General features: G+C 45.2%; 1 protein-coding gene across 2 annotated transcripts; it reads left to right on the forward strand.

The window, feature by feature from the left end:
- The first annotated feature begins 17,903 nt into the window (after positions 1–17,903).
- On the forward strand, positions 17,904–51,254 carry DRD2 (dopamine receptor D2). 2 transcript variants are annotated; one of them, XR_009747620.1, is made up of 9 exons: positions 17,904–19,244; positions 39,809–40,121; positions 43,024–43,133; positions 43,631–43,767; positions 44,421–44,611; positions 45,450–45,536; positions 46,167–46,500; positions 47,066–48,165; positions 50,028–51,254. XR_009747620.1 is itself a non-coding variant. In XM_061478032.1 (8 exons), the coding sequence occupies exons 2-8, from the start codon at positions 39,840–39,842 to the stop codon at positions 47,257–47,259; spliced, it is 1,335 nt and encodes a 444-aa protein (XP_061334016.1). In that variant the 5' UTR covers positions 17,904–19,244; positions 39,809–39,839; the 3' UTR covers positions 47,260–49,200. The 2 variants fall into 2 exon arrangements, 1 of the variants encoding a protein (XP_061334016.1); XM_061478032.1 differs by lacking the exon at positions 50,028–51,254 and having other exon boundaries at positions 47,066–49,200.
- Positions 51,255–57,545: the final 6,291 nt, after the last annotated feature.

Raw genomic sequence — 57,545 nt, forward strand, 5'->3', positions numbered from 1 at the left:
AGGTGGATCCCTAGCCCTGGAGGGAGATCCTCAAGGGACCACCAGCCCACCCTCCCCAATACCCTCCCCGATACCCTCCCCTAATTTCAGCTTGTCTCACCGGAGAGATGCGCCGCAGACTTCTGGCCGGTGCTAGAGCTGGGCTGGCAGGCGGGCACCCTGGGCAAATTGGCTGGGCATGCAAAGCAACGGCCAAAGAGGCTGCGCACCCCTGCTCACAGGGGGCCCGAGCCGTGGCCTGCTCTTAAAAGCGCCCAGGACTCAAGGCCAGGCCCTGACTTACAGGGTGGCCCTGGTCCCAAAGGCCCTCGGAGGCTCCTTCTCTCCGACTGAGGGGCACCTTGACCAGCACCCCACTAGCGGGGCGGTCACCCCACACAGGCTGCCAGCTGAGGGAGCACAAAGGCTCCCAGACCCGGAACCTGACTACAGGCAGGTCGACACCCAGGGAGCCAGAGAGCTCGGCCTTCCCCCTGCACCAGCAGGAACGAGACTTAACAGCCAGGTAGTGGAGCTTCACGGCCAAAGGCCGGGGGACCGGTGGATCCAGGCCGCAGCCTCTGAAAGACCGGGGCCGGAGATTCCCAACAAGCCCAAAGGAGCTCAAAGCTCTGACCTGCGCCCGAGTTACGGGCGGGGGCGGGCCTCCTGGCTGCACCACACCACCAACATCATCAACGTCATCATCATCATCATCATCATCATCATCATCATCATCATGTACGTCTTCAGGAGCCCAGCACGCAACCTCGACCCCAAGCAGGGGGAGGTCAGCCCAGTCAAAGGTGGGCCTGTGCCCTGCAGCAAAGCACTTCCTCAACCTGCACCCTCTAACGGGCGAGGGAGGGCTCGTTCCTGTGGGCTAGCTAAAACAGCGTCCCAAGGCCTGCTTAAAGCGAGCTGGGGCTGCTCCAGGGGACAGAGGGCTCCACAGATTATTGTGGCTGTGCGTGGAAGCCCGAGAGCTTCAACACGCCACGGGGCAAATGCTGCGACACGCCCTGACAACAGGGGGTCACGCTGGCAGGTCACCAGCAGGACAGGCAGCCACGCAGGCAGAGACCCAGGTCCTGACTACAGGCGGGTCGCATTGCCTGCACCACGACTAAGTGGCTTGGTGCCATCCTTGGAAAGAAGGGGCAAGTCCAGACCGTCCCTCCGCTCGTGGACTCAGAGGGGGCTCCCCTGTTACAGCACAGAGCCCTGCTCTCCCTCCTGGGAGGTTTAAGCTAAACTGCAGCGATTTTAACAGGGGCCTAAAGGACAAGCTCACTCACTCACTCACTCACACTGACAAGGACAGACAAACACAAAACAGAACGTCCCAAAAAGGGAGGCGGTCTCTGTGCAGCCACTGTCTGGGGAGTCACCCTACTCACGAGCGAGAGAGGAGAGCCCCAGACCATGCCCGGGGATGCGTGGAAGCCGGAGAGCTTCAACACGCCAAGGGGCAAATGCTGCGACACGCCCTGACAACAGGGGGTCACGCTGGGGAGGCCCCCAGCAAGCACAAGGCTGCTGGGGCAGAGGAGTTGGGCAGGGAAATGGCCCTCCCCTGCTTACAGGGTGGCCTGGGGGTCCAAGAGAGCTCCATTTCCCCCCTCGGGTGCGGAGACGCTGGCTCTCACCCTCCTTACAGGGTTGCCACGCTCTCCGGGCAGCCAAAGGAGCAAGACGGCCAAAGGCCAAAACTAAAAGTAGCAAAGACCCGAGCCCTGGCTACAGGGAGGTCGCCCAGCACAAGAAATTCCTCAGGGCAACCCAAAGGTGCCCATCATGCTCTTACGTGACCTCGCCCTGTGCACACAGGGAGGGTCCCTTTGCCCAGGGCGCCTTTCCCGTGCCCCCTCTTCTGCCCGGCGCCGCTCCTCGCCTCGCCGGTCCACACGCCGCCGCTCCTCGCCTCGCCTCTCTTCTGTTCTTTGCCAGCTTCTGCTGAGGAAGGAAAATGTCATTAGGCCTGGGAAGCGACAACTCTTCTCCCTGAAGGAAAGGTGGATCCCTAGCCCTGGAGGGAGATCCTCAAGGGACCACCAGCCCACCCTCCCCAATACCCTCCCCGATACCCTCCCCTAATTTCAGCTTGTCTCACCGGAGAGATGCGCCGCAGACTTCTGGCCGGTGCTAGAGCTGGGCTGGCAGGCGGGCACCCTGGGCAAATTGGCTGGGCATGCAAAGCAACGGCCAAAGAGGCTGCGCACCCCTGCTCACAGGGGGCCCGAGCCGTGGCCTGCTCTTAAAAGCGCCCAGGACTCAAGGCCAGGCCCTGACTTACAGGGTGGCCCTGGTCCCAAAGGCCCTCGGAGGCTCCTTCTCTCCGACTGAGGGGCACCTTGACCAGCACCCCACTAGCGGGGCGGTCACCCCACACAGGCTGCCAGCTGAGGGAGCACAAAGGCTCCCAGACCCGGAACCTGACTACAGGCAGGTCGACACCCAGGGAGCCAGAGAGCTCGGCCTTCCCCCTGCACCAGCAGGAACGAGACTTAACAGCCAGGTAGTGGAGCTTCACGGCCAAAGGCCGGGGGACCGGTGGATCCAGGCCGCAGCCTCTGAAAGACCGGGGCCGGAGATTCCCAACAAGCCCAAAGGAGCTCAAAGCTCTGACCTGCGCCCGAGTTACGGGCGGGCCTCCTGGCTGCACCACACCACCAACATCATCAACGTCATCATCATCATCATCATCATCATCATCATCATCATCATGTACGTCTTCAGGAGCCCAGCACGCAACCTCGACCCCAAGCAGGGGGAGGTCAGCCCAGTCAAAGGTGGGCCTGTGCCCTGCAGCAAAGCACTTCCTCAACCTGCACCCTCTAACGGGCGAGGGAGGGCTCGTTCCTGTGGGCTAGCTAAAACAGCGTCCCAAGGCCTGCTTAAAGCGAGCTGGGGCTGCTCCAGGGGACAGAGGGCTCCACAGATTATTGTGGCTGTGCGTGGAAGCCCGAGAGCTTCAACACGCCACGGGGCAAATGCTGCGACACGCCCTGACAACAGGGGGTCACGCTGGCAGGTCACCAGCAGGACAGGCAGCCACGCAGGCAGAGACCCAGGTCCTGACTACAGGCGGGTCGCATTGCCTGCACCACGACTAAGTGGCTTGGTGCCATCCTTGGAAAGAAGGGGCAAGTCCAGACCGTCCCTCCGCTCGTGGACTCAGAGGGGGCTCCCCTGTTACAGCACAGAGCCCTGCTCTCCCTCCTGGGAGGTTTAAGCTAAACTGCAGCGATTTTAACAGGGGCCTAAAGGACAAGCTCACTCACTCACTCACTCACACTGACAAGGACAGACAAACACAAAACAGAACGTCCCAAAAAGGGAGGCGGTCTCTGTGCAGCCACTGTCTGGGGAGTCACCCTACTCACGAGCGAGAGAGGAGAGCCCCAGACCATGCCCGGGGATGCGTGGAAGCCGGAGAGCTTCAACACGCCAAGGGGCAAATGCTGCGACACGCCCTGACAACAGGGGGTCACGCTGGGGAGGCCCCCAGCAAGCACAAGGCTGCTGGGGCAGAGGAGTTGGGCAGGGAAATGGCCCTCCCCTGCTTACAGGGTGGCCTGGGGGTCCAAGAGAGCTCCATTTCCCCCCTCGGGTGCGGAGACGCTGGCTCTCACCCTCCTTACAGGGTTGCCACGCTCTCCGGGCAGCCAAAGGAGCAAGACGGCCAAAGGCCAAAACTAAAAGTAGCAAAGACCCGAGCCCTGGCTACAGGGAGGTCGCCCAGCACAAGAAATTCCTCAGGGCAACCCAAAGGTGCCCATCATGCTCTTACGTGACCTCGCCCTGTGCACACAGGGAGGGTCCCTTTGCCCAGGGCGCCTTTCCCGTGCCCCCTCTTCTGCCCGGCGCCGCTCCTCGCCTCGCCGGTCCACACGCCGCCGCTCCTCGCCTCGCCTCTCTTCTGTTCTTTGCCAGCTTCTGCTGAGGAAGGAAAATGTCATTAGGCCTGGGAAGCGACAACTCTTCTCCCTGAAGGAAAGGTGGATCCCTAGCCCTGGAGGGAGATCCTCAAGGGACCACCAGCCCACCCTCCCCAATACCCTCCCCGATACCCTCCCCTAATTTCAGCTTGTCTCACCGGAGAGATGCGCCGCAGACTTCTGGCCGGTGCTAGAGCTGGGCTGGCAGGCGGGCACCCTGGGCAAATTGGCTGGGCATGCAAAGCAACGGCCAAAGAGGCTGCGCACCCCTGCTCACAGGGGGCCCGAGCCGTGGCCTGCTCTTAAAAGCGCCCAGGACTCAAGGCCAGGCCCTGACTTACAGGGTGGCCCTGGTCCCAAAGGCCCTCGGAGGCTCCTTCTCTCCGACTGAGGGGCACCTTGACCAGCACCCCACTAGCGGGGCGGTCACCCCACACAGGCTGCCAGCTGAGGGAGCACAAAGGCTCCCAGACCCGGAACCTGACTACAGGCAGGTCGACACCCAGGGAGCCAGAGAGCTCGGCCTTCCCCCTGCACCAGCAGGAACGAGACTTAACAGCCAGGTAGTGGAGCTTCACGGCCAAAGGCCGGGGGACCGGTGGATCCAGGCCGCAGCCTCTGAAAGACCGGGGCCGGAGATTCCCAACAAGCCCAAAGGAGCTCAAAGCTCTGACCTGCGCCCGAGTTACGGGCGGGCCTCCTGGCTGCACCACACCACCAACATCATCAACGTCATCATCATCATCATCATCATCATCATCATCATCATCATGTACGTCTTCAGGAGCCCAGCACGCAACCTCGACCCCAAGCAGGGGGAGGTCAGCCCAGTCAAAGGTGGGCCTGTGCCCTGCAGCAAAGCACTTCCTCAACCTGCACCCTCTAACGGGCGAGGGAGGGCTCGTTCCTGTGGGCTAGCTAAAACAGCGTCCCAAGGCCTGCTTAAAGCGAGCTGGGGCTGCTCCAGGGGACAGAGGGCTCCACAGATTATTGTGGCTGTGCGTGGAAGCCCGAGAGCTTCAACACGCCACGGGGCAAATGCTGCGACACGCCCTGACAACAGGGGGTCACGCTGGCAGGTCACCAGCAGGACAGGCAGCCACGCAGGCAGAGACCCAGGTCCTGACTACAGGCGGGTCGCATTGCCTGCACCACGACTAAGTGGCTTGGTGCCATCCTTGGAAAGAAGGGGCAAGTCCAGACCGTCCCTCCGCTCGTGGACTCAGAGGGGGCTCCCCTGTTACAGCACAGAGCCCTGCTCTCCCTCCTGGGAGGTTTAAGCTAAACTGCAGCGATTTTAACAGGGGCCTAAAGGACAAGCTCACTCACTCACTCACTCACACTGACAAGGACAGACAAACACAAAACAGAACGTCCCAAAAAGGGAGGCGGTCTCTGTGCAGCCACTGTCTGGGGAGTCACCCTACTCACGAGCGAGAGAGGAGAGCCCCAGACCATGCCCGGGGATGCGTGGAAGCCGGAGAGCTTCAACACGCCAAGGGGCAAATGCTGCGACACGCCCTGACAACAGGGGGTCACGCTGGGGAGGCCCCCAGCAAGCACAAGGCTGCTGGGGCAGAGGAGTTGGGCAGGGAAATGGCCCTCCCCTGCTTACAGGGTGGCCTGGGGGTCCAAGAGAGCTCCATTTCCCCCCTCGGGTGCGGAGACGCTGGCTCTCACCCTCCTTACAGGGTTGCCACGCTCTCCGGGCAGCCAAAGGAGCAAGACGGCCAAAGGCCAAAACTAAAAGTAGCAAAGACCCGAGCCCTGGCTACAGGGAGGTCGCCCAGCACAAGAAATTCCTCAGGGCAACCCAAAGGTGCCCATCATGCTCTTACGTGACCTCGCCCTGTGCACACAGGGAGGGTCCCTTTGCCCAGGGCGCCTTTCCCGTGCCCCCTCTTCTGCCCGGCGCCGCTCCTCGCCTCGCCGGTCCACACGCCGCCGCTCCTCGCCTCGCCTCTCTTCTGTTCTTTGCCAGCTTCTGCTGAGGAAGGAAAATGTCATTAGGCCTGGGAAGCGACAACTCTTCTCCCTGAAGGAAAGGTGGATCCCTAGCCCTGGAGGGAGATCCTCAAGGGACCACCAGCCCACCCTCCCCAATACCCTCCCCGATACCCTCCCCTAATTTCAGCTTGTCTCACCGGAGAGATGCGCCGCAGACTTCTGGCCGGTGCTAGAGCTGGGCTGGCAGGCGGGCACCCTGGGCAAATTGGCTGGGCATGCAAAGCAACGGCCAAAGAGGCTGCGCACCCCTGCTCACAGGGGGCCCGAGCCGTGGCCTGCTCTTAAAAGCGCCCAGGACTCAAGGCCAGGCCCTGACTTACAGGGTGGCCCTGGTCCCAAAGGCCCTCGGAGGCTCCTTCTCTCCGACTGAGGGGCACCTTGACCAGCACCCCACTAGCGGGGCGGTCACCCCACACAGGCTGCCAGCTGAGGGAGCACAAAGGCTCCCAGACCCGGAACCTGACTACAGGCAGGTCGACACCCAGGGAGCCAGAGAGCTCGGCCTTCCCCCTGCACCAGCAGGAACGAGACTTAACAGCCAGGTAGTGGAGCTTCACGGCCAAAGGCCGGGGGACCGGTGGATCCAGGCCGCAGCCTCTGAAAGACCGGGGCCGGAGATTCCCAACAAGCCCAAAGGAGCTCAAAGCTCTGACCTGCGCCCGAGTTACGGGCGGGCCTCCTGGCTGCACCACACCACCAACATCATCAACATCATCATCATCATCATCATCATCATCATCATGTACGTCTTCAGGAGCCCAGCACGCAACCTCGACCCCAAGCAGGGGGAGGTCAGCCCAGTCAAAGGTGGGCCTGTGCCCTGCAGCAAAGCACTTCCTCAACCTGCACCCTCTAACGGGCGAGGGAGGGCTCGTTCCTGTGGGCTAGCTAAAACAGCGTCCCAAGGCCTGCTTAAAGCGAGCTGGGGCTGCTCCAGGGGACAGAGGGCTCCACAGATTATTGTGGCTGTGCGTGGAAGCCCGAGAGCTTCAACACGCCAAGGGGCAAATGCTGCGACACGCCCTGACAACAGGGGGTCACACTGGGGAGGCCCCCAGCAAGCACAAGGCTGCTGGGGCAGAGGAGTTGGGCAGGGAAATGGCCCTCCCCTGCTTACAGGGTGGCCTGGGGGTCCAAGAGAGCTCCATTTCCCCCCTCGGGTGCGGAGACGCTGGCTCTCACCCTCCTTACAGGGTTGCCACGCTCTCCGGGCAGCCAAAGGAGCAAGACGGCCAAAGGCCAAAACTAAAAGTAGCAAAGACCCGAGCCCTGGCTACAGGGAGGTCGCCCAGTACAAGAAGTTCCTCAGGGCAACCCAAAGGTGCCCATCATGCTCTTACGTGACCTCGCCCTGTGCACACAGGGAGGGTCCCTTTGCCCAGGGCGCCTTTCTCGTGCCCCCTCTTCAGACCAACGCTCCTCTTCTTGCCCACTGTGCTTGTCTGCACTCTGCCTTTAATTTCAGCCATCTTCTGTTTTGGAAAGATGACACCGAGTGGCTTCAGATTAATACATTTTAAGAGGTATTCTGAGGTAAAAAGTGGTATTTGGAGTAATAATCTGAGATCGGTACACAAAGAAGATAGTATTGCAGTGTAATTTTTTACCTTTCCCTTTGAGATTTGTCTCCCAGCTTTTCTCCCCTCTGTCAGAACCTTTCCAAATTTTTCCCATCTCAGCTCTCTTTTCCACTATCCTTCCCTCCTCAGGCCAGCATGCTTTCCCTCTCTCTCCCCCCTCTTTAGTTAAGCATGAGAATTTCTTTCTCATTCCCACTTGGAGGGTGGAAGAGAAAGCCCTTTATACATCACTCCTAAATTGGAAAGATCCTCTGCTTTTCACCACAGCCCTTCATTCACGTCTCAGAGTCTAACCGCAAATGCCGACGGCTCTGCTCCGCTCAGCTCTCGCCAGCCCGCTCTTCTCCGCTCCCCTCAGCGCTCTGAGGAAAACTCTCCCGCCGCTCTTATTTATAGCCTTCCCCCCCTCACCTTCCCGCGCACCGCTCTTATAGGCTGGCTTTCGCAGCCCGCGAAGAGCCCAGCCAATGGCAGAGCGTCTTCTCCGGTTGCGTTCTTCTCCTCCCCCCCCCTTCCCGCCTTCCAGTGGAAAGAGGCTCATGGCGGTTCAGTGCCTGCTGAGGGCGCTGCCGTGGGCTCACTTGTTTGTGTGTTCGTTCCCTTCGTAATAGGAAACACAAACCTCACGGTTTGGGTTTATTTATCTGTGTGCTTATTGCCTTGTTAACAGTGTTTGAAATCACACCTGCGGGGGGTCTTCCACCTACGTCTGAGGGAGCAAATGGGCAGCCATTTTGTGCAGCCTTTCATGGTGGCTGGTTAGTTTCAGGTACCAAACAAAACAGCATTCCAGGTGTTCACTGTAGTCAAGGGGTTTTATCTTCCACCAGTTCACTCCCAAAGTTTAACCAAAAGCACTTCTTGCACACTTGATGGGGCCCCAAGAATTATAGAATCAACCATATTGGAAAAGACCTTTAAAATGAAGTCCAACCATTACCCCAGCATGCCAAGTCCACCATTAAACCATATCGCTGAGGGCATCTGCACAGTTTTTGAGCACTTCCAGGGATGGCCATTCCACCTCTTTCCTGGGAAGCCTGTTCCAGTGCCTGATTACCCTCTCTGTGAAATAAATTTTCCCTAATATCCAATCTAAACCTCCCCTGGCACAGTTTGAGGCTGTTACTTCTGGACCTATTGTTTGTTACTAGGGAGAAAAGATTAACTACTCCTTTTAGGCAGGTGTAGAGAGTGATAAGGTCTCCCCTGAGCCTTCTCCAGACTGAATAAAGAATAAAACAAAACAGGTGTGTGTTGATCCGCAGGTGTCTAAGTTAAAGTTGGTTTGGTTCTTTTTTAATCTGAAAGAAATGTACTAAAATGCACTTCATTTTACAAAAGCAGTATAAAATAAGATTTTTAAATTTGCTTATTTTAAGAAACGCAAATAAGTTCACAGCAGCAATTCGGTGAAAAATGGTAAGCTTCAATGATTGTAAGTAGAAACTGTCCCAGATCAAAGCACCTGAGTCTTGCAGTCTCACACATGTTCTGTTGGTGCAGCAACCCAATACGTTCTGATAGCACTGCTTTTCTCTTCCTGCAACTGATTGTAAAGTGTGCTGGGTTGTGCTGGCAAAGGAGAGGGTCTAGGAGCTCTTTAGCATGTGTGGAAGCATTTTTGTAGCTGGTGATGCTTAGAGCCCAAAAGCCAAGTCCTGTTCTAAACTCAACACCTTCTGTGTTGTTTCTGGGACTGCAGGGAGTTAGGCAAAGTAACCCATCCTAAAAAAAAGCCACCTGTGTGTTCTGCCCACAGATTTCATTATTTCTGTAGTTTGTTCCACCAGCTTTTGACAAAGATACTGTTCTGGTTTTCCTTCTCAGCCCTACCTGGTGTGGGTATGCAGAGTCCACAGCAATTGCATCCTCAGAGATTAATTTCCATTTTGTCTCATTTCCATAAATCCTGCCTCTTACAGCCTCTGTTCAACCACAGAGACCTCTGAATGGGCCTTTAGCAGGCTGACAGTAATGCAGGCAGAACTCTATTAATGTAAATTACACTGAATTAGTAGAAGACAGTAAACTTTTGCTGCAGGCAAATAGATACTGAAATTGGATACAACACAAGCTACAGAAACTAAGGGGTCCTACCACACTTGGTAGGGCCATCTGCTGATAGCATGCCCTGCTCTAAAGACTTTGATGCCTTGATTATGTAAATAGGGGAGATTATTCCATCCTCAAGACTCCAGCAAGATAATTAGCAAACAATAAATCACCACAACTCAAGGAACTGCAAATGAATTTTGAGCTTTATCATCAAAACTGCAATTGTATCACTGTTATTAACTGAGCAGGATAGAGGCCATCAGGCCCCAGAGATACTTCCCTACTGGCTGTAATTTAGATCAGAACTGTTTGGCATTACTTAGCCTGCTGGGAAGCTGCAAAGAAAGGGGGTTAGTTTTCAGTAATTTCACTTGGCTTCTCTACAAGTACGATTTCCACTTGCCTGGTATTCTGGCTTCTGGATGATTCAGACACTCAAAAGGCCTGATGCAAGTGTGTGAAAGTACATATCAAATTTTCTACTGATATTAGTAAACTTGAGACCAAGTCTTAAGCCCCCTATTTGCTCAAATCATAATATCAGAGCTAAAAAACTCTTTCAGTCCTTCTTCCCTAAACCCAGTTTGGTTGTCAGCACTAACTGGCTCCTGAGCGTGGCTCAGCACATGAGGAGCACACTCAATTCATACATAAATGTCACCTACTTTCTGTGGATCATGCCCTTATGCAGATGCAAGGAAGTATCACTCTTCCTCAAGGTGGGTTTTAACAAGAGCTCCTTATTAAGGAAGGCATAAAAGATAAACTCAGATAGCAGCCTACATTTAAGCAGAACACAGCCACTACAGGAGCCCAGCAAAGCACAGAGAAAAATCTCAGAGCTGAAGCACTATCACTTTTGGCTGTTTCAGACTGTGCTTTGTAACAACCACACTCCAAATACCCAGGGAGCCAGGCCTGGAGCTCCTTAAAGCCGTGCTGCAGCAGGACTTCCTCATTACATTGTGTCACAGGTATCTCTAGTATTTCAACAAATTAGATGATATTCTTCCGAGGTTAATTTACATTCAAACATAATCAATTATAGGGATTTAGGACAGGCATATGTTATGGATTTAGGTGATAAAGGATGAGATCTATTATAAATACATTTATAAAGGAGTAAAATGTCTGATGGTTTGGGAAATTGAGAGATATTGAGAGAATTATTTGACATCTATATTAACTCAAAGCCCTAAATGGGCTGGGCTTGTTTACATTGCTTCAGTCTTATTATAGGGTGAATTTTACCAGCTGTCTTGCTGAACAGTCATTTAGCCTTAAACTATAGTTAAAACTGTCATGGTTTTAAGCAAATTATATTGCGTAAAGTAATTATTTCCCTAACTGCAAAGAGGATCCAGGTAGCTTGTGAATCTCATTTCTGAAAAAGAGCTAGCAAAGCGCCCTCTGTGTAAGATATGGGAAAGCATAGAGTTAAGGATCTGAAAAGATCTTGTAATCCAGAAAAGGTCTACTAAGCTTGATTAGTTAGCTGTGTACATCTGGGCATGAAGGAGACAGAAGGGGAACAGATCTCCTGCTGAATCTGATGTGGGGTCTGAAAGCTTCATTTATTGGAAGTTTTGATGGCTTTGTCTCCCAGCCTCTTAGAAACAGACTGTGGCCCCCTGTGGATCTCCATCCCTGGAGTTTTTGCTAATATTGAACAACTGCAGCTTTTCTGCCTCATTATCAATGCCTTTCCTAGGGTTTTCAACCTCCTCAGCTTCACAGCTCCTGAACTGCACCTCCAGCTCCCACTTCCAGCTAAGCGTTTTGCTTCTTTTGCAGGCTAGATGATGTGTGTGGCACCAAGACAGGCCCATCTGTTCTCCTTCATTCTGTTCTTCTCTAATTCACAGAAAAATGAAGAATTTGAGCCCAGAACCCTACATAGCACTGCCCAGATTACCCTGTACCTGTTACCAGAGAATTCCACCAAGTCTTTATTGAAAGCAACAAGCACATTATTTAGGGATGTGTGAAGCACTAGCAGAAACTGTCCTTTTTGAGCACTAAAATTCTGCATCCAACTTTGGCTTGTGTCTAAACTGCAGGGACATAAACTATACGTGAACCCAGTGGTACAGAGGAGGGGAAGACTTGAGCCTGTCCTCCCTTTTTAGGCTTTTCTTGAGCTTGACTACTTACTGTGCCAGAGCTTTAGCTTGTGCTGCTTGCAGTGCTATTACTGTCAGACAAAGCCATGATCAGGCCTGCCTGGACCATGTGTAGCTACTTTTCTACATGTGGCATACCATGACTGATGTCTGGCAGAGACGCGGCATGGAGCTTGCAAAGCCCCATACCATGTGGATAAATGCCTCTCAGCTACTTAGGCAAACATGCCTTCTCCCATGTATTTACTGGCTGTTCTGTTTCATTCATTGCTGTGGCATTTATTGGTCCTTTCTCATTGCAAATCACTGTCTAACCAGTGACTTTCTTTTGTATGATTAGATTTACCAACTCTTTCATACCTGGTTCTGGCTGTGGCTCTGTTTTTAATTAGGAAGGAAAAGCTCACTGCAGGCAAGTACTTCCTCAGGACAGTTGCCTTGTGAGAATGAATTTGGCACTACGTATAGCCTGTCTCGTGGCATCAAACATTCATTCTAGTGTCAAAATGGAATTGACATCATATTTGTGGGCTTTATTTAAAACGTGTGCTGCCCAAGAATCCAGCAATTAATTCATCCATTGGCAAAGCACCACTGAAGCACTGCCTCTCTTTATATTGACTATATTGCAGTCCATTAAGTAGCCACTACACAGCCCATAATGATGCTAAATTAGGTATTCTGAGGGCTATTTAGAAAGGCTTTTTTTAATTTTTTTTGCTTTTTCCACCAGAAACCAAGACAGGTTATTTAATGCAGCTACTTCTGAACTCATGATGTGTCAAAGAGGCACAATGGAGCAAAATTCCCAGTGAGTTCTGGATTGGAAAAAGGAGACAAGTCAGCTTTGGATTTGGTACATAACTGTGGGATGTGACAGGCTTATCTTTGATAATGCATCAAAGTGTTGTCAGTCTCCTCCTCTGCCTCGGGGAAGAAAAATTGCAGCTGAAGTATTGATTAGTACAAGGAACTCTGCCATGGATCTGTCACAGCTGCCCATGAAAAGGAGGCATTAAAACCCTTGAGAAAACTGACCTGCCCAGGTTCCTAATGCTATTGTAGTGTACCATGACTTGGCTTACACAGCCATTATTTTCCTCAAAGCCAGCCCAGCACCTCAGGCTTCTGCCTTCATCAGGTGCTGGGTATGTGCCCTGACTTGATCATGTTGCAAATGGAGACTCCTGAGGGTCAAGGCAAAATTGACCATCTCCCTCTGTGAACAGACAGAAGCAGGAGACACTCCTGTGCTGAAAGCCAAGCAGTGCCAATGTCTCCACACTAGAGGAGACTGGCATGGGGCTGTGGTGACTTGGAGACAAGAATGTTTCTTTAGACTTGTCACTTTGAAGTGTGCCCACTTGTGCTGGAAGGCAGCAGCCCTATGTGAGCCAGAGGCACCCTGAAGCCATGTCGGGGGGGGGGGGGGGGGCTGTTGCGTCACTGTGCAATCGCAATTAACTTTAATTACATGTCTCCACTGGCTGCCAGGTTTGGAAAAATTACAAGGAGGTGAAAAAAAAAGAAAAGGCAGAAAAGAGGCTCTTGCAATCCAGGTGAATTTTTCCAAGCTGATTGCCAACACTCAAGATTCCCAAGGGCCTTTGTTAGTAGAGACAAAGCACCAGACAAAGAGATGGAGGAAGGAGGAAGACTCTTCTCCTTCTCTTTTAAAATAACCTAGCTAGCATTCAAAATCTGGGACATTCATACGTGTGCCCTCTAAGTATCTCTAACTGAAGGGGGCCATCACAGTTCAACATTTCTCTGCTTCCCTGATGTGAAGCATGTGTGACAAAGCTCTGACAGCACGTGACCAACTCCATCGACACAGGAATATTTAGGGACTGAATTTTCTTACTGTTAATCAGGATTCATAAACTGCATCCAGACAGGTGCTTCTAAGTCATCACCTTCTTGTCCTTATCTGTCAGGAAAAATACTACAATCAGTGAGATGAGTATCCAGCACAAAAGGCACCAACTGGTGAAGAACAATGGCAGTGCCATGAAATCTTGCCCCTTTCAGTTGTGCATCTCTTGTAGTTATCCACAAGAAGGAAATTAACTGAGTCTTAGAATCAATATGCGTATTTCAACCCTTTATTCACTTACAAATGATTTTTGACACTGCTTCAAGCCTGGATTTGCTCTCTAGAGACCTAAGCAATATATTTTTAACATGGCTACAGAAATTTTTTATTTGAATGTGCACTGATGGCATTTCCCCAGTTGGGAATCCTGTGGGAGTTGAATAGACTACTTTAGAGGGTACTGTAAGCAATAGTAAATGATTAGATGAGAAAATGAACATGAGGAGGCAGTGTGTGCTTGCAGCCCAGAAAGCCAATCGTATCCTGGGCTGCATCAAAAGGAGCGTGACCAGGAGGTTGAAGGAGGTGATCCTGCCCCTTTACTCTGCTCTTGTGAGACCTCATCTGGAGTATTGTGTGCAGTTCTGGTGTCCTCAACATAAAAAGGACATGGAACTGTTGGAACAAGACCAGAGGAGGCCACGAGGATGATCAGGGGAATGGAGCACTTCCCGTAGGAAGATAGGCTGAGGAAGTTGGGGCTGTTCAGCCTGGAGAAGGCTGCGTGGAGACCTCATAGCAGCCTTTCAATATCTAAAGAGGGCCTATAGGGATGCTGGGGAGGGACTCTTCATTAGAGACTGTAGTGATAGGACAAGGGGTAACGGGTTAAAGCTTAAACAGGGGAAGTTTAGATTGGATATAAGGAGGAAATTCTTTCCTGTTAGGGTAATGAGGCACTGGAATGGGTTGCCCAGGGAAGTTGTGAATGCTCCATCCCTGGCAGTGTTCAAGACCAAGTTGGACGAGGCCTTGGGTGAGATGGTTTAGTGTGAAGTGTCCCTGCCCATGGCAGGGGGGTTGGAACTAGATGATCTTAGGTCCTTTCCAGCCCTAACTATTCTATGATTCTATGATTCTATAATTAGAAGAGGAACAACAGAAGTTGTATAGTGATCTTCTAGATTCAGAGGTATTTTAATATATTTTTAATAACAAAGTTAGGAAATTCTTCAAACTACCCCATGCATTAAGGTAAATGTATGTGTTTCATTATTCTCATGCTACAAAAAGGAAATCCATGACAGAGAGATGAGTGGCAATGGATTCACCATACCTGCTCTTACACAGTGTTTCAAAATTTCAGAGGCCTTGGGTTAAGACAGCAGGGTCAGATTTGGCCATCTGTGGTTGACTGTCTCAGGCTACTCAATGCTGGCACATACGGCACTTTAAGTCATGTGCAGATCAAGTATTTAACAGTAAATTTGTCTGCAAGACGACAGACTTTATCCACTGAAACAGGCAGAGAATGCAGATGGGATGAATCTTGGTTGAGTATGTGAGATGCTAATTAATATGTAAATTCCAAGCCCATGGTAATCCAGAAACTTTGTCCTAACTTCAGGCTAAGTCTAAAGGCATAAAAGGCATAAACCTGCTCAGGTTCCCGCAGTGAAGAAGTGGTAGTTATAGAGGCAAGTCAGAGCTCCCTTTGTCCAATCTTCTTTCTAATACTAGAACTTGTTGGTGCATTGAGTTTGGAAAAAATATTTTGAACTCACAATTGACTCCTTAATGCAAGGGGGAAACAAGCATTCTCCTGGCCCATCTTTGGAAAGGACATAAGAAGATGAGAATTCATTTCCTTTCCAGAGAGATATCAGTATCCATCTTATCTTCTGAAGAAATTTCACGCAAAAGACTATTGATTTTTTAAATTGAACTGATTCAGTCATTTCCAGTGTTGCATGACTAGATTGGATCTCAGCTCAAATGCACAGAGACTGCAACAGGTATTTAGCAGTCACACCACTTCAAGGATCACAGCAGCTGGGTGAAGCAGGACATACTACACAGCTGCCTAATCCACACAGGCTCTATGCCAGCAGACATCAAAGAAGGCCAACTAAGGGTGCCTCTTTCTATCCACTCTCAGGGATCTGAAGATGGCAGGGACATTATCTCATCTGGAGGGACACAATTCATTGGAATTTGCAGCAATACAAGACCAAGCCAAGCCCACCAGTGACCTGCATTTAATAGGCTGTTAGTATTCTGAATTGAGTAAATAACAAAGTTTACTGTTAGTTTGCACCACAGGAAAATCTGTCTTCCAAGTTACTCCTTCATATTGCAATATGTTCTGTTAGATTAGAAATAAAAACGGAGTACAGAAATTACTTCAGAAACTATCAGGCCAGAACCTCAGAGCCTGTCAGGTGAGGTACTTCTGATGCAGCTCTTCATTTTTACACTTTATTAGTAGATCATTCTGCTTTCCACACCAGCAGCATGTGATAGAACAGTAAATTAATAAGCTGTCTTAGTGTGAGGATCTTGATGACTGATATTTCACTGCCATTTTACATTTTCAGTGCCATGGTGCAGTGCAGTAGGCATCTTGTCTTATTCCACTTCAGTGCTGTTCAGATGACTAAGTTTTCTGTTAAAACAGCAAGAAGAGAGAACACTTGTTGAGAAAATACTGCAGAACACTCCTGATATTTGCCCCAGGAACCGTATTCAAGTTTTTCTGTACCTTAAATCAGAAGAGCTATGTCCTAGGAGTTGTGTGTCTACTCCATATTAACCAGCAACAACTCTTCAGTACTTGAAGAGAGCTGCTGTTGACCAACCTCTAACCAAAGAGCTAGTCACGGAGCTTCCTCAGTGAGAAATCACAAACTAGAAATACACTAGGAAAAAGAAATAAAACAAAACAAAACCTTGCTTCTCATAAGGTTATACTTGTGGGTTTGAATTTTCATTTTATTTTGGCTTCAGATTCAGGGTTGGGGGCTGTTATATGTCAGTTTTTCTTGTTATTGTGCTTTATTCTCTCCCATGATTCATCTAACTCTAGGGCATTTATTGAAATTCTTGATACAAAATTCGAGGGAAGTGAATCTCCCTTTAAGCTTCATAGGGACAGCTCATAGCCTGATTAAAGTCTCTTGCAGTTTTCATCAGCTGAGGATGTGTTTTTCACATTACAGACTAACAGACTAGGTGCATTCCTAGCACAGGCAAGAGATGTGACATGTAACCCCATCTTCCATCAGACCAGCCATTGCCTTAACCTGTAGTATTCTAGCAAACAGAATAAAAGCTGCTTGACTTAGTAGGATTGAAAATGTGGTAATAGCAATATGACTTTCACAAGCAGTAAAGCACATCTTCACTGTAAATCAAAAAGCCTATGCAGATGGCAAAGAGGCAGTGAGACTCAGATCTCATCCATGAAATAGCTTACCCAGTTATTAATTACTAAGTTACTGTTTTTCTGACTTGAATTGTAGTTGGTTTTCATATAGGTAACTGGATGGAAAGCATACTTGTGTCACAACTGTAAGCCCACAGAAGCTAAGAGAGGACAAGATTCTTCCTGGCCTGAAAGCAAGCATAAACATCTCAGAAAAGTCTTGTCCATCCATTAAATACGTATATTTACTTCTAGGCAAGCATAATATCATATGTACTAGAATTTCCCTGTCTTGCCTTCAAGGAGAAATCAGTGTGCTAGATATACCAGAACAATAATGTCTAATACTTCGTACACTGGCCCTGAGTAACACTTCAGCACTTCAGAGGAATGCATCCAGGTAACAGCAATATTACAGCAATTCCCATGACTGTTCCTGTGTTCTGTGCTGAAGGTGTCAGGTCTATTCATTTGGCCTCCCTGGTACTGCCAAATTCCCAATGGAACATTACTTAGATGAAAAGAAAACTATTTCAGTAACACTTGGGAAGTTCAAGAGAATTTGGTTTGACATTAACACTAAAGATGACTCAGAAAGACAAGTGTATGTGCATTTCACAGCAGTTTGTGTATGCAGTATCCTAAAGGGCTCAGTAGCTCTGCTGTAAAATGTTTAGGCTTCCACAGTCAGAAAAGGTTGAAAGCAGTATTCTAGATCCCTTCCTTTGTAGAAAATCCTCCAGAAATAAAATCTGTTTAAAACCTAGCCACAGACACCGGTCTCATTCTGTTTTCTTTTTGTCCAGTGTCATTTGGTGCCATGAAAAGCAACATTCAGAAAAGAGAACTGAGCCACTTCTGGAAAAAAAAATAAAGCTTTCTTAGGAAACACCCTTCAAATGGACTCCTAATGCTTTGCAAGTCAGGTAGTGTTAAAGACAGTGAACTAGAAGAAGATACCAAAATTTTGCAACAGGAGCTACACTTCCATCATCAGTGCAGGAAATGCTTTCTCTTGCTATTTGAATTGCAAAGAGAGCTCTTTACCATTACAGAGAACATTTAATCCAGGAGCACTGCTGAGAATTTTAGCCTGGATGGTTAGCAAACACACATGAGCATAGTGTGGTGGGACTTTTCTGCAGGGAAAGAATGCAGGTGGGTGACGTCCCTCTTTGGCATAGACCCCCTTATTTACAGAGAAAGTGTACAAGCTGTTTACAGTAGAAATAATAACTACAGTCAGTTTCCTTACTCGGAAATTTCTGCCTTCCTCTTCTATGCTATCCGTACTGGAGGGTCATTCCCTGCCTTTCGTGTGAAACTCGACAGCTATGCACGGACCTGGGCACATGCAGGGGCAGCGAGTAACCTCGCAGCCCTGAGGTTGCCCCTTCCATAAGCCCCTGCAGGACACAACCGGCACTCACCTGGGAGTGCGTGCAGGGGCTGCGGGCCGCCTGCCCACGTCCCCGGGGGCTGCCCAGCATCCCCAGCGAAGCCGGTGGGCAGCCGGGCTGGGAAAGGCTTAATTTCAGCGGGGTTTCCTCGGGGCGGGTCCGCTGCTATCCCTGTCTCCGGGGCTGCGGCGGGAGCGGCCACCCCCGGGCTCCCCGCTCCGGCGCTGTCCGGTCCCCGGTGCTTAAGTGCCACCACCCCCCGCCCGCCGGAGGACCGCGGTCCCGCAACCCCGGGGCGGAGGAGCCGCCCATCGCCATCTCCCCCGTGTGAGCCGGTGGGATTCGGGGGAGGAAACTTTGCCCCCCCCCCCCCCAGCAGGCGAGGCAGAAAGGGAAGCGCTGCGGGAGCTCGCGCCCCGCGGCTGGCGAGGGGAATTGTAGTGGAAACAGGTTGTTGGGCTCTCGTCGTAGGAGGAAGGGGCGGCTCTGTATTACCAGCTAGCCAAATCTGGGCTCTGGGAAATGGAGACGGAGCTGCTGCTTTTCCAGACAGCGATGTGCTGAGGGAAATGGACAGCGAATTACTACTGCAGGAGAGCTTTGCTCCAAAATCGCCTCTTCCCAGGAAGCTAATACACTCCCTGAGCTCCTGAAGTTCTAGCAGTTGCTAGCTCAGCTTGGGGTTAACCACAGCAAGTTTCTGCTGCAGGAGTCCCGGTTTGCAGGGGTCAGGCAGGTGATTTTTTCCTTCTTTCAATTTTTGCTCCTCTGCTGGTCCGTGAATACTGAATACCGAAAAGTCTGCTCAAAAGCTGGGGAGAGCTCGAGAAGAGCCACGGTGGAGAGTTGTGGTGTTTTGGATATATTTGTCACAAAGTACTGCCACCTCTGCTCGAGAGATTCATATGGCTTGAAGGTAAGACATATGTGTTGATACTTTCCTTCTGGAAATACAAATGTTTTGAACCTCCCGGTAAGGGAACAGAGACAATAGCAGCTGCTGTATTCACCACTGCAGTGTAAATAAGGGCAGCAGAAAAAGAAAATATTTGCCATTATCCCAAATGATCCCTTAAGCTGTTCTGTTCTGAGACAGGGCAGGAGAAAGTGAGTTTTCTAATTAAAAAATGCAGTGTCTTGGTTTTTTTCTTCTAAAACACTACCTACAAACCAATACAAATTTGTTATTAAATGCTAAAGAGACATTTAAAGTTGCTAGGAAGCTAGGATCATTTTTAGAAGTTTGATGCTTAACATTGCTCTCACACAGACACAATGGAAATAGAGTGACAGGGAAAACAGTAGGAGGAGGATGTGTAGATAGGATATAATGTAGGTACATTCAATTTCCCCAAAGAATAAGCTTGTTCAGTCAATTTGTTTGAGAGAAACTACTATTTTTTCTCTGCACTCATTCTTTTACATAAGGCAAAGCCTGTGTCCCTTAAAATTTCCTTCTCAGCACTACTCTTGAACAGGCGTTCCCACTGGGGGCTTGAAGAAGCCCTGGAAAGGAATCATTCAGAAAAACCCCTCTGAACGTTGCAAGTAGCTTTTGTGCAAGGTTTAAAGTAACCTTTGTGGCATGAAGGAAGTCTGTTTCTTGTATTAAGATACAAACAGGTATTTTTCCTGTTTGTACCTTAATATTTTCCCATTGCCCTTCAGTTATAAGTTTCATCTGCCTTTTTGAAATCAAGGGAAACTGGGGATTTAGGGCAGGGGAGCAGACACTAGGATTGTGTTGGGTCCTATTTGGTGCTGAAATTTCTTTCCAAACTTGTTGACTGTAGGTGGTTTCTGTACAGATAACACATCCTCACGTGTTAATTCTCGATTCTCTCTCAGCCTGACTTGCCCACATGCAAAGCATGAAGCTGTAGAGCTAACAGCATGTGGAGAATGAATCACTGTTCTTCAAGTAGAGTTCAAAGTAATAAAAGAAAAATAACTTGGCTGGTTTATAAATAACCAGCCAAAAGATTATACTATAACTAGTCAAATAGGTTACACATGCAATTCACTGCAAAATAGTGTGGGCTATATCTCTTACACATTCAGTGTTTCATGTAATTGTTCTTCTTTAACCACGCAATGGTCTTAAGAACTTATAATCCTGTGCTTAAGTCCATTAACTGCTTGTAGCAGTCTAGAAAAAATAGTCTATTGACAATATTGCTAAGTCCATCAAAGAAGTGTAAAGAGCACTGTCTCCGTAGTTTTTATTACTATTTTTCCTTTCAACTTTGTTTTCATACTACAGAAATTCTGTTACACTAAAAGCCTTTACTCTTTACTTCCCATACTTCTGAACGGAGGTTTTGTAAAAGTACTTTCCACTAATTTATGTACCGTGTGATAATCTTTTGCGTACATAGACACTGTATGGCACGACAGGCAAATTTGATGGAGAGAGAAAGAAAGAGAAGGGCAGACTTCTCCTCATCTGGCCCTTTGAACTGGTAACATCAGGAGGAATAACAGTATCAGCAGAATTACAAAGACGTGTGTTTGGGCTCTGCCTTTTTCCTTAGTATTTCCAATGATAGCTATAGAGCAGTTATCTGACGTTTATTAAGTCAATTGCCTTGCATGGTGTGTCACGTATCACAAAATGCCACCTAAATGTACTTCATGCAGTGCATGTGTACATAAATCCCTGTGTAAAATCTGCCATACATTTACATATAACTTCCATAGGCACACATGAATTGGATTCATGTGTGCAAAAAAGAGCTTCAGTTTGGTATACTAGAATATTTAGAAAGAAAAAGTTCATGTTTCAGCCTTTAGAGAGAAGCAAGTGAACCCTCAGAAGCCAGGCAAACTGAGTTAATAGTATAGGTTATATTGTAGCTAATATCCATCATACCCAGAACCAAATGGCTTCCTTTTCCCTTGATGTTTCCTTCTGTGTCACTTTCACCCTCTGCGTGAGAGGCTAGGTCATAATTTAGATTAGCTAAGTGGTCACATAGCATCCATCATGCTTATCCTAATACTACTCCCACAGCCCAATACCAAGTCATCATGAAGCCCACTGAAGTGAGTAAGTTACATTCACATAAGTCTGCAAAGCAGAAGTGATTTATATATATGCACTCCTCTCACAAAGGAATCACAGCTTGACATCCACTAACTCTGCATGCACTGCTTGTATGCAGGGCAGCAAGCACAAAGATTGCACTTTAATCTTTTCCAGCTTTGCTGAAGTATAAGACACCTGCCTGGGAAAAATACTCAGCTTTTCCTTTAATGGCACTTCAGTGTTGGTTCACTGTATTCTTCCTTGTACTCCCCCAAGTTAGGCGATTACTACTGTAAGCACAGGCTCAGGACATTGGTCAGTTAATAACACAAGTTACAAACGTGATGGGAAATGCAGCTGGCACAGAACAGCAGCATTCTGTAGCTAGGTTGAAAGGTCTGAACAATGGCAGGGACCAGTGAGGATGACTGACTAAGACATGCCCCGCAATGAAGCAGAAAGGCCTAGCACATAAGGTATGATTACCCGTGTGCTCTTCTAAAATCTGTCCTTTGTATTAAATCAGGAAATCTCCACCCTCCCATCCTCTGTTTACTTAAACTTTGGAATTCAAATTTGAGCTTATAATGCTTGTGTTTTGATGCATCTCAAAGTGCCATAGAGAACTGCTTTTGCAGAATGTATGATTACCTGCTGTGCTCATCACTGGATAAAACCCTATAAATCACTAGCCACTGCCATATTTTAAAAGCCCTTGCTGCCAAATGGGTCATTTTAATCCTATTGGCAGATAAGGGTCTGCTCTACGTAACAGACATCGTCCTGTGACTGTAAAAAGCTTGAGGACCAGGTATAAACTGACTTAGCCTTAGGCTTTCTCATTCTTGGCACCCAGGGTATTATATGCAGTTATCTTCTGAAGCTACCTCTGAAACTGCAGGGAATATGTGATAGAAACAAAAATCCATCTGCCTCCAGAAGAAAGCGGAATTTCACATTACGCAGAAAACTTCAGACATTGTTATGTCCAGTGTGTGAAAGAGGATGGGAAATGAACTTCTAAGCCCTATGCTCTATTTCTACAAAGCATTTGCTTGCTGATCTTTAACAGCCTTGTGCCAGACATACCCTTTTCCTCATCAGCAATATTCTTTAACAAATGTTACATAAAAATCTCTCTGACAAAACAAGGAACTTCAAAAAATACTTAGCTTCAAATGCACAAGTATTGGTAGCTCTTCACATATGAACAGGATGGCTTTGGCTCATGAACTTTACAATACTTCCACTATGAGTCTTTTTCAGTTTCACCCTGTGTGCACAAATTTCTTCTGAACACTTAGGAAATCTGGAAATGAGCATCTGCTTTCTCACATGCCCATAGCTGATGTTTAGATTCCAGGAGATACAGGACAGGGAGTGTGTTCACAGAGCAAGTAATTTAGCTGTAAAGCTTTTTGCCACAGGATGCCTGGATGCTAACTGTTCCTAAGCCTTCTTGACCTAGGTTCAAGGGGACACTAAGCAATCTCAGTTCCAAGGAAAAGAAGTCCACTGATCCTTAAGAAATGCACAGAAACCACTCTGGCTCGGTAAATATCTGAGATGCAAAGAGTTGGATGATGTGACAATTCTTGCCAAAACATCCTGTATACTTGCTCCATTCTTACACTCTTGCCCAAGCTTTTGGTTACCATTGGAGAAAAGATATTACACTGGTTGAACTTTGACTTCGCAGGGTTATTTTTTTTAAGGCTACAGGAGAACATACCAGTAGGCTAAATGCTAAAACATATTATGGTTTGGAATACAGGGAGGAAGATTTTGAAATGTTTGTTTGGGATCTAACTTCACTATGTTTTACAAACAAAAACTTTCAGTAGCTACATTTGTTTTGGCTAACTCTTCAGGAGCATGTGAGACCGATCAATTTGTGCCAGGGTGTTGCTAACTAGATTCTTTGGGAAAGGGAGAGGCAATTGTTTAAGTCCTGTCAAAAGCATCATTCCTTCTGCTGTTACAAAACCAACCTATATTCAACCTAAAATGATTGCTAATGAGTATTAACTCCTCTACCAATTGTTCCACTTCAATCATGTTTTCTCTTGCTGTCCTTCATCTGGATATTTTTAGCATTATCATTTTTTTGTAAGATGTGACTATGTGTTCAGTTGCTTCTTCTCTGTACATACCTCCCAATTATCCTGGTGGGTATTTTTCTCTCAACCCCCTAGAACGGGTTTATTTCTGGTTTACTCTTCCCTGTTGGTTTCCATGTGGTTATGTGGGAGGCTGCACATTCTTTATCAAAGCAGAGAGCCATGATTAGTCCATTCAGAAAATGTAAATTCAGCCTTATGTGTTATGTAGCACTGAAGAAAAAGAGAGAGACTGTAAGGAGCAATAAAATCAGTCAATAATAGAACAACGTTAAGCCCTGTAGGTAGGCCTGGATGATCACGATGACGTCCACACTTCAGATTTCTAATGGAGCTAAATAAACATACTGAACCTGTGTATTGCTGTCTGGGGAAAGCTAATCAGAGCGCAATCCAGTCCTGCTGAAGTAAGTGAAATCCACTGCGATTGTGCAGCCTATGCAATTAACATTCATTTTGATTTGTATCACCCTTTCTGTACATGTTCCATTATTTATCCCAAATTTCAGACTCGGTAGCCTCAGCTGTTTCTGTCTGAAATGTCCCAGGAGCTGGAAACACACTCCTTAGTCGATAAATACATGTATTTGACTTTGTTCATTGCTTCAGGTTGCCAACTGCTAACGCTGGGGATGTATCAGCAAAATCAACACTATTGAGAATGCTCTGTGTAATTTGCAGCTTTGTAGAAAAATGAACTCTTCACCAACATCTCAGGTTTTTGAATCATGCTCCCCTGAATGCTGCAGCTGAAGCAATATATCAGAAAGGTTACATCTATTACCTAATATATTACACCTTGCAAATTACTTGTCTAAACTGAATCTTCATCCCACGCACTATTTAGACATCTCAGGCAATTCGGAGTTTTAGCAGATTAGGATCCTGTCTGTAACAGGCACTCTTCTGACCTCCAGTTACCCCTATATCTGTGTATTTCAAGCTTTTACATATTTGTCCAATAGTCAAGAAAAACGTGATTACCTAGGGGATTACTGAAGATAGGTTTCTAGCCTTTCAATGTGTTTTATCTGGTGACCACTCCAGGCAAGAATACCTTTGAGTTACAGCCTTGAGTTACATGCTTGGAAATCAAACACCCTCCCACATCAGAAAGAACTGGGTGCCTCCAGCTAGCCTGCTTTCTTTTAGACATCTACACACAGATTTAGCCGTTGATTTTTAGTCATCCCTGCTTGAAAAGCTACAATTAGAAAGATCTCACTAATTTAAAAAACATTAAAAATAGAAACACCTCCCCACCCCTGCTACACATATCATTAAACAGCAAGAATCACCCTGGTCCAGGTACATGAATCATTTATCATTCCCATGAGGTTATGGATGCTTTAAAAATGTGCCTGTAGTTGTACAGGAATACTTCAGTGCACCATGATGCTGAGTGAACTGGCTGGGCATATGTAAACTCCTTGTTTGTACTTTCTTAATGGCAAACTAACAGTAAGAATTAGAAGGTTTGTTTATGTTACTAACTAGGGAATCAGAAAGTCAACATCAGAATCTCCATGCTAGTAAAGATTCCTACGTGTCCTTATTATTGGTTTGGTTTCATTTGTAGAGTGCTTATCTTAAGTTGGTCAGGATCCACGACTGGGGACTTCAGACATTTGTCAGCATAACAGGAAGCTATTAAAGCATTACAGCTACTATAAAACATTACAGTATTATCAATTTACAACTGCACACAAACGTACCAGCCAACTTCAAGTTTTCACTGCTTTCCTCTCTATAAAACCAGACTAAAAGAGCAGTCTTTTCCTCAGATTTTGAAACTGGTTGTAAAGTAGGCTTTAGTACTTCCAAGGGTAGCACTGGGGCAACTGCTAGAGGTAAAGTTGCCAGGGAGAATGGATCTCTGAGAGTGGATCTATTCCAGATCAAAAACAAGGGCTGACAGTAAATATCATCACATTTGGTCACACGCAGTTTCTACCCACATCACTGGCTGTTAGCCTGGCTACAGCTCAAAGTGTCTGCACTGCACTTTGAAGAAGCTGAGCTGAGAATATCTATTAATAACTACAGGGCTTCCTTCCCATCTGTTAATTAGTAGTGGGCATTGGAGTTCTGCCTATAGATATTTTGGAGCATGGGTCATATGAGAGTAAGCTCATGCATTTAAATTTCAAGGCAGGCGTACTCAGAGGGACACCTGGGGTCAGGCTCTGGCTCTCTGAGACACAAGACTGGGTACTGAACTAGCAGCACATAACTCACTTTACACTGGCTGTGTAAAGCCGGCATAAAAGTTGCTTGTTTCCGTCACATAAAATCTTTTCCAGATCTGTCCTGGCCCCTTGTGTCCTAAAAGAGTCTGTGGCTTCGTGCAGTATATTTAAAATTTGAGACAATTGGAGGAACTGGGGACTACTTTGCAGGGCAAGGCATCATCCTGACAATCACAATGACTGTGATAAAATGAGTGCATAGACATCTTTTGAGTATGATCAGAGAAAACCAGCAAAATTTCACCATGCTTGTTGCAAAAGAAAGTATGCACATAGAGCAAATTTGGTGGGAAGAGACAGCACTCTTCTAACACATCTTACTCTCATACCCCCAGTCATAGCATTGGTTCTGGAGAGCTGTAAGAACCAGGGCTAGCTGAAAACTTCATGGCCAAAACCATTTCCACCAAAAGCTGAAATGAATCACTGTTTTCCAGAAATTAACTGCTTTTCTCACGAGTTTTCTTTCTTCCTCCCTCCAATACAAATTCAATAGTTTCTTCGCAAACACATTTTGTGTAGCTGCAGAAGTTCTGGGTTCAGAGCTCCTGACAGAAGTTAGTGGTTAGTGTTCCTAGAAATTAACTATATGTGTCACTGGCACTTTACCATTCCCTTGTTCCACACCACCAGTACAGTCCAAATATTCTTTCTAGAGTACAAGTATATACATTTTCTTTGAAAGATATTTTACTAATAAAAGGAGAAACCATGCAATGATGATGTGCAATTATTCATTCTGTAGGAGGATGTTTGTCTACATATGATTTCTTTGCAGTTTCCTTTATTGTCCTTCCCAAGTGCTATTTTTATTTATCTGTAGACTTTTTTCTCCTTTCACTGTGAAGAGAGAATCAATGAGGAAATTACAGCTGTAACAGAGAGCAACAAGAAGGGATAATATTAAAGTTAAGGTCCTTTGGGGCTACATTCTGCCATTCAGTTTACTGTAGAATTTCTGACTCAGAAGGCCTCAGAATCATACCCACAAAACCTTAGGATAAGAGACATTGTTTGTAGACACAGTAAGCATACTTTACTAAAAGAATAAAAAGAACATGCAAAGGAAATGCTAAAGTAAAGCAATTACTAAACACATGAAGGAGATAGTTCAATAACTTGGACATTTCCATCATCATTCAGTGTCTGCCCCGAAGATATTATTCTGAAGACATCCTTCATATGTCAAGTGTGACAACACCTTGAACACTAAGAACATGTCTGATTTTGATGTGAGTGAAAAATTAAAGTCATAGGCAACAACAGCAACCCATCATTACACAGCAAATCACATCATTTTGAGGGTTTTTTTTTTCCCTGAAGAGAACCAAGAAGGCTCAAGAAGGGGACCTGTCTCTGCGAGATGAGGACAAAACAGAGAACATTTCTTCTCTGTGCTGTTACAATGCCCTTTCAGAAGACAAAGGCCAGTGCCTGCTGGAGATTTTTCTTTGACTTCTGTGCCTGTTTAACTTTCAGCAAGTAAGGAGACCTGTGTTCAGTTCATGCACATTTTGCCTTTAGTTCTCTGTGCCCCCTTATTTGTATTGCTGATGAATTAAACAGCCACTGAAAATAGCACTGGCTTTAGCCCTGCCTTAACTTTCATAATAACTTGTACTTAGCACTCCATAATTAAAAACATTAATGGCCATGTAACGATTCATCTGAAAGACTATCTGCTCCCTGCCAAATGGGGCAAAAATATTCATGACTTTCTGGAGCTCTGTTAGTAACTTTGTTGATTAAAGGAATATGGAAATAATACGGAATTCATAACTAGATCAGGTCCAGATTACTGGATTTATTAATTGGATTTATTATGGACGTTGCATGCAGTGGCTGCACTTAAAAGCCTCAGATAAAATGAAGTATTCGCTGTGGTAGGTGCAAGAAGTGCACACTGCAGGAAGTGGATCCCACCAGCCAGAGGTTGTACTTCACAGCTTTCACAGTTGGGAGCTTTTTCTGGCTACGCCTGACAACTCAGCCCTGATAAATCCTACTGAAGGAGCTGTCAGTGCAAACAGTACTCACACATACTCTGTTCACCACTTCCACTTGGAACCTCAGGCAGTCAATCTGGAGGGTTATTGGGCTGCAGGTCACAGGTGTTGAGTCTGGAAGCTGGGGCTGATGAATTCTGCAGGCAAGCCGAGCTGCAGCTTGTGTTTGCACAAAGGGAAGCTGGAGGCTTTCCCAAGGGGCCTGAGGTTTATTGCAATGTAATAGCAGCAGTAACTACATTTGCTTTCTTGCCCTCTCCTGTTGCTCATTTTGTGGGTTTAGTTTGTAAACTTACAGGGCAAAAGAGCTGAGTCTTGTGCACTAAAGTCTCCTGTTTACTAATACCTTACAGCAGGCTGAAACTTCCACTGACAGTGTTAAAAGTCAACAAGTAAAACTTAACAAGAGTTGTGTGTGCACAGCAACCCCAGGGCCAAGACAGAGCTACAGAAACACAGGCGAAGGCCCTGGTTTTCGGCTGGCCTCACAACAGTGGCTCCACTCCACTGAAACCCTTGAAACAACAGCAGTGTTTCACTCATTCCTTGCCTTGAGATTTGCAGCATCCTCCCAGAGCCCCATCTGTGTTTAAAATTGGATGCAGTGCTCATGCATCAAAGGCCATGGTAGAATTTACACAGGCTACTAGTCCAAAGTAGCCCAAACATGAGCAGCTAGTCTGTGCTGGCCTCTTGTAAGAGGTAGCCAGTGTAGTAAGGAGTCCTGTAACCTGCTCCCACTTATAACAGCTCTCTCCTCTGACCAAGCAGACTTTTCTGCAATTTTGAAACCAAAATGACTCAAATAATTCCAAATATGGAACATCTCTTGAGCACCGAAACTCTGAATAACCTTTCCCCTAGCTAGGTAATTATCAGTGATGCTAACAACAAGTCATGTTTCATGGAGAGAAACTGGATGTCTTTTCAAGCTTCCTACCACCTATCAGATTAACAGGTCCTGCTCCTCCACTGAAGAATCAGAGCAAAGCCATGACCTGAGCAACTCTAGCAACAGGCTGGAGACTGAGAGACCAATCTTTTATTAAGCTGTGATCCACACGTGTGCTGTGGTTAGACTTTTGAATGAGCTTGCCTGAATTTTAATGAAGGCCTATGGGAAAAGATCAGTTTAGGGTCTTCTAGTAAACACAAACCAGACAGATAAAATCTTAAACCACTTCTCTAACATCTTAGTTTAGGACAAGGCAAAATATCCATGCATTCATCTGGAAAACAAATTGCACCACGCATGGTGGAAACAAAACACCATAGAGAGCATCTGAGGTCTTTGAAGAGGCACAACAAGATGGCCACCTTCTTCTTCCACTGTCAGATTTCACAAAACTGCTCTCAAGAAGCTTATTTGACACCAGCCAGGCATCAGGCAGATTAAAATACACCCCCAAATGCATAGACAACAACCTCTTCCCTCCCACAGTGTAAGCAGGTGAGCATCTTTCTTTAGGAAACCAGGATAAAAACACTGTAAATCACTTAGCTGGTGAAGGGTACCAGTAGCAACCGGAGCCACAGGGTGGTAGAAGGTTAAGGAGCTTCAACAAGTAAAAGTAAGTAAGAATGAACACTCCCTTTCTTACTGAAAATCCTGTTCTCAAACACTGGCAGGATAAAGGTCAGTTTCTCTTCCTCCCCTCTGTCTCCATGAAAGGCACATCAGGGCACAGCTGTGAAGCAAGCTGAGCGTGGGGTGCTGAGAGCGCAGATGCTGGATTGCTATAGCAGGAGCAAAAAGGAGGGCTTGATTCTCATGATCCCAATGAGGGATTTGACAGGGAGTGAGGTAGGGGCGACTTCGACACGGATAGAGTTATCTAATCACATATGACACTGCTTGTCACATTGCATCTTTCAATTGCTCAGCCAAAAAAGCTGGGAGAAAAGATGCCAGGGTCCTTGTTAGTCTGCTTTCCTGTTGTATGTTCAAAGGGGGTGGCTGTCTTCAGGTGCCCCCGGGGGAAGAGGGGTGTGAGGAGTCACTGCATCATCATCACAGATGGACATGTCTGTGAGTTTCCCCAGCTTCTGATATATGAATGACACCAGGAAATAGGTCCTATTGGGGATACCAATGTAACGCTCTGTAAGCTCACACTGTGTAAAATTGACACTTTTTATTTTACTTTTTGTTATATAATTTAATTTTGTTTCATTTTGCTCCCTGGCACTCTTAGGTGAGTTTTATATGAAACATTGCATGATGCGCTCTCTCACATATCTGCTTGAAATCCAAATACAGATCCTAACCCTGCTACACAGCCTAAGGGCCAAATTCTTTTGAAATCATGGCAAAACTTCAATTGGGAAGAAAATGATGCCTAGGAGCAATAATTCTCCCAAGAACGTGAGCTTTTTGTATCACAAGTAACAGCAAAATAGATCTGCTGCATAGCAAATTTCTGCCTCCATGGGTGGAATAAACTGAACAAAAAGGGGACACAATGATGCAACAGCATTAGAATAGAAACACAGACTGGAGGGGATATACATACTGCACATGTAAAAGGTAATGAACTGTTCTCCATATCTGGAAGACATTCCAGAGGTTTAGATCAACAAGTTCAGACAAGTGCTTGTCATGAAATGGCCATGGTGCAGAGCAGCAGCCGCAGGACTCTCCAGGTTCTTTCCAGCACTAGGGTCAGGATAACAGACACTGATTTACAAATGATGATGATCCTGCCCAATTCCTCTATGGCTGAATGTCCACTCTGTGGGAGGAGATGTGAAAGGATAGGCCCAGAACTAGAGACATGTTCTTCTTCTACTCATATTTTGCTTGCAAAGATGGCAGAGGTGGGTGTTGGAAGTCAGGATTTAAGCTGAACAATGGAGCTGATTTAGGTCAGGGATTAAATGATTAATGATCATTAGGATTTGAAATTTGAGAAGCACTGGCTGATCTGTATGGGAGGAATACCCAGCTCCTGCTCGCCTCCCCTCTGCTGATCGTAGCCTGTATGTGTATTCACTCACCATGAGGGACAGGACAATAATTTAACTAATGTTTTCTTCAAGTTTCAAGTACAGGCGAGTGGCACTTAGAGCAAGGAGTCACATGAATGTTGTGCTGATTGACACATCTTCATCAAATCTTCTACAAAGAATCTATTATAAGGGATTTCATGGCAAATATTAGTCATAGATGGTTTGGGGCAAACACCTACAAAATCTAAGAAAATGGAAGGGAGAGGAAGGGGTAAAGGAAGGCAAAAAAGAACTCTCCTTTCCTCTGGAATTCACTTCTTTTGGGAAACATTTTTGCAAGCAAGCTTAGTGATAGGAGTGGCAATGAAAAGAGCAGATGTTAAATGAATGTTAGATGACATAAGTAGAAGGCAAACATTTGATCTCCTCAATCTGAATTATTATTATTTACTTTTAATAAAGTATGACTGAAGGACTCAGAGATAAAATATCCTGGTGCTAGGTACTGCAGAATCACAGGAAGCCTGGCTGGAGGGGGAAAAAAGGTTTATTCAGCTAAGGAATTAGCACAATCTAATTCTGCAATCTAATGAAGTTATACCCTTCAAATGCTCATCACCAAAACGTACAGTGAACGTGAAAGAGAGAAATCAAAATAATTTTAAAATTGTCAAATTAATTCAATAATTTTTAAAAATCCTTAAACATTTGCCACAATTTAACCAGCACTTTAAAGTAAATGTTTTGTTCAGATTTCAGATGCTTCTGTACATAACTGCTCGGGATGGGGAGTGGAGAGATTCAACCTTGTCAATTCCTCAAAAACAACGCAATCAGCTCTGCTACTGATGAAGGGCTATTTACAGACACTGGGGATGATCTCTAACATGTAACACATTATAAAAGAATATGGATCACCAGTATCATAAGGCTGGGGATTTATTAGATTAGTCAGAGGCTCAGATCTAGTCAGAGATATATGGCATTAGGATACATATAAAAGAAGTAAGGAAAAGGGCTTTTGTACAGAACAATATTAGCTCTATGGTATTGCAATACTTAATCAGAAGCTCTGCTTTTCTAGTCAGAAGATCTGTCTCTGACAGTGGTCACCTCTGAGAACACCGGAGTGAAGCAGTATGCAATACCTATGCCATTAATCCACAATCTTACCTGCAGCTGCTACAGGTTTCATTAAAACCTGCAGTGCAAGATCAGATTGTTTCCTCAATCTGTTTTCAAATGAGCCCAATGTAAGACTTTGGAATGGGTCTTTGTCCTCAATAAATGAATTCTTCTTAAAATCAAGAGCTGTGTGGTATTTCTGGTTGAATGTCCAAAACTGAAGGCACGTACAGTGTGAAATGATTGTTAAACAATCTTTTTCTGCCCATCCTTTCCACCAAGCTGAGAACTGTGCAAGTGGGCTGCGTTTGGCATAGCTCCAGCTTGCAAAAGTCTTAATCTGCCAAATGCTGTGAAGATAAAAGCTTGCCCTGTGCCCACATATACTTAAAGAGCAATAGGAATCAGCGGCTCCACATCAGCAGCCCGGCAGCTGGAGTCAGATCTCTCTTCTGAATTACAGGTGGATAGAAGGAGTGATGGGGTTTCTGGAGGGAGATTATTGCCAGAGGACACTATTTATCCCTGTGTCCTGTCTGGAAGTAAAACCAGTGATTTGTGATGTAAACTGCCCTTCTGTGTTTGAGATGACTGTGCATTTGTCAAGTCTCCTTTGAGGAGAGCTGGCAGTGAGACCACATGCTTTAGTGGCTGCTGTGATGGTTTATAAAAGCCCATGCTACGAGTTTTGGAAACCTAACCCTAGGGAGAAATTTCAAAACATATTCACAAAATGTATTCTGAAATAGGGTTTGAGTGTGATTTAACTAAAATTCTGGCAGTTATTTTCTCCTCCCCCCCCCCCCCCCCATTTTGACATGAAATACATTAATGGGTTTGAAATCGGTATAGATCCTAAAAAGCTTATTTATGAAACAAACCCCCACCGCTACAACTTTTCCTTGCAGAAGTTATTAGCTTTGATAGCTTCACATATTGGAATGAGAAAATGTTAAAACTGGAAAATTCCAAGTAATTTTCCTATGACAAAACCTTATGACAAGCTGTAGGTCTTGAATAAAGAGAAGGTCTTTTTAAAAATGGAATCTGCTTTTTATTAGGAGAAAGACATGCTAAAGCAAGTTAAATGTGTATTTCTCCACCTCTAGGGAAGATATCACTGAAATCTTCCCTTCCATTAGGACTTGCAAAAAACCTTGACAAGCCTTTAATTAAGGGTGAGATTTTCAAAGGACGTGAAAGGAGGAGGCAGTCAATTCCCAGTGTAATTCAGCCATGGAACATCCTTCTCCAAATTGTCCAGACAAATGTGTGCGCTGCTTTTCAATAGGGAGGGCGGTAACATACTGTTCCCTTTCTGCCACTTCTGCATATCCTCTAGCAGTCCTGGGAAATGTTTTGCTTCATCAGCACTGTACCCAGGGATAATGGACAAGTGCTTTGGGAAAAAGACAAACTGCTTCCCTCTCCCCCCTGCAATGCGATTTCAAACTCAGACGAAAATCCATGGCATCATAGGGAAAGAGGGATGATTAATGCACTAATATCAGAAATGGAGAACTGAGAAATCAGGTGACTTATTTATGTCAAAAGCATCAGAGCATCTGCATTAAAGTCAGGTCTTGGCTTTGCAGTTCTTGAGTTACAAGGCTATTGCAATAATAGTGTCCTGTCACTTGCTCCCAAAAGAAGTAAACTCTCTCTGTGTTCCAAGGAAAGATGCTTAGGCTGCTGTGGTTCTCTTCACCCTCTGTCCCTGTGCTGTTGTTAGAAAGGTGGTGATTCACATTACAGAATTAGAGCTCTGAACAATGCAATTATTGAGAAGTAAAGTGCTGTGAATAGAAAATATTGTGGCATCAGCAAGAATGGTTAGTCAGTGACTCAAAGGCCTATGTGGCAGGAGTGTATTATATACAAACCCCCCATGCTAATAGGGGTATGCACTTCTGAGCATTACAGGAGGAAGTGCTTAGATTAGGTGCTTTATAACACACTCCAGGGGGACATATGCACACTTTCTAGTAGGAAGATCTAATTAGATATTATGCAAGACCAAGTGAAAAGCAGCAATGTTTCTGAATCAGAAGTAAGCAATAACTGTGGTTAAAATGCCTTGCACTTGTATTTAGAATAACAAAGGATCTGAAGAACAGGGAGCAATATAGGAAGACAAGAGAGGACAAAGCTTTCCAAGAGACTTTAAAAAGGAGAGGATGCAAAGAACTGTTGATAGATACCAAGGCTGCACAGTGCTGAAGTTAGAATTCACACCCCCCCCCCCCCCCCCCCCAATCCCAGCCTTGTCAGGATGTTTGTCTCTAGGTACAGAGGTACAAGCCTACTGCTTGTGTAATCTACTTACTGCTGGAGACATACCTACCACTAAGAAAAGGCAAGAAATGTAGAAAGTTCTATGATTCTATGAAAGTTAAGTTTGCCCAGCCCTGTCTTCTGAGTAGATACAGTAAGTGCTGAAAACTGCTCCAAATATATTTATTGCCAGGACCTCATCAGTCTTGACTGTCAAATCCCTGCTGTACTTGCGTGTACTACGCAGTGCCTGGGGGAGTCAGGTTTATTTAAAGCCGTGAGTACTTTGCTTCTTGAGTTCAGCGTACTGGCTGATCCTGGAGTGTCAGATGCCAAGGTGCCCAGGACCTTTCATCAGCATTAGCAGGGGCAGTGAGTACCATTTTTCTCAGGTCAAAACAGGGTTTAGGAGATTTTCCAAAATCCTCCACCTTCCCAATGTCTGCAGTGAACTGTCTCCAGTGTAGAACTGGATGGGAAGAGGTTCTTACTTACTGCTAGCTGTCACACACGTTCCTTGATCTCCTGTTGAACCATGACCAGGAATTCACAGCACAGATTATCAATTCTGGACAAAAGACAGAGAAACTATGCCAGAAGCTGCTTGTCTTTGCACAGTTCTCCCGAACAGGGAAATGAAGCAGCTCCTCAAGCACACTTTCCCCTTCTCTTTTTCTTCCACCATGTCCCTACTCCAAAAAAACATGTTATTCCCCTTGATTAGAATGCCTCAATCACATTCTCAGTGGAGCCTGGTAAACAGCATTAAGAAGCATCTTCAGGACAGAAAAGATGTCAGCTTGACAGCTTTCCTGTGGCCCATTGATTCCAGAATTTCAGAGGAAAATGACAATATTCAGGGAGGCACTGTACTGTGCAGATTTCCCTTGGACATTGATTTCTGTGAAACAGAAACACCTTTAGAGCAAATCTGTCTCTAAACACCTTTCTCACAGTCCTAGGCAAGACTTTCTGTAACCTGATGGGTACATCTGGGTAGCAGCAATTAGAAGGAAACAGGCAATCTGGCAAGAACTGCGTGCAAGAAATACCTTGGGAAAGGGAGGAGGAGACTGTTCTGAGGCTGCTGTGGAAACATCTCTTATCAGGATACTGTAGCTGATGGCTTTTGCTGTTGTTTTCCTGTTAGGTTTACATAGAGTTCAGTCACTGAGGTGTTCTGGCAACCAGGAGTGCCAAGCCGAGCAGTGTGACTGTGTCTAGGTCCATGGCAAACCTTGTCCCCTGAAAGCATGCTGAACCAGCAACCTCCCCACATCACATCAGTGCTGCTAGCTGCCTGCATTCCACACTGCATGCTGCCTGCCCAGGGGAGGTGCGACTCAGCCGCTGCTCAGGCATCATCCCTCAGCTCCTGCTCCTACCTGTACCATCCTGCTCCAGGCTGAACTCCAAACTTCATCTTAAATACATTATGCCTGGGACAAAACCTTAGGGAAATTCACTTTGCTTTATGGAAAAGAAAAGGCTGACTGCATGTTTTGGCAGCCAAACCCAGATGAGCTCCAAAGGCCGCCAATCTTTACCATACAGAAAACGGATGCTGCAATGACATGCATCACAGCATCTGCTAGATGCTGATGCTAGCTCAGGTCAGTCCTGTGACTGTTTTATGCCTGAGGGTGTTTGCAAGCACAGGAAAAACAAAAAAGAGTGTTACTTTTGCTATTTCTGAGAGGAAAAATAGACATTTGCTCTGATTCAAGCCATCTCTGATCTTGCAAAGAACTAAGAAAATCAGAGGGCACACCCAGGATGCTATTCAAACAAAGGCAAGCTGTAGGTATGAGTTTCTGCTGGAATCTTTTACCCCTCTGTTTCCCAGTGAACGGTCTGGTACATCTATCTCTGTATGATAGAGCAAACTCGACTTCCTTGCTTAATACACATTTCATCTTCTAGATCTTGCCAGAAAGACGAACAGTTTTGTTGCTGCCAGTTGTGAACTGCCCTGGTTTCAGCTGGGATATAGTTGGTTTTCTTCATAGTAGCTGGTACTGTGTTATGTTTTGAATTTCATATGAGAATAATGCTGATAACACGCCAATGTTTCAGGTGTAGCTAAGCAGTGCTTACCCTGATCAAAGACTTTTCAGTTTCTCATAATCTGCCAGTGAGGAGGGGAACAAGAAGCCAGAAGGGAGCAGAGACCTGACCCAAACTAGCCAAAGGGATATTCCATACCAGAGGACATTATGCTGAGTATAGAAACTAGAGGGAATCACCTGGAAGGGGCCAACTGCTGAGCATCAGTCAGAGGGTGGTGAGCAACTGTATGGCTGCGTGGTGCTTAGCTCCTGGCTGGATTTTAATGACATGAACATTACACATTTGCCAGGGTGATGTCATGCTTGTTTACCACAAAAGTAATTACATGATCAATTGTGAGGAGCCAAGGAGAAATACCAGCATTGCAAACAAAGGTATCTTCAGCTTGCTTTCTGAGAAGAACAGGGAGTTGACTACAATGGAGAGAGAACAACTCTGGATCTGCATTCACAGCCTCTAGCCTGGTTCCCTTTTCCCTGTCCCTTCCAGCAGCCAAACAGCAGATTTCCTCCAGTTGCTGAAAGACATCTGGAAGCATGGGAACTTCCTGAGAGAGGCTGTTTTCCTCTGGATGCCAAAATGCTTCCCAGCTAGGCCATGCTTGAACCAGGACACTCAAGTTGGTGAATGTAAAGGGGATTAGCACAGACCTGGCTGTACACATGATCCTATAGAAGGGGAAAGCAGTAGAGATGCTCTGTGCAATGCAGTCATGCTGCTGCACTGCTGGCATCAAACAAAAGGCTGCAACCTTGCTGCTCTGGCCTGTCCTTGACCTCCCGGTAAATCCATATCTGGATTAGCTCAGCCATACTAAAAATCCGTGCAGACTCTGTATGGGAATTAATGCGGCTTTACTGCAGTTAATTCACAATGCAGTTTGTTCCATTTCAGGTCTCTACCCACATCTGCACCCAAAGTCTCAGCTGAAACTGAGACTGTGTTTTGCCTCTGGCAATAGTGTACAGGGATAGTGAAACTCAGCAAGGTCCCACAAGGACAGTGCATAGCAAGGTGCCATTTCTACTCTGCATTTATGATCCTTTCCCTCTGCCTCCATATGAAAATGCAGGTGCCTGGACAAACACAATAAAAAGCATTCTCTCTTCTAGTCAGCTTTTTAAAGTGCTTCTTTCTTCTCTACTGAGAAACTGTCAACAGTAAAGAAAAAGTGCTCTTTAAAGCAGTACTGAAAGACTCACAGGACACCCTAATGGCCACCATAATGTCTCCAAATGATGCCAGTTCTGTACCTAGAGAAATTAAGATTATTTTTAGGACTGAAAACTCAAACTCTCCTAAGTTAGGAATTAACCCAGTTCTCTGTGTAATTGTAATTTTGTACTGTATGTACCAGATAGAGCCTTTAATTGCAATTATCACAAATTACACTGTGTTTTAGTTTCCCTATCTCATGCAAAATATTTGGTTTGTGTCTTATAACAAGAAGCTATGTAATAATAAATGCCTGACAGATGGACAGATCCTTGGGTAACATGGTTTAGTGGGAGGTGTCCTTGCCCAAGGCAGGGGGGTTGGAACTAGGTGATCTTAAGGTCCTTTCCAACCCTAACTATTCTATGATTCTGTGAGCCTTATATGGTTCCTCCAACTCTCCACTGAGTTGCAATGGCCTGTAAAACAATCAGGGCTAGAACTACTGTGTACATAACTCACCCTTGTCTCTGGCCTTTTCTCCAGCGAAACACAATTGTGAACCACAGTCAGAGCTCAGAAGGAGCCAGAACAGGACCAAGCGGGTGATCCTGCACATATTAAATCATTCTATTCCTTTTGTGCTTCTAAGATACTTCTCCACGTTCCTGCTTTTTTTTTTTTTCCCCCATCCTGCATTTTATGCATGTTTCTGCCTTCTCCAAGAGAGTTTTGCATTGTCAAAAGGTAACAGGAGAAAAGAAAAAACCCTGCTGCATTTAGCATTGATTTTCCCCCTTCACTCTGAGTCACACAAGCTAACATTTAATTAATTTCTGACACTTTGACAGGTTCTAAGAAGACATTTGTAGAGCTATCAAGTGCCGCTGATAGCACTGTCAGACAGACACTTTTTGAATTATCAGCTATTAAGGACCCATATGCAACAAATTTCCAAGGATTATTATACAAATTGTTCTTTGAATGAGAAAAGCACACAAAAGCTCAGTGAAACATAAAGAAACCATTGTTCCCGGGTGAATTTGATATTTGCAAATGTTTTGCTATTTTGATCACTTACATGGTTTCATAAATTGATTTCACTTTGTCTTTTTATTAAGAAAATTGGATGGTTTGTCTGAGAACATGGCCGGATTTTCAAATCACAGTGGACTTCATGGAGGTACAGCTTGAGAAACAGGGAATATTTGATTTTAGGAAGCGCTGAGCAGTGAACGAGGTACCTTCTAGATCTCTCAGACCAGAAACCCCCAAACCAAAATAGCCAAAATCTCCAGTTGCTTTTAAACTGCTCTTGCCTTTACTCTTTAATCATACTCTCTGACACGTCACCCTTTCTTGAGGTAGTGACTACCTCAGGCCCAGATCCTGGTACTTTGCTTTGAAGCACACAAGCAAACCTGGCAAGGGGCTGAAAACGATCCCTGTGAATAAATGCCATTCCAGAGACCCTCTGCAGCTCTGTTTTGACAAATGGAACAGAGCTGTATTTTACCTTGCTCAATGGCACAGCTATGGCTTGAAGTTAGAATATGTCTGCTTCTGCCCTATGCTGGAGCCGTGTTATTATGCTAATACTGCTGCACTTGCTTGTCCTTGGAGCATCTGCCAGGAGTGTTCCTGGTGAGCTCAGAGACCCTGTTAGCTCATACAGTGAAATTCAGCTCAATGCTCCTCTTCCTTAGCTAGCAGAAAGCCAAGGAAGGCCTCTAGGTGACAGCCACCTAATTGTGTGCCAAAAATGGCTCCGTTAAGGAAGCAGATCACAGAGGCAGCCCTGGGAGACAGAAAAACTCCAAAAGAGGCACTTGCAATAGTCTTTTCCATGCCTGGACAAAACACACACAAACCCCAAAATAGGTTCTAGGGAACTCTGAAGCAAAACTTTATAAGTTACCTTTGACAGAGTGCGCAGCACATGGGCACTGGCCAGGGAAGAAACAATGGATTGCCATCACGCCACAGATTTCCAATGAGACCTGTCCTCCCAGTGCCAGGAGTTGCAGAGGCTGGGTTGTGGGATGACACATACCCACCATTTCCTCTTTGCACCACAACCTCACTGGGGGAATGGCAGAAGGCAAGCACAGTCCATCCCTAACTTCAAAACTGATGCTCTCAGGTTTTGTCATCATCACAATCCTGTTCATAGGTATTTTTATTTATTTATTTCCCTGCTGGAGGGAAAAAATAAGGAAAAGCAAAGGGAAAAACACCCCCAAACCAACAAGCAAACCACATAACCTAAAGCCCCATGAAGCACATGAAAAGTACACAAGGTGGGTACTCCTTGAACTGTGTACTCCTAACATAGAGCGGTTAGTGGTTAGGGAATGTCAAGGAGCTGACACAAAAATCTCAGGCACTCTGTTGGCTGTAACACAGAGCAACCTATATCCACGAGTGAGGTAGCACATGTGCAATGGTTTTGTTCTTATTTTACATGTTGGCCTTTGACTGTCTTTTCAATATCCTTGTGTCAGGGTGGAGCTGGAACTTGGCACTTTTACCTCCATGGATCCTCTAAACCTCTCTTGGTACAACGGTGACTTCGGTGACAGGAACTGGAGCAAGCCACTCAACGAGTCCATTGTAGACCACAAGCCTCAGTATAACTACTATGCCATGCTGCTCACTCTCCTCATCTTTGTCATTGTTTTTGGCAATGTGCTGGTGTGCATGGCTGTGTCCAGGGAAAAATCTCTTCAGACCACCACTAATTACCTGATCGTGAGTTTGGCAGTGGCAGATCTCTTGGTAGCAACTCTGGTCATGCCCTGGGTGGTCTATCTGGAGGTAGGTGACTCAGTTCTCTTTTTCAGTACTGAATGTTTCTGGCGAATGGGTAGAGAGGGAAATGCAGCAGCCTGGACATCAGCTGTTTCAAGACCTCCTGAATTTCCCCAAACAAAAGTGTGTTGCATTTCCCAGCAGTTGGTCAGATTTTTCCAGGAAACACACATGATAGCAGATGTCAGGCTAACTTGAAAATATGCTGATGCTCAGAGGGCTTAATTACAAACCCATTGCATTGAAAATCTGGCATTTTAATAAAGGGTCAACAGCAAAAAGACCCAGTTTTGTTTTCAAAACTACAGAGACAAACTGTTCATCCCCAAATGTAAGAATGAATCTGCAACAACATTATGGGAGTCACACTAACCAACTGCATCAGTAGTAATCAAAACCCTATTTCTGAAGGACTGCAGTGGTAAGAAAAGCAGGCAATTATAGAAGTAGGATGTAAATCCAGAGCTTTTATGTCACAATATATGAGAGGAACAGAGCCACAAGTGAGCTACTTTTCACATTGCAGACGTTAGCACATCGGTTCGGTACAAAATATCTCTATGCTGCTGCATGCAGAGCCCTGTTTGAGTGGCACTGTGGTTTGTGAAAGCCAAATGCTCCCAAGACTGCCACCTGTTTACTCGATGGCAAATTACTCTTACAACAGTAAATAGCCTGAAAGAATGAAATGCATCTCTAGAGGAAAGAATAAGAGAAGATACACAGCTCCTCTCACTTGGCTCACTTCTCTGGGATGCCCATGTGCCTCAGCCAGCTAAGATCTGGCATGCTGGTGACAATTACAACCAAGAGAGAAAGAACAGTGGTGAGAAAGCGTAAGACTGAAACTCTGCTGAGTTTACAATTCATTTTCTGGCACTTTATGATAGAAAATGATAAAACAGAGAGGAAAACAGGGGAAGAAGCCATAATCAATCAGCCCATTAAGTATTAATGCAAAGCAAAACGAGCCCACTGACATGACATAGGCTGTCAGGAAACCACAGTACTAATTATCACTCTAGTTAATTACTATTTTCATGGCACTTTAAAAATGTAAAGCATCACGCACCTGCTAAGGCTTTTTTATATGACCACAGGCTAGTGTGATTGTAATCAAGCTTCTGGGCCTAGTTAAGCTCTTCTGTTATATTCCTCTTTCGTGACAACCCATTTTAAGCAGAGTCCTATGCTGTGAGAAACTCTTGCTCTCTTAGGCCCAGCTATGAGAGTCTCTCAGACACTTACTTTAATGTGGAAAAATAAAGCACAAATGGTGTAAGACATTTTCCCTTTTCTGGGCTCATGTGTATATGGAGTTGGTCAGGAACCTCAATTTCCTTCATCTACCAATTAGGCCAATCAGGCCTCTACATCTCAGCAATACTTTTTCATTCTTTCCCTTTTCTTAATGTACATTTGCCCTTTCTGCTCTTATCCACATTCTGCTAAACCTACTGTCAGTTTGAAGCAACAAAACCCACGACAAATGCTTGCCGACAGAGAAGCAGCCATTAGACTGACGTGTGTTAGGCACACTGTGGTCCCTCTCTGGGTCTACAGTCTGAAATCAGAACTGGCCAGATCCTTTGTTCTTTTTATGTTCTTTATTCATTTTATTAATGCCTTTATCTCACAAGCTTGGACAAAAACAAATGTCAAAAGGAAATCCTTTTAAAAAGCAGCCTCAATGCAAACAAATCTTCTACCTCCAAACTTCTGAGATTTCTCCTATGTAAATGGAAGCACTAAAGTGCTGCAGTTTACAGCATCTCCCATAAACTCAGAATCATGCATTCAGGAAACTGGTTTTACAGAGGCTTATATCCAGCTGGAAACCTTTGCCTTTGGGCAAATTCCCATCGAAGTTACTGATGTAACTGTCTCTTAACTGCTTTTTTAATCACCAAGTATTCATCTGTCACTCAGGCTTCAATGCAGTCATTCTTCCTTCTTTATGCTGCCTATGGTTATGTATATCAGAGCAGAAATAACTGAAGAATAGCTATCTTATTCAATCTATTTTCAAATGCAATAGGACTCTATTTTTATTAGAGGGAAATATACTTTTTTCATCACATGTCAAATACAGCAGTCCTAATAATTGCTATTAAACTTAACTGGCAAAGTTCAGTTTCAATAGCGAGATAAGTGAAGAGAAAAAGGCTACTGGTAACTGGAAGTGTTATCATTAGTTCTTTGTCTTTACCCCAACGAGTAGTGCGTCTCTCTGAACTACATTCATCTTGTTCACACAAAAAAAAAAATCTACCCTGATTTTTTAAAGTAAGAAATGAAGGAAAGGTCCTGGCCTTTGCTAGGTAGAACTCCAAAAAAGTGCCTAATAAAAAGCTGTAAGTTCAATCACAGGTGCTCAGGATATACAATTAATGTATTTCCTTTTTCATACTTCCTTGCAATGCTTCAGAGACCCGTTTAGACTATTACATAGATCATACTGGTTTTTGAGGAGACTTGCACTCCCCTATGTCATTGAAGTATGAGCCCAGGTTTGTGTCTGCTGTTCAGGCTGCCCAACACAATACAGGGTAACAGGATGGAATTAGGAAAGACAAAATCACACCAGCTCTTAGGGCAACACTCAAAAGAATGGTTTGGATGGAGCGAAGTACTTCCTTTGTGGCCGTGCCATCATCTGAAGCCTTTAGACTAGACAGGACAAAGTCCTTGAAGTCACTTGATGGCACACAATCCTACTTGAAACAGCATGTGATTGATTGCATGTGACCTGATTCCAGCTGGAACCGCTTTAGCCAGGATTTTGATCCCTCTTGAAGCAGTGGAACTCTAGCTACCAATAAGTGTAGGTAGCTTTGTGCAAAATTCTCCCTTTAGACCTTCTCAATAGCATGAATTCTTTTACTGACCCTATTTTCTCTTTTGGCAGGTCGTTGGTGAGTGGAGGTTTAGTCGGATCCACTGTGATATCTTTGTAACCCTTGACGTTATGATGTGTACTGCCAGTATCCTCAACCTCTGTGCCATCAGCATAGACAGGTGAGGGCTGCTTAGCAGCAAGTTGTGTCAAATCCACAGTAACAAGTCACGGCCACCTTTATATACTCTAATTTTAACCGTGACTCAGAGACTTGAAAATGACAAGAGGTTGTGCAGCTGGTATCTTCTGAAGATTAACTTGGAGGACCTATATGAGGTTTGAGCAGGGTTTCCGTCAGAAGCAGATACAGAAACACTGGTCTTGGGAGTGTAAAAGTAATTGTGTGTATACATCCCCATTAGTTCAGCTCTTTTGTCCTTTCAAACATGAGTGGGAAGGCAGTAGCTCAGAGTGGAGGGAAAACCCTATGCTAAGCTGACCCCGGACTCATGCCTTCCAAAACAGGGAACGCAGATATCTTGGAGACTTGTGAAACATGCCCTATACTCTCTTTTTGGTCCAGGCTTTCAGACACAGCAACAAGGTGTCATTTCCCACAGAGTCTGTCAGCACTGGCAGAATAACAATGAACTGGGTTTGTCTCTTCACCTTGCAGGTACACAGCAGTAGCAATGCCAATGCTGTACAACACCCGCTACAGCTCTAAGCGCAGGGTCACAGCCATGATTGCTGTGGTCTGGGTGCTTTCGTTTGCCATCTCCTGCCCACTCCTCTTTGGCCTCAATAACACAGGTGAGTGTTACGCCACTTGCAGCTGGCTATTGGCACCTTCCTGGCTTTTACTGGGACCCCAGGTAGTCTTCTGTAAGTCAGGAATAAGCATGAAGTTTTAGGTGTATCAGGGTGCACCCATCCCTGTTTCAGGTGTCCTCTCCCCATGTCATTCCAGCTGTTTGTCAGCTGCTTCTGGATCTGTTTCATCCCATTGCTGTTCCAGACGCATCAGAACTGAGGTTATGTAAATGTTTACACAGCACTTGCCAATGTTATATTAACATTCGTCCACTACAAAAACCAAAATCCCTCTTATATTAAAACACATTAAAAGGAAATTTGTGGGATAACTAGCTTCACTGAGACAGGAGAGAAAAGAACTGGCTGTTCAGCCATCAGTTTGTTAGGAAAACTGGATTGTATACAGCATGGGATTTGTAGGCTTTTAATTATAATGCAAGCAATAGCCAGGGACTTCGGGCTGTACGTGACTCCCAAGGGGAGTCTGCTGTTTTGGTACCACTTCCATCTGACATGGTAGCTCCCCCTAGAATCTGAACCCCTCATGCTCTTAGTATCTCTGTGCCTTATGAAAGAGGGAGAGAAGGGGGTGAAGACAGTGCTAGCTCCTAGCAGCAGGGACAACAAGCCTGATACTTTTTGTCTTCCAGATGAGAATGAGTGCATCATTGCCAACCCTACCTTTGTCGTGTATTCCTCTATCGTCTCCTTCTACGTTCCCTTCATTGTCACCCTGCTGGTGTATGTGCAGATCTACATAGTCCTTCAGAAGCGCAGGAAACGTGTCACCACCAAGCTCAGCAGCCGTGGCCTGGACTCAGACACACAAGCCCCGCTGAAGGTAACTAGACCTCTGCCTTGCTCTCAGCAGTCTCTGTGCATTCCCCTTCCTGCTCCACTTCATTCCCCAAAGCACTTCCTCCTTTTCTCAAATGACACTGGCTGGACTAGATGAAATACTGGATCACGAAGGTGAATGCTGTGTCCTGTGCCATTTGGGAGTCCAAGTTGCACTCTCTGGATTATCAGGCTGATGCTTCACAGGCTTCCCTGGAGCTCAGGGGCTGTTTCAGCAGCAGATCTGCATGAGGAGTTGCTTCATTAACCCTTTCCTTTGGCTCTGCTGAATTTGGGTTGGGTACCTGAGACTACAGGCTATCTTATTTTCTAAGTCAGTCTTGCTCTTGTGACAAATAACTTAATTGGAAATTGTTTGCATGGCTGGGGTGCTGGTAATGATCTCTCTACAGTGAAAACAGCCTCTCAGAGCAGGAGATATGTGTACAAGTGGAGTCCAGCTGAGCATGTTAAGTGTGAGACTGCTTGTCAAAACATTACTCTCTCAACACATGCCACAGAGGAATGTATATTCCCAGAGGCACTACCTTCAAACTGCATTGCCTCAGAGACCAGTACTATGTCAAGCAAAAGAGGGAGTGAAACAGGAATAGAGCAAAACAAACAGATCTCTGTGGTTTCTTTCCTCTGGTGAGAATCACAAGGGGTAGTTGCCTCTATTACTGCTTCTTCAGAGCAGTTTTGCACCATTCTTAGCACCTTGGCCACACTAACTTCTGCTTCATGCCCTGTGTTTGTATTTTCCACCTGCCTCCCTTACCAGCTCCCCTTCCCAATTACTCTGTGCTTGTGTAACCTCTGAGCTGGTGCTTGCCCCTTAGGACAAATGCACTCATCCAGAAGACGTCAAGCTCTGCACAGTTATTGTGAAGTCCAATGGGAGTTTCCAAGTTAATAAGCGCAAAGTGGTGAGTGTTAAAGAGAAGTGGTAGCTTTTCAGAGCATTTAGCTTCCCCCTTCTCTCCTATCAGGATGCAAAATGAATTTCTGTGAGGTGGGAGAAAAACAAACTAAGACCAAAGGTTACCATTCAATCTCAAAATTTAAATACTCTTCCCATTCCTTAGAGTGAAGCAGGGGGTTTAAGATCACAGAACTCAGAAAGCCAGACTAAGCTCACCTAAAGATCAGCTGTAAAAGCCATGACATTTGAACATTTTGTGTCTATGATTTTCTTCTCCTCTGTTATTTATTTTAAGCCTCGGACTGCACTGGCTTGGTTGGGTTTTCCTTGTTGATTTCAGTTTTGTTTATATTATGAAGACCTAAATAAAATCCATGGGGAGTGGAAACAGTGTCTCTCCCATTTCTTAACCTCTTTGTGCAATAAAGGAGAGTCCTTCACTGCAGTTGTACCCAAATTTATTATTTCTTGTGAACACTTTACAGCCCTTTCTCCAAGCATCTACCAAAAACATAGGGAGAAGAGGGATTGATTGCTCTGCAGCATCATCCAGCTTCACTCTGTAAGGAGTGTTCATTGCTTCTCTCTGTATATTTATGTGTCTTTATGTTGTGGACATTTGATTCTTGTCCAGGAGGTGGAGAGTCACATAGAAGAGATGGAAATGGTGTCCAGTACCAGTCCCCCTGAGAAAACCACCATCAAACCTGCAGCACCAAGTAACCACCAGTTGGTTGTGCCAATGGCTTCTAACCGGGGGACAAACTCAACCCTGCAGGCAGCCTTGGACAGCCCTGGGAAACTAGAGAAGAATGGACATGCCAAAGAAACACCCCACACAGCCAAGGCCTTTGAGGCCCAGTCTCTGCCCAATGGCAAGACGAGAAACTTTCTCAAGGCTCTGAGCAGGAGGAAACTGTCACAACAGAAGGAAAAGAGAGCCACTAAGATGCTAGCCATTGTACTTGGTGAGAGAGCACACTGGCTTCCTCTTGTGTTTCTGCAGAAAACCAACAGCTACCAAGGATTAGGGTAGCCAGCCTGAGTGTCCAATGTAGACTGTCTTGTCCAGGCCTCCACAGAAATAACTTCACTTGAAACATTAGAAGACATGTAGGCAAGAGGCTGCCAACAGGAAGGCTTTCTCCTTTCCAGCTAGAAACAGGTCACAGTGCTGTAAAAATGGCTCAGAAAAGCTGTCCATCTGTGGGGTATTTGGACTGCTAAAAGACAGCTGGGTGCAGGGGCGAGAGAACTCGTGGGCTTTCTAGAACACAAAAGGCAGCATAGTTCCTCAGCAAGAAACTGGTACTTCTGAAGGTCAGATTTTTTGTTGTTAACTGGTCTAATCTCATCAGCAAACAAGTTCTCTGGTACTCAGAATATAGTGTGTGATGTTTAACAGACAAATAGAAGGCTTATTCCCCAGGGAAATATTTTTCATTCATACCCAAAAGACCCTTATTGTTCTCGTAGTCTCTAAATTTGTCCAGCTTTCAGAAATCAAAATCTGTCTCTTTCCTTTCCCCCCAGGTGTTTTCATCATCTGCTGGCTCCCATTCTTCATCACTCACATCCTGAACATGCACTGCGATTGCAACATCCCCCCAGCAATGTACAGCGTCTTTACGTGGCTTGGATATGTCAACAGTGCTGTCAACCCAATTATTTACACCACCTTCAACATTGAATTTCGTAAGGCTTTCCTGAAGATCCTCCACTGTTAAAAGTAAAAACAGCAACCACATTTTCCAGAATGAGAAAAAATAACCCCGATGCCATTCATGCACACAAATGGGCAGCCATGGAGAGGTCTCGAGCTCTTGTATTTGGCGTGAGGCCTGCAGTGTTACAACAGTGCCATGCCCATGCACCTTCTGGTGCAGATGCAACGAGGACCTTCGCGTGGGAGGTTCTGTCATTCCTCATGGTGACCTTTGGACTCTGGGACACCAATCCCAAGGGCACTTTTCAGAGCTACCCTCACACTGTGTTTGAAGCGGAAGCAAAAATCAAGACACACTCACTTGATTCTTGCCTGTGGTCATCTAACCTTGAGTGCATTAAACACAGACAGGCGCAGAGCCACGTGTTGTTAGCGGTAGGTCACTGCTGCTACCGGTTTGCGTGTTATGTCATTGATACAATTCTCACCAAAGACAAGACCATCTTTTCTGCTTTGCAATAGGAGCCAGGCAGAGCTTGCGGACAATCTGTGCAATAGCTTTGCCTTCACCTTGAGCTGGCTTACCCAGTATTAAACTGCTGAAGCCTTGAGAAAAATCTTTAAGACGTCCCTTTAAGTGGGCTAAGAAGGTACTGCCAACTACAGAACCAACTCCTGCAACAATGTGGGAGTACAAGCAACAGGCAAAAGGAAGAAGGGGAGCATAGGTCTCATGTGGGACCACTGCACCAGTGTAAATATGAATAAACAGGATGAATTGAACAGAAGCCTAAGCCAAAAAAACAGACGGAGTGAACTAAAGAAGTGATACCTTGTGTTGCACGGTATACATTCAGATCGAGCAGGACACCAACTACCATCTATCATCAGCCAGCCCAGCAGCAATTTCTGCCCACCAGCATCTCATCTCCACTCTCATACAAGAAGTTACAAAACTAGGTGAGGAGTGTTAGTGTGGTGAATGTAGAAACAGGAAGACAGTGTGCCATGCGTGGCATCTGCAGCCATGTCTGCCGTGTGAACTTGAACAAGTCAGCTAAATTAGGTCCAGTTCTTCTCACCTAACTTTGGGGTGCCATGAAGCCAAGGACCACTTCAGATAAGATTTGCCTATGTCTCTCAATAGAGAGAGTACAGAATAACATTGTGCCTAAATTAATTTAAATTAACAGTAAGCGAGATTAAACTGTGTGTTTTGGAAAAAGCCAGAATAAAACCCCAAAAGAGTCCCTAGCTGGACCTGCTCCTGTTCTAAGCTGAACTGTGGAAAGGTCTGGATGTTTCCAGCATCCCTTACCCTCTAATAGCTACCTTTCATGGATTAAAACTATTGAAAACCCATAACAGCCTAATTTCACCACACTCTGGCGTTACCAAATCCACACTGTACGTATTAATTGTACTCAGTTCACAATATATTTTGTAATAATATCTCTGTAAATAAAATATAGTAAGATTAATAAAATGACATGGAAATAGGCCTGGCTAAAAATTAATGTTGGATCTAGAGAACTAGATGATTACAAAAGCCATATGCAGAGGAAGGTTCCCAAGTTCTAGTTACCTGCTGTTTTCTAAAGATGTTAAAACACAATCTGGAGAGCAATATCCCTTTTCTTTCTATGCAGTTTGTGAAATACTCGCATCGTTTCTGCTTCAGGATAGATGAAGACTTCTGCCAGTAGGGGCTCTTTTATTCCCCAGTTTTCCTATATTGCTAACAAAGCCTTTACCTATGGGATGGACTGTGCTGGTAAATGTGTTCCATCTGTATGTTAAGAGATTATGTCAAGCAGCAACAGCTAAAAGTTGTAATGCTTTTAGCCATTTTGTGGAACTGGAACAGGATTCCCACCTTGATCCAAAGCTTTCCATTCTAAACCTTGTATTCCTGGAATAGGCTGATGACCAGTGTTTCCAGTATTTAGCCCATGGACTTTTACAGGATTTGAACATGGTTCTTTAAAGCCTGTTCACAGCTATAAATGTGATCCTACAGATGCCTAAATGCATCCCAGCTTAGTGAAGGATTTTAGGTTATACCCTCAGCAGAAAGAGGTCCTATGTATTAACTAGATAGGAGAGTACATGCTTATCAGAGCAACATCTCTTTGACACACATGAACCAGGTGTTACATGATGCCGCAAGAACAAAACATGAGAACATATAAGATGGGGCTAGGCACTCTTCTGTCTTGGCATTGCAATGCACAGCCAGGGAACCCTTGTACTTTGTATGCTAATAGGATTATGGGCAAGGAAAAAACACCCCACTTCTTGCAGAAGCACAGGAAACTTTCCAATCCTTTTTTAATTACAAAATTGGAAACACTGACTCAAGAGATCTCAGGCGTAAGCTATCTGCTCTTTTCTTTTCCTCCCCAGTTTTAACTAAGCAAGTTTGCTCAGTGATAGGAATCAACTCAGGCTGGTATTACGTGAAAGACACAAAAATAACATAAAGACAGTGGGGTTTTAGTGGAAAAATAGTAACAAGCTATTGCTCAATTTTCTAATGTATTTACAAAGGCAAAACAGAAAGGTGCCATTGGAATTTTCAAGTTAACCTTATCAAAATAGAAAATAATATGCATATAAGAAAGAAAGCTTTAAAGCATTTGCAAGTTGCCATAGGTGTATTTGCCCTGTATTAAACCTGGTGTGAGCCCTCAAAAGAAATGGAATCTAAACAGTGTCTTAACTTTGTCCCATGATTTTATTTTGTGTTCAGTGTTAACCCAGGACAAAATCCTCATCTTCAATACTGTGGACCTTGTTCGAACATTTTCTTTCTGAATCTAGATGCAGAGTTTATAACTCAACTCACCTGAACTACTGGACTCACTGATGAAAGACTCTTCCACAATGTCATGGAGGAAAAAGCTGCTGAAAAAGGGCCTAAGTCCTTCATATGCTTGCTAACTTGGACAAAAAAAAAGCCCAGCGCCATTTCCTAGAGATTAAGGATTTGTTGGGAGAAGTTACCTGCAGCCCATCCTTCATTCCAATGACATTTTAAGCCACTCATTCCTAACATTCCAGGCTCAAAGGTAGCTTGTGGAAGATACCCACTGCCCTTGGAAAGGCAGTAATGCCTTTCTGTTCATCTCATCTGCAGCAGGTTTTCCTTTCCTATTATACATCTGCACTTAAAGACAACAAACTATAGCACCTTCCATCCATGAATCAAGCCTTCACAACTCTTTCTGAGAGAAGACAGAAATATATCACCCTCTGGCTTTACAAAAAATAAACTAATGCCAAGAGCAACGACAGTCTTTGCAATCTGTTTGTCCAGCACCTGGTGCAATGACAACCAGCCCATAGCTGTGATGGATAGTGTTCGTTGCAGTCAGTCGCATCATGCAGGACTCTGAGGCCTCTGGCCCACAGATCTGCGTCTGGCAAACACAGTCCTCACTGTTACTTCCAGTCTGGAAAAAAACACTGCTTTCCCAAGGACTTCAGATGGAGGGACATGCTGATGATGGTAAGGGTACTGATATGTTTTTTACATCACATTAGTGAGAAGATTTCATTTCTTCATTCCTGAAGAAAAACTTAGGACCCTTGCTGTAGTCCCTATTTTGTGATTCATTATTTGTAATTGAAGCTTTAGTTCTGCTTATTGAGTCTTCCTGTTCCTGCTTTTCTTCCCTGAGATTCACAGCTTCCTGAAGCCTGTGTGGCTCTCTGCACCCCTGAACAGGTTTTAATTAAGAAGCTAGTGAATTCTGCCTGCACTGTATTTGGCGCTTGCCGGCTTGCTCCCACTACAGTCATGATACTGTTTATCTTCCTGATTGAAGAGTAAACTAATTACAGTAGGTCTAACTAGCTTATTAAATCCTGCTGAAATGAAAAGGAAAACAGGAAAAAAAGCCACTACCTCTGTGGTGAAAATCTCCAGTGAAAACATGACTCCCTGAAGAGTCAAGAATGTGTAATACCCATCACAAGTACATGTGACACCAACAACTGTCTTCATGCAGCACTGTAATTAAATAGAGACTTGCACAAGCTACCCTGATGTTATATGCTTATTTTGTTCTTTTTCACCACGAGCAGCAACTTAGCTGTAAGGGGCCAGACTCCAGGGACCTACACTTACGCATCATACAAACACATAACAGAAAAAGATGGCCTTCAGGGGAAGTCTTGTATTTTTTCTGACGTGCTTTTCACATTAGTTGCATTTCTATTTTTCTCCCTTGTGTCAGTTCATCCTTGAGAATTCTGGCTTCTGTCTAGACTGAAGCTTGGAGAATCCGACATGGGAAAAAAGGATGCAGAAAGGCACAGACAGAAGAGAAAATGGTCCTAAATTTCTCCATCTCTCTTCTCTTCTAGACAAAACCAGACTGGGGAGGATTTGGAGGAGGAAGGGATGAAAACCAGCTAAGTACCTAGACAAGAGCAGTCATGCTGGTACTTCTGGCATCACAGCAGCTGCCTGTATTTACTATTTGGCACTACTCATTCACATCTGGTGCATAGCAGTACAGGTTTGAGATGGGGATATAAAGCCACTGCTCTCACAGGGACACTGTTTGTCTTCCTGAGCTGTAGAAGTTGAGGGAAACAACTATAAATGAGTCAAATATAAGCACCAATCTGTAAGAGTTTTGTTGGCAACAATAGACAATTGCATGGAATCTATGAACTCACAATCTCCCTGCATGGAAAAATAATAGAAGCTGTCAGACCAGTGTAGCACTGCAGACAATTTGTATTGTAAGTACAGTATTTTACCACTGTGTTTTATACAGAAGTTAATACGCCCAAAAAACATAATTATCGACTTGACTTGGTTAAGCACATCTAGCATCAGAATTCACATCACTGCGAGTATTTCAGCTGTCTGCATCTGTCACTTGGGCTTGTATACAAGGTTTTGGTGAAGATGCTGCATAGGGCTGGCAGTGCAGCTGAGCCCTTTGTAGTAGGTTATGCCAAGGTCAAGTAACTAGTCATGTGGGAGGTTTTTCTCCCTTCTGCATTTTGCAGAGGAAGCTTCGTTATTTCCTTTAGGAATATTTACTTTCATGTTGTTCTTACTGTTACACTGTTTCATCAAGATAAATGCTGAAACGTTTGGTAGTTATACAAAAGTAGATGCATGTGAACCTCAGCCAGGCTTAGTGAGCACAACAGTAAAACCTCAGCTTAGGCTGCAACACAATTGGGGTTCATGGATAGCTCTCTCCAAGACTAATCCCTCCTCCTGCTAGGATATAAAACTGTGTATCTATAAGAACTAAAAAGCTGAAATATCTGTTTAAGGGCATTTTGGATCGTTGGCATGAGCCAAAGGTCTGCTTAGTTTTGAGCCAACACAGAACAGAAAGATGATGCCTGCCCTGACATCTTCAGTTTATACAGTAACCAGAATATCCAAAGCTACTGAATTCAAGTGATGTTTAGTTCTCCTTGATGTGTGATCCATCTCAATGTCTGATGGAAAATTAGGTGCTCAAGCAACCCTAGCACAACAGAATAAATGACATTGCAAGCTGAAACAATGGGACACACACCATCTTGGTCTTAGTGTGCCTAGCCACACCCTGTCAGGATAAAAGGCCAGCTCCTATGAGGCTCTCCCTTACAGCAAAAGTGCTTTTGAGTCTGTGGATTACAAAACAACCGCAGCAACCACTGCCAGCAAGCACTGGCATGGTTCTTGGATGGTTCACACCATCCAAGAGAAGTAAACTAGAACTGATCTGTCCATGTCCTGGGGCATTTGAGTAAGTCCTGTAGTTTCAGTTTAGGTCTGACAGATAAATGAGTTATGCTTTCTTCTGCACTTCTAGAGAAAAAAAAGAGAAAACCAGTTGCACTTGTTGAATTAATTCACTCTTTTTAATCAAAGCTTCTTTTAGTAATTAGAACTGCTCCCCCCACTCCTGTTTTCTGACAATACCAGACTGTCTGCTTCATAAATAGCTTTTGACTCATAAATAACAATTTTCTTCACCAAATAAAGAGTGATGATGGTGGACTAAATATATTAGTGTGTGATGAATGATTAGCAGACCTAGAAATGCATTCAAAGAGACTTAAACAAAGCAAATCGCAGGTCCTTTGAAGGAGGAAAAATGTTCTGTATTCCCAAGCTGCCATGCTGGGCCCATAAAAAAAAAAAAAAGTGGGATAATGAAAACAAGTGAGCACATTTAACCAAGCTTAGCTTTGCTTCCCTGCTGCATGCAATCAACTGTATCCATAGCTTTGATGAGACTGTAAAGATTACATCACTTAAATCTCAGCTGCAGGATTTTTTGCCAGACTTACTGAAGGAAAGCAAGCAAACAGCACAGAGATTTTGTGCTTGCTCTACATTAGAAGCCATCACTCCTGTTTATAACCAAACCATTACAGAGATATTAATACATAGCTAGGGGAGTTTGTAGCATGTAATAGGAATACAACTTGTACACTAGCAGCAAATTTTCCAAAGTAAAGCAAAACAGAAGCTACAAATACACAGAAAGCTGATTAAAATACGCTCTATAGGATGATTGTGGAATTCAGCTGCTATCACTTCACTGGAGAGCCTCCTCAACATAGAGTAGAGGAGGTAAATCAGCCTCTCAGGCCTACTGCCCTGTCTCAGACACCAGAGATTCATCAGCTCTGTGAGAAGCTCAAGAGGGCCATGGTCTGCATGCCTCCTGCCTAACCCAGAATCAGTGCTGTGAAACTATGACCTTTCAGCAACATGCTGGTTTCCTGCTCCAGCAAGCCTTGTGCTCCCTCACGAGCCTTCTGCTCCCTGCATCACTTCACACAAACTCCATTTCAGCAGCATCTTCCTTGCTTTAGCTTCTCAGATTCCTTTAGCCCCTTTTGGGCCAGTGTCATGTACCTAGCTCACCCAGAGGCTGGGGACAGATGCTGCACCACCTTTTTGCCTGATGCCTGTCCTGCAGTGAGAGGTGGGACAGGGAATCTCTTCAGATATGAGAGATTCCTGACCACGGCGAGTCCTGCTGCTCTTGAAAATGAGCAGGTCACAGGTTCCGAGTGAGCAGAGCACAAGAACCACATAAACCTCTCCCTGTGATCTCAGTAGAGCCAAAGGATCCAGACACTGTCCAGATCCTTTTTCCTGCAGGACATACTGCTTGTAACAGTCAGCAGCAGAAGACTTAATCCAGGCACGGTCAGGGCCTGAGTCTTCACCAGCAGACACCATCTTTCTGAACCTGGCACACACAGATGTCCTGTCCAACCTGAAATGCTGCGCTGTTTCCTCCTGCTCATAAACAGAGCAGGCTTCAGCATCACTAGAACAGAATCGGAGGCTGCTATTGTCTGCTTTTAATAGTGACTACTGCACGTGGTGAAGACAAGTGTCCTCACAGGCATCTCTGCTTCCTATCTGTATTTATCTATGACTTAACCGCTACATAAACCCCTTTCAGTTGTGTGCAGGCCAGATGTAAAGGGCTGCAAACCTCACTTGGGAGAAAATCAGGTCACAGCGTCATGGTTTGCAAGTCCATCAAACACTTCATAATAACCATTGTTAATATTTCTTTAACAATGTAGCCATGAAGCTGGTTTTCTTTGCAGACCACAGGAAAAAGCACGAAAACCAAAAACTAACATCAGCAAGAAAGCTAATCTTGTTTCCAAATAACAACAGCAACACAGAAAAATCTCTGTGCTGATCTTGTGACTTCACAGAGCTCTGTCAAACCATAAGCTGGAAAATGAACAAGGCTGCAGAGGAAAACCCAGGAGCTGAAAACGTGATGGAATGAGGCAGGTTACGAGTATGTTTGTGTGAACAATTGGGCAGTCAATGCTAGTCTAAACAAATATGTGTGTACTTCTCTTTCCGAATACCTGCCTCCCTTTGGGACAGCTTTAGTCATAAATAAAAGTGATTTTGATCAAGCATAATTCTCCTAGTGTGCTAGAATAAGCCAGCAAAATCGCAGAGCAGCTGCTGTGGTTTCTTTAGAGAGATTTGCAGTGTAATGGCATGAGTATGTCTTCTCTCACACCAGGGGACAGCCTACGCTTGGCCTGAAGCTGTCATTTATATGGTGCGGTGCTCTGGCTAGTAGGTTAAAAACATACTTATGTGCCCATATCTGGCCTGGCTTAAATCCAATGCATGAGATGATTCAGTGGTACATGGAGTTGGTATCAAAGAGCTGAGCTACTGCTTCTACCTCCCTATGGGCCGTGGGCCAGTTTCCCTAGACAGAATAGCACAGATAATGATACAGAATTAAAGGGTTTGACCCAAAACAAAACTGGCGAGTTTGGAATCTAAATCTAATGAGTAGGCTTGCTAAAAGCAGAGACATCAGGGAAAATATTTATGCTTTTGTAGCACTGTACACCCACTTTGCACTCTGTTTTGCTGGAGATGACGGTACAAGCTCAGAACAACAGGGAATCAGCTTCTGCAATCTGTGTGAAGGCTAGAGTGTAGATGCAAAAGTCACACCAAATTAAGCTACAGACGTAGATTTATGACAGAATTACTGTGGCTTGGCAATTTACTGTGTTACAGTAATTGAGTTTGTGCGTGTTCTCAGCTGGTGGCAGATGCTTTAGGTTACGTTCCTTCATTGAGGTTACATTAGCATGCCTACCTTGGAATTTGCTATGAATTAAGATTATGCAAAGAGTGATTTACTGGGGCTCAGTTAATGCACGGTAACCTGTTTAGCCATGGAGATATGCCTGTGTGTCTGAGCCTGCTTGTCAAAGGAAATATTCAGGTCTGTGTAGCAGTTCTCAGGGAATCGTATAAGGAACATGTCTGATTGCCTTTTTGATGAATAAGCCTGGTAAATGACTTCAAAGACGAAACCAGAACCAGTCCAGATTACAGAGTGTGAAACACCAGGAACTGGAACATGATTCAGAGATACCAGTGAAAGCCAAAAGCTGGTACATTTTGCCATCCACTTAATTAACAAAAGCAAAGGGAAGTTTTCCATGAAGCAGACTCATTTTGAGACATACTTCTTCACCCAGCCTGTTTGACAAAGAAAAGCTCTCTGAACAAAGCAAGGTGCTTGGAAACAGATGTTTAAAACCAAAAGCCTTGGAGTAAAGCTGTCACCCTGCGGTAACAAACGCTGCACTTCCACCAAAGTGGCGCCAGCAATGGGGTAGGGCACCCCCATTCACAGGGGGTTCATCCCAGCACATCTTCATGCTAAAGAGGCCTTCAGAAGTATATTTGCTGCCTGCAAGAGGAGGAACTGACCGTAAGCATGTGTGTATGTGCACAAGCATGCTGAGCAGGTAAAATCACAGGCAGAGAAGATACCTTTGCAATCAAACCCATTACCAGCTGTCTTCCTACCCAAAGTGCATGTTCCCCAAAAGTCTGAAATCCATGATTATGCTTTCTGCACGCCACCCAGCACCTTCCAGACACCCCTGTTCCTGACCTCATTTACTACTTAGCTCCAAAAGCTGCCTTAACCCACTGTGAGACCCTTCCCTACGCACAACTTTAGAACTCTTAACCTTTGCTGAAAGCCAAAGCTATGTCTCTTTCAGCATAGGGATTGTGAAGAAGAGATGAGCTGAAATGCATGCAATAAAAACACTCGTTTGGGAGTCATTTCCCTTCTCAAGTCCTCTGTCAGCTTCAGGACCAAAAAATCCCCAGTAAAATTTGAGTAGAAAAGCCAAAGCTATGTAAAGCAGCATATTTCTTTCAGAAATCAGAGTGCAGCTCCAGTTCCCAAGGAACTAATCCTTGCTATTTAGCCCATCTGGATACATCTGGAGCACAGTTCGTTTGACACAAAAGTTCAAGCAGCAAAGCTGACAATTATAAGCATTTGGGTTTTTTTTTTCTTGGTTTAAGGCTCTATTTTCTCTCCATCTAGATCAATACTGCATAAAAGACGCAATTTATCAACTGTGCTTAGCTGCCATGGTCCATGAAACCCAATCAGAGCTAAAAGAAGTAATTACTGCAATTACCCTGGTCTATGCTGACAGGCTGCAAGAGTCAACACTCCAACACGTGCACTCACCCACACAACAGGCTCAGGGTAGGACGGTGGAAACTGGTCCCCATAGTAATTAATCATAGCAAGCATCAGTCACTCTGTCACCTCCGGGTGCTCAGAGCAAGTGTCTGACAGCTGAACGTCAAGGCTGAAAGTGGAGCTGCAGCAGGAGTGTCAAGGATTCAGTTAATCTTGGCCATGGACAGTTCAAGTCTCATCACTGCGGCAATCATCCTCCAGACATTAGAGATGGGGTTGGACATCAAACAAGAGCACAGGTTGAAGGGAGAACAGCACTGTAACTCCCTGTTATATGGCTCACTTGAGT

Source organism: Pezoporus flaviventris, unplaced genomic scaffold, assembly GCF_033815535.1.
Source record: "Pezoporus flaviventris isolate CSIRO_AGI_PZ_B2104156 unplaced genomic scaffold, CSIRO_AGI_Pfla_v1 ptg000113l, whole genome shotgun sequence".
Lineage (NCBI taxonomy): Eukaryota > Metazoa > Chordata > Aves > Psittaciformes > Psittacidae > Pezoporus > Pezoporus flaviventris.

Excerpts from the sequence above, each read along its gene's own strand:
- DRD2 (XM_061478032.1), top strand. The coding sequence starts at position 39,840 with ATGGATCCTCTAAACCTCTCTTGGTACAACGGTGACTTCGGTGACAGG. Across the intron at positions 43,134-43,630 it reads TGTGCCATCAGCATAGACAG|GTACACAGCAGTAGCAATGC; the intron begins GTGAGGGCTGCT and ends TTCACCTTGCAG. Across the intron at positions 43,768-44,420 it reads CTTTGGCCTCAATAACACAG|ATGAGAATGAGTGCATCATT; the intron begins GTGAGTGTTACG and ends TTTGTCTTCCAG.